Source organism: Manis javanica, chromosome 13, assembly GCF_040802235.1.
Source record: "Manis javanica isolate MJ-LG chromosome 13, MJ_LKY, whole genome shotgun sequence".
NCBI classification, from domain to species: Eukaryota; Metazoa; Chordata; class Mammalia; order Pholidota; family Manidae; genus Manis; species Manis javanica.
In genome coordinates this window covers 24,197,528-24,269,616 of record NC_133168.1, presented here as the reverse complement: position 1 = coordinate 24,269,616, position 72,089 = coordinate 24,197,528, and the positions used below count along the sequence as shown (strand labels likewise).

The 72,089-nt window shown below is 39.9% G+C and overlaps 2 long non-coding RNA genes across 2 annotated transcripts; one reads left to right on the top strand and one right to left on the bottom strand.

Moving 5' to 3' along the window:
- Positions 1–20,118: 20,118 nt before the first annotated feature.
- On the bottom strand, positions 20,119–50,796 carry LOC118967628 (uncharacterized). Its single transcript, XR_012124137.1, has 3 exons — positions 50,594–50,796; positions 42,297–42,473; positions 20,119–20,885 (listed from the first exon to the last, which is right to left on the bottom strand). It is a non-coding gene; the product is annotated as an uncharacterized lncRNA (long non-coding RNA).
- LOC140845351 (uncharacterized) lies at positions 47,250–52,220 on the top strand. The gene is made up of 3 exons (XR_012124138.1): positions 47,250–48,126; positions 50,440–50,661; positions 51,339–52,220. It is a non-coding gene; the product is annotated as an uncharacterized lncRNA (long non-coding RNA).
- Positions 52,221–72,089: the final 19,869 nt, after the last annotated feature.

Below are 72,089 nucleotides of genomic sequence, written 5' to 3'. Positions count from 1 at the left end.
TGTAACAATATATGATGCTTTGACATCAAAAATAATATTTAAGAATTTCAAAATACTCTGGCACCTGGTTCTATATCCCCAAATGGATTAACACCTGAACCTAGTTCTTTAAGTCTAAATTCAGAGGGCCATTGAATCGGCCTATGTGGCTTCTGTCCAAACTGTAGTTCACATTTATGCAGCTTTGTCTGACAAGCCACCAGCCTGCTGTAGCTGTTTGTCATTGACCTTTCCTTCACAAGAGATGTGTTATCATCCCATTATATTGAGTGTGTTAGGCAGCATTTTCCTCCCTTCAGGACAGAGTGCCAACTGGCAGAGAAATTAGCAGAAGGGTAGGCAGTTGGGGTACAGAAGTAGAGGGCACTGCGCACATGAAAATAAAAGGGCACTCACACTGAAAGGAGAATGAAGTAGAATTAATTATTTTAGTAAAGGGAATAAGGGGCACAGTTTGTTTGCACTGACACAGAACCCCATGGCAGGTGAGTGTGTGCACCCTGCAGAGGCAGCCAGCTCCTGTCTGGCACCCACTGGCCTGCCGGCCCACCTGCACCATGGTCACAGTTCCTGTTAGAGAAGCTTGAGTCTCAGGATTCCCAGGTAAGGACAAGCCTGCCTCCCACTGTCCTCAGCACCTAGCAGCTATGCGTGGCCTAACTCACTCTCAAAGTCTGAAAGAGAGAAATTTACATCAAACAGCATTCTTGTTTCCTGCAGAATAATATTGAGTTAAGATATTCAGGATAAACTAAGGCGGCAGGTCTGAGGGAAATTGAAAAAGTAGAAAGAGGAGGAATCCCCCATTATGTGTTTTTAAATGAGGAAAAAAGGGGTGCCAAGGAAGGAGAGAGAGAAAGAAAATTGTTAAGAAGGAAAAAAAGTGAATTAAATGAAAGGAATGCCAGGAAGCTTTTGAAATAATTTCTTCAAATGCTTAGGTTTCCTTCTAGCATTTCCTGTCAGCTGTCTGGCTGTGTACCAGGGAAAAGGAAAACCTCCTAATACTGTTCCTGTGGGAATTTGAATTGTAAGTATGAGAAATAATAGTGGTCCACAGGCCAAAGAAGGAAATGGTAAAATTCCTAAATGACTGGAGCTGAAAGATCAAGAAGAGTATAAAATGTTGTGTTTTTCCACTTGTCTGTGTGCTAATGCACAAGATAAATCTATCTGCCACGAAGTGCTTGGGATGAATGGCTCTGAAGCAGCATTGCTCACTGGCAAAATTACACATCTGCCAGGGATTTTGCTCAATCACTGATGCTGAGCTTTCAGTGAAGTGTGGGAGTTAGCGTCTGGGTTCTCCAGCCAGACAGACTACATTTAAAATCTAGGCCCCTTTTTATCTTTGTGACCCTGGCAGGTGACTGAAACACTGAGCCTCAGTTTTCTCATCTAGGAAATAGTAATAACAACAGCACTTCTCATAAAGTTGCATGGATGAAGTTGATTAATACACTTAAAGTATTTGGATTAATAACTGGCATATGCCAGGTAATATTACTATGATTATATCATGATAGTTATGACATTCAGATGTAATAGGGATATTTTGTATTTTTAAATAAATTGTCTAAGTGATGGGGGAAATTAATCATGCAGATACTTATGATATGACAGAAAACTTCATGAAAAAATCAGATATTTTACCTTTCTTTTTATTCCTCAATACACACATATAATTATACATTGTGTAATTGTAGTATAAATATCTAAAACATGCTGTATATTTTTAATGTATTTAATTATATATATAGTTTTAATTTTATGTTGTCAGCCTATAGATCTTAATGTAGTTAACTATAAAAGAGATGTGACTTGGTTGAGAAATGGCAATAATCTAGTTGCTGTAGAGTTGAGGCTAAGTACAGCTCTCATTTCTTGCCACTCCATTAAAAATAGGGAACAGAGGCCGGTGGGATCTGGAGAACATTAGGCGAACTCATGGGTGAATGAACGCATGAAGGAATATTAGTTGTCCCAATCTGTTTTCAAGCTATCCTATTGCTATAGTTTCCCTCCATTTTATTATTTTAATTTCCCTTTCGAATATTGACTCATGGGTGAAAAGCTTTGAGTTGATCACAAGATATAAAAAAAAAAAACCCTAATTCACATGCCACTATGCTTGTCATAATTCTCTCCCATGACTCTTTTTCTCCAGAAACCACCTCAATTCTCTCATGGAATTTACCTTGAATAAGTGGAAAGCAAAAGTATTCTCCCACCTACCATAACCATAATCAGCATACCTTCCCCTCCCCGCCCAAATAGGTGATGAGATAAATGTGAAAAAAAATCATGTAATAGTCATTCTATCCATCTCTCCTTTTAGAAGTTAGACTCCAATAGGTCTGAAACCATGTCTTCTGAAAATTGTGACTGCCCAATACACAGATTTGAAACAGTCTTGCTGGGAGGACTAAGGCTTTTTATGTCAGGTTGCCACTGCCTGGATGACGCTTACTTCCCATTATATTTCCACTCACTTCTGTTTCCCAGTTTTCTTCCAGACTACAGTCAAGGCCAGAAAGCTCCCCATTCTACCCTTTCCTCAGCTAAGGGTGTCTGTTCCCTTTTTCATCTTGCCTGCTGTTAAACAGAGCTTTTTATAGTTCCCAGACTATGTCAGCCCACTCAGATTAATTACTTTTTCTGAAAAAAAAAAAAGGAAATAACATGATTCATGATCTTGACCTTGAGGCTGGAAAGTAATGTCTCATTGAGTGAAAAGGCAGCATAAAACTTTAGAAAAACTGTAGTTTATTTTTCAGCTCCTACCTGTTAACTTTCCAGCAGTTGGTGGAAATTCTTGTGGGAAAAAAAAACAAACAAGAAAGAATTTGGCCATGTTGTAAGGAAATAGCAATAAAACCCTATTCTGTGTATGAAAAATTAAGGAAGCAATTATTACTAGTCTAGCTACTAGTTGGTTTCAGTCATTGGTTCATTTATTCATTCAGGATATAATATCTTTGGGAAAACTTTATTCCAAAATATTACTCATGGTAACTCTTTTGTTATCTTATTTATGTGAAGTAGACTTACTAATCCTGGCACTCAACAACAAAAATGTGAAATTAAAATATATTAGATTAAACCAGAGTTTAGAATGAGGTCAAATTATTTTTTTATTGACCAGTTTGAATATCAGAATTCTCAAGAGATTCAATAAATAGGGAATAAGAGGAACCTGAAAGATTAAGTCTAGTAACTCTTCTTACATTTCCTGGGTTTATTTTTTTTTAATATGTCATACACTATTTTGATAGAAAAAAATAGTTAAGTTAAAATTTTAAGTGTAACTGAACTTTCTTTTGTATCTTTGTCCATTTAAATAAATATTTGTTAAATATCCACTTTGTGCAATGCAATAATATAAATAAAACACAATTCCTGACTACAGTGAGCTCACATTTTAGAAGGCCAACAAGGAACAAAAATGGCAATAAATTATGACATATAGATTTCACAAGGTCAGAGATGACTAAAGTAAGGAATGGGTAATTCTCTCAAGGGAGTTAGATAAAAATGCATAGATTATATCAGACTTGGTGATGAAGAACATTCTAGGGGGAAAAATGAACAACCTGCATAAAACATGGACACATGAAACAACATGAAGCGTCTCTGAAATTGGAAGCCAAGTGTTGTGACTGGAGCATGAAGGATGAAGGTAGATGATGAAACCGCAGAGTTTGCCAGAGCGGTAGTTACAGAGCATTGGAATATCATGTTAAGGATCAGAGCCAGGTCCATACACATGTGACCTGTGCAACTATGCAGGGCCGCATGCTCAGAAGGGCACCATTCTGGGTTTAATGCTCTCCTGTCACCATTCTTGAAATTTGTAATGTTTGAACCACAGATGCTTTATTTTCATTTTGTACTGGGCTTCACAAACTATGGCCATGCTTATGTTTAAGAGTTTAAACAATAAGTATTTCTAGAAAAAATAGAGACAGAACCAAATCCTCAGATTATTTGTGGTTGTCTGACTTGTGCAAGTATCAGTCAGTATACATGAATGTCAACACTACTCAAAAGAAGGAAGACAAATTTCTAAGACTGCTACTGACCAAATTTACTAGTTGAAGAAATGAGTTAAATGAGTTAAATGACTGTGATTTGGGGCCTTTTCTGCTGATTCTTGATCACACCCAGATTTGAAAATATCCTCCAGTTCACTACTCTGCAAACTTCTAAATATTCTCTGTGATTATGGTAAAATCATTTGGCATTCCCTTGGCAGAATATACAATGTTTTATTCTCAGCCTCCTAACTCAACCTACTTTGTACTTAGAATCTTAGCAACAACATATAAGGTTAGAGATGAGCTTTTGTTTATATTCCAGTTGTAATATGGCTCATATTATTGCTTATCCAGGAAACAGCATTAAGTTATGATTGCCAAAATTATTTACAATTTATCTACCTATCTTTAAAATAGAAGTCCCAGGCCCCTCAAAAAATGTTTAACTCATCTCCAGAAGTTATTTTGAAATGAATGCACTTCTAATATCTTCATTTTATTTGAAGCATCACATTTATTCAATTCACCATCTGTTTCAATGAGAATATATAATTTCTCCATATGTATTATCCTTAGCAACATTTCTACCACAACCATAGATCAACAGATACAATGTTTTACTTTTTCATTTTGTTTTTATTGTTTACAAAATTTATGAAGTAGACAATCTTAAGCATATATCAATAAATATATATACATATATATGCATACAAATATATACACACATACACACACATACAGACATGAATGTAACCACCATCCAGATCAACATTTAGAATATTTTCAACACCCAGAAAGATATTTTATACCCCTTCTTAATCAGTAATCTCCTAGTTAACTATTAAGCTGAATTCTATCACCATAGATTAATCTTGCTTATTTTTAACTTTTAATAAATGGAAATTTTGATGTATTTCACTCTATTTTGTCTGTGAAACTCCTCCCTATTTTTGTATGCAACAGTAGTTTATTCCTTATTACTATATGAATATATCACAATTAATTTATATATTATACTGTTAATGAACATATATATACTATTTCTATCACCAACATCCTTATTCACATCCTCATCACCATAACTCTGAGTTATGGCCACATTTTCTTAACTGTTCACAATGACTACTATCTATATGACTTAGAGCTATTTGTGTATCAAAAGACCACATAAGGATCATATAGTGGATTTTGTAGTTAAAGCTCCAACTTCCATACAACCTCAGATAACTCATCTAAGTCACTCATGGCAATTATATTCCCTTTGCCCATAATTAGTTACAGAATGGGCATATGACTCAATTCCCCTCAATGAGACAAGAAAGAAAGACTGTGAAGGCTGTTGGCTTACTTCTAGCAGGAACATCTTCTCTTGGATATCAAGTCCAGAACGTGGTGGCTGTCCTGCTGTCGGCCAGAGGAAGAGGTCTTCTCCAGGCATGGCACAACAGAGCTATGAACAAAAGCTGAGCCTGTGATCGGCCTGCTGAGTCAAGGAGCCAGATTTGCTGTCCGACCTACCTCAGTACTTCCTGTTATATGAAGTACTAAGTGCATTATTAAGCCACTGTGTGCCCCCACACTAACTATAGTGACTTGAGTTAGTGGGTACTCAGTAAATATTTCTTAAAGAGAGAAAGATAAATAGAAAGATATTATGCAAAGTAAGATGAAGATTAGTATCACATATATCCATTGCATAAATTATTTTTAAGGCAGCACAAGGAGAATACTTACCTAGCATTACTATCAGATTCACATGTCACAATCTATATTGTAATCAATGCCATTAAAGTGACTAAGGCATTAAAACTCTGTTGCTTTAACAAGTAGCTCTTTGATATAAAAAGCTTTGTACTTGACATCAAAAGATCTGAGTCCAAGAATCAGTTGTGCATGACTTTATATAAAACATAATATAAGAATAATATTAAACAATAACATCACATTCGTCAAATGTTTACCATGTAACAGATATTTTGCCACACTGTGAATACACTGTGTTATTTAATTCTTACAATAAGCCTATAAATTAGATATTATATTATGTTCATTTTTAGACATGAAGAAACTGGCCATTAGGAGCTAGGATTTGGGTAATGGAGGCATGAAGAATTTAAGCAATTCCTCCTGAAAGTAGCAATTACTTAACCTGAGAAGAGTTGTTAAAAACAACTATTTGAAATTATTAAAAAATGACCAAAGGCAGCAGAAACTTAAAAAGAATTTACTCTTCCAGATAATTACTGAATTGGGTAATAAATGAATTTGTGGCATTCTTAACTGCAGGGTGCTCCCTAACCCTGGACACAGAAACAACACCTTGGCTAGAGGTGGCAGATGACAGAATTAAGAGCAACAGACCAGTTATACATTTAAGGGGTAAATTTTGAAAGCATGGAAACTGTAGAAAGGCTGAGATATAAAATCTGAGTATAAAATCTGCCCAAATTCATTTCTGGCTGCTAAAATACACAGGTACAGAAGAAACATTCATGGAGACCAGTCATAAATAGAAGCCACAGCCAGCCAAAGAGAATCTGAGCAAGTCAGCAGTTACCACACACCTCATCAGAGACAGCATTCACAGTATGAGTCTAGACAAGTGAACTGCCTACTATAGGAAGAATCCAACAATCCCAAGAAGAATAAAACAAACTTTACTGTGACACATTGTCTATGTCATCCACCTATCAAACAAAATTACAGAGTTTGTAAAAAAATTAAAAAATGTGATCTGTTCTCAGGGATAAAAATAACCAATAGTAACTGGGTCCCGAAGTTGGGTTTAGCAATCAAAAACATCAACACAATATTATAAATATATTCAAAGAATTAAAGGAAATTATGGTATTAATGAATGAACAGATAGGGAATCTCAAGAGAGAAATGGAAGCTGTATAGAAAGAACCAAAAAGAAATCATAAAGCTGTAAAGTACTATAACTTAAAATGAAATATTTAGCAGATGTGTTCAATAGTAGGTTTTAAATGACAAAAGAAAGAATAAGTAAGCCTGAGAAAAGATTAATAAAAATTATGCACTCTAGAGAATAGAGAGAAACAAAATTAAAACAAAACCTCAGAGTCTTATGGGACAAAATCAAATATTAAACATGCATGCAATTAGAATTCCAGAAAGAGAGGAAAAGGAGCAGAAAAAAATTGGTAAAATCATAGCCAAATTTTCATGAAAAATTTAATTTATAGATCCAGGAAACTCAACAAACCCTAAATAGGGTGAAAATATACTTTGTCATGTAATAGATAAACTTCTGAAGCCTAAAGAAAAAAAATATGGCACATTACACCAAAGAAACAACAACATGACTATTGATCAACTTCCCAACAGAAATAGTGGAGGGCCACTGCAATAAGTCAAGAAAAATAAAAGGCACACAGATTGGAAAGGAAAAAAATCTCTAATAAATGGAATGCATATGTATGTAAGTAACTTTAGCAAGGTTGCAGGATGGTAGATCAACACACAGAAGTCAATACATGTTGTATTCCTTTTTAATTTAATTTATTCTTTTAATCATTTCATCATGATACAATTTATAATGAAAATGTCACAGAACTAATAACTCAAATAAATCACTCCTTTATTTTCCACTCTTAAACTCCAAAACAACTATTGTAGAACTTAAAACAAACATCCCCAAAATACAAAAACTTGTAAAGGAATACACACACACACACACACACACACACACACACACACACACAAGAATATGGTAGCACATAGTATTTCTAATGTAAACGTAATAATTATTTTGACAACTTAATGATTGTAACTGTGGGGGGGAAATCCCTGGGCAAAATACCTTTGAAACTGAAATTAGTCAAAGGAAGAAATAAAGTGGGAGAAATAAAGTTTATTGCCTACAAGCAGTCGTCCACTTCTGCTTGCCTGTGTCTCTCACCACCAGGCTATAAAAAGGGACCCCATCAAACTTCTCCAGTCCAGTTATACTCTCCTTCTCCCCAGCCTTGTAAACACTTATTAATATGGAGATGGACTACTTTTCTCCACCCTTGGAAACACCTATTGATATATAGATGCACAAGGCCAGGTGAGAGATTCTGGAAATATTGGAATTTTACCCACAATGATATAATAGATTATATTTTTGCCTTTGTAAAATGATAGCCTCATAATTTTAAATTCTGAGAAAGGAGGGGAGAAGGGAGGGAGAGAGTAAAGGAAGAAGGAAGAAAAACTTGTTAGTTCTCTGGGTCAAGTTTATCAAAAGAATGTTTCTTAATTATCTGTAAAAATAAAAACCAAGGTGCATGGCCTTAAGGACTTATTATTAAGACAATACATTGATTCTTGATGAAGGAATCATTAGGCTGGGCGGAAGGCTTAAGATATATGCCAAAGCTTCTTTATTACTACTCTTTTAATGTTTAATTTTAATAAAATTTAATACAACTTATAAATTGTTTAATTAATCAAAGTGGAAATATATATTTGTCTTGCCTCTCCCTCTCTCCAAATTAAAAATGTGATTATAGAATAGAAAGTCCAAAATAACAGAAAGTGTGTTACCATAAATTTTATTTTTTCTTAGTTTTTGAGAAACTATTTCGAAAATATTTTGCAGAATAAGGTTCTCTTTCTATCTCAAAAACCATAATTATTATTTTATGAGGCATTATGTTTGCTTCTAAAATTAAAATAAAAAATTATTGGCAACAACCATTCATTCCTCTTGAGTCTATGACGTGTTTTAATAACTAACAAAACCACAACAGAACCCTCGGAACAAGTTAAAAACAAACAAAAAGCATCTCCATGGATTGCCACTCCTGTAAATACTGCAGGTATGCTCCTCTCAAACCCACAGCCAGGAAGCTCTTTTTGAGAATCTCTGGTTCCCTGGGGTCTGACGCCCGTCGGCAGGAGTGCCCCTGCGGGGCCGATGGCGCAGCCGCAGGGGAAGTGAAGCCCCTCTCATCTCCGCGCAGTCCGCGGCCGCTGCACGCTCAGACTCTCCTGGGGAAGGAGCCAAAGGCTAATTAGCTTCTGTTAATTACATGCGGTGGCCACCTGTCCCGGCCCCTCGGGCCCAGCTTCCGAACAGTTAGCGGTCTGCAAGCGGCGGGCGCACTGCCCGGGGTCGGAGGCGCTGCAGGACGGTGTCAGGTGTGCCCGTTCGGCTGCCCCGCCCAGGCCTGCCGCCGCACCCAGTACCAAAAGCAGACAGCCGCCGGCGGCCAATGTTAGGTTTTATTAATTTAGCCAGTGCTCTCGCAAAGACTGTGTGGTCCGGGCGCCCAGAGGCTGGCTGGCCCGGCTGGAGCCCCTGTGAGCTGCCGGGTGAGGAGGCTGGTCTGCCCACCCGACACATCCCCATTCTTCTGCATCGCTGTAACAACACAGTGTAATTGATCTGGCTCCCCTGACCCAGCTCTGGCCCCATGACATCCCGGGACGTCTTTTCCCTGGGACTCAAGAGGGCAGGCGACCTGTGGGAGAGCAGCATTTGGAATAGTGCTGGATCTCACAGGGGTGCCAGAATTTGTGGTCCTGCCTCTTCTGGCATCTTGCTCTACAAGCTGCAGGTCAAGGGCCAGAGCATTGATGGGTTGAGCAGGGTGCACTGCAGGGTGTTCATGGTGTCACCGTATCACCGTCCATCGTCTTTCTGGGCCGTTCAAGGGAGCTCTCCTCCTGCTAGGTGGTGATCAATGCCTGTGTGGAGGCCTGCCTGGCTCCAGGGCACTGTTTTCACTCTCACTTTTCAGTGTAGACTAATGTTATGTTGTGATTGAAAAAGCAGTGAGATGCAGTAAATGAGGTCACTAAAGCAATAAGCCAGGCGTTCCACCCACCCAGAATCTTTTGGGCTGACGGTGCTGGCTTTTGAGGGTGGGATTTGAAGAAAGGGCCTCCTTTCAACTGTCTTCTGTTCTGCCTTCATAATAGACCTAATTTTCAGTGAAGTATCAGCATTAGGGTGTGTGATGTGGTTCCTATAGGGTACCAGGCTCTGGGATTTAGTAGGATGAGCTACGTGGGAGATGGAACCAGATGAGGAATGAGACCATGGTGTGACCTGTGTCGCAGAGGTCACTGCTCATAGCCCCAGGCAGCGAGATAACAGGCAGATGTGACACACCCGGCCCACAGCCTCCATTCTGCACACCTATGGTCATTGCCCGCCCCTGCCCCCAGGGCACTGCAGCTGGGCAAGGGGAGTGGTGGGGTGGGCAGCTGTCCTGGGTTCCCTGGCCTGGCCAGAGGGAGCATTAGGGGGAGGAAACACAGGTAGTGGGTGTGGCTCACCTGGTGTTTCTGGCCACAGAAGGGCCTTATGTGTTTAGGAAGAGAATTAAGAATGAACAGATTGTTGAAGAGTTTGAAAGGTTTCACATGGGTTTACATGCCCATTTTTCTCCTCTTGGATTAAAAAGTATCCTGAATATGAAACAGACAAGAGGTTCATGGGTATTTCTTTTCCTGGCTAAGATTAGCACTGCTTGCAAAAGCCTGCCTGTGGGACTGCATGTCATGGTACAGTCAACTCCCAGAGCTGTCCTCAGATAGGCAGTGCCTGAGACGGTGGCCGTCTGCTTCTCTATCGTATCCTACCTCTGGAGATGGGGATTGCAACCTGAATTTTATATCCAAGACACTGACTCATTGTACCCACCTGCATCTTTCTTTAAGAAAAGTCCATCCTGCTGCTGATACCTCTATGTGTGGAGTTCTGTAAATTTGATGGATTCACATATGAAGAAGTGGCTTTGATTTGGGGACTACATTGATTTGCTACACACAAAATGGGAGTTCAAAAAAAAATTCAAAGGCTCTGTAATGAATTGTTAAGAGTTAATGATTTGTATTGTATAATGAACTTAACCACTATAATTTTGTATCATATATGCATTTCCATCATATGACCAGCAGTTTCTAAATAAAACCAGATGATTTCTTGACTAAAAGGGAAAAAGAGAAAGCCTTGAGAATTACAACTCAGTTCATATACACCACCTTTCTGCAGAGTCAGGATGAAAGCTATCAATAGCAGTGAGAGCTGAGAGTCACGATGAGCTGAGCGCTGCTCTAGAGACTGCAGTAAAGGGAGTATGAGGCAAGGTTCAGGGTCTCAGAAACTCATAATCTAGGTAAGGCATAGTGAGGGTATATATGAAAACCTTAACCACAGCCTGAAGGCCTAGACACTATGCTATCTTCAGTATCTTATCTCTTCATCTCTAATGCATGAGTATGTCTTGCCTAAAACATTCCAACATATTAAAAAATATTTGCCAATTTCTACACCAATGGAATATCCCAGCTTTCTAGCCAACCTCCTTTTCCTGGCTCACAGAATTTGAACTCACTTCTTGAACAGATCTCTCTCTGTTGTCTTTCTTCCTCCAACCCATTTCCCTCTTCATCCCTCTTCCCCATTCCCTTCTCCACACACACACACACACACACACACACACACACACACACACACACACATCAGAAGATAAAACATACTTGAAATAATAATAGGTCCCCTTCAGAGAAGAATATACTATGTTCTTTAAATATACTCGGTGCGCCAAGTCTGGTGTAGGGTACTTTAATAACTAAGATTTTTAAATACAGACTCATTGGCCAACTTTCCAAAAGACTATTCAGTGCTTTCCTGCTTCCTTTTTTAGACAAAACATAAATGTCATTGATATAAGAACTGCATGCAGAAATATCTATAAGTTTGCAAGCTTAGAGACAAAGCACATACAGCAAATATTTTCTAAGTAGACCACTTTCAACATGTGTAATTTATTGAAAACACTCCAATGTGTGCAATGTGGCATGGAGTGTATTAGGTCAAACCATGACCCAAATGCTCACCTTGATGGAGTGACACCCTGGTGTTCTAATGAGGAAGCCCATAAAACAAAGGCAGTGCCGAGCACCTCTGTCCTCTGCATCTTGATCAATATCCAATACCTTGTAAAGTCGCATTTGCAACATCAGAAGTGGGTTTCAATAAATGAAAATAGTGATCTGTTAACTAGCATGATGTAAATTAAAAATCCACTCCCTTGATGAAACCTAAAAACATGAATTGGCTAAACGTATTTTAAAACCATTCTCCACACTTCAACGAATCAGGTAAAAGAACCTCAGGAGGCCTGTACCCTTTATCCTTAGGGATAAAACTTAATTATTACTGTGTCCAGCTATGAGCTCCAGAGAATTCTGTTCCCCCATAGGTTGTAAAGGAGACAGAGACTGTTCCCCAAATTTTGAATTAATGGATCTATAATAAATAAGGATGGCAGAACCTCACTTCTGGAATCTGGGCATAATCTTGAATGACCCCTCCCTGAACTGCAGTGTCAGAACACCTCTAAAAGGACTGGGAACCAGGTCTATCATGAACCTAGAGAACAGGCTATTGGAAGTATTCCACTGAAACTTAGGTCCTTTTCCTTGGCTTTAGCAATTAATTCAGAAAGCATGAGAGTATAGTGTTGTATGACATAATATAGTGTAGCAAATAATACTATTAATAATAGCTTATACTGTGAAAACTGTCAGCATGTGCCAGGTACTACACCAGGGATGGCAAATTTTTTCTTAACAGGTCAGATAGTAAACCTTTTAGGCTTTATGGGACAAGAGACAAAATTGAGGATTTATATAGGTATTTATTTAACCATTTCAAATATAATCATTTTAAAAATGTAAAAAATGTTCTTACTTCATGGGTCCAGGCAGCTGTCTACATTTGACCCACAAACCATAGTTTGCCAGTCACTGTTCTAAGCACTTTACATATACTAGCTTATTTAATCCTTTCGCCCACCCATGAAGTAGGTTCTACTGCATCCCCATTTTAGGGATAAGACGCATTAAGTTGCTTTCTGAGTTAAGACAGCTACATGCTATTAGTACACTGTAAATATTAGAGTCTAGTATAACAGAGATTATCTTTTCTATGTGCACACCTTTCTTTTGAGGTTCCATATACCACTTTTCTGCAAATAGGAAAGGGATACATTGATTGGAATGTCCCTTTTGTTAAGTAATCTGTCTCAAATCCAAATGCTGGGTCACTGGGAAGCATGCCGATGTCTGCACGACAGGATGACGGTGTGGGGGGAAAAGAGTGGACCTTCTCTCTACCTCTTACCAAGCTTTCATGAGCTCTCTCACATCCTTTAACTTGCTCATTCTCTCGGCCCCAGAAAGCGAAGAGTAAAGAGGATCCTGTTCCCTGTACCTGGCAGGCAGGAACTCTTCTTCCCTCTGTAAAATAATGAGGCTTTTATCAAGGGCCTCCCAATGCAAATAACATTTATGATTCCAGATGGCACATCACACTCATTCATCTTTCCTTAATAGGATGGTTAATACAGAGCAGCAATTGAAGTCGAATATCTGTCATTTTGTTTTTTGATTTTGCTGATAACATCACCCTAATATTTGGGATAACCAATGACATGCACTTATGTGTGGAAGAGATGATTAAGCTTTATTGTTTTGAAAAAGGAAACACAAGAAACAAAAACACAAAGATTGCTTTGGGTCCCAAGTTTCCAGCATCAGTGAAAGACACTTCTGGCCAACATCCTGAAAACAGTGAATACTTTTTCTGGCTAATGGTGCCATTTTTCCCGATAGAATGTTATTTTTCCTGGTTCTTTAATCAGTGGCAAAATCAAGTGGAAATAGCTTTGTAATGTGTAGCCTCACATTGGACGGCCCTTGGCTGTGTGGTCATCACTAAGGGAATACATCGAGCTTTAAGGACTTGGAATCTCTAGTTCTATGACATCCTTTATCTGGCAAGACGGAGCAATGAGGGTTCTGGACAAATTACAGACAATATTCTGGATAAAAAGGGGGTGGCCACACAGTCCCAATGATAGTTTCAAATTGTAAACCATTTTAGTTAATCAGTGACTAGTATGACTTGAATGCCTCCTCTGAGCAAAAAGCTCTGTCATAGTGAAGTATAGAACTCAATGGTGTACTTCCTGTCCAAACTTAATTCATACTAAAATTGTACTAAAATCATGTATACTGTTAGGGTTCAGCTGATACTCAGGATTAGCAAAATGAACATGTAAATGTGTGTAACTACTAGAATGATTGAATCATATATCTGTCCTCTTTTAAGTTAGACATAGTTGAATGTTGTTCAACCTACCATAAATTAATATATTTCTAACTTAACATATGGAAAGTTTACCATATTATTATTAAAATTGTTATGAGAGGTTTCTTTACTTGGATACTTCGATTGTATGTGGCTCCCTAACACCTAAAACACTTAAGACCTGGGACCTGCCCCTCCCCTAGAAGCAGCCATCTTTGCTTCCTGAGTCAGTTCTGTGATGCCCCTGGGGCTCCATGGCAGCTTGTACTCTGAGTTTACATGCCTCTGCTAGCCGCTGAGTGATAGAAGATGAGCTGTGGCTGGCGAGGAGGTCTGTGAGCTTCATCGCTGAGCACTCCCACAAGCCACAGAGAGCCCTCACATGGCTTCTGAAGAGAGAGGCTCTCACACACAGCGACAGGAATTTACTGGTGGGACAGTCCAACGTCCACTGTTGCTGCCTGTGACACTGCACAGAAAATGCCAAAGTGGGCATCTAGTATCCCATAATTGCATGTGCTATGAACTCAAATATTATTACCCAAAATATGATATTGATCATATTATAAAGTAACAGATACTCTTCTTCCATTCTGGCAAGTAATAAAAACTTAAGTGGGGTTTGTTTAAAGCACACAAAATAGAAGTTATTTTAATACCCTTTAACAATAAATATTTATTAGATACCCACTAACTCCCAGACTCTGACAGTCTTTTTGCTCATATGTCATCTCTTTTCTTTTCCACAATTTATAAATAACAGAGCAGGGGTTAGAACCTAAGTTTTCTTAACAGGGGTACCAAGGGGCCACACTGGCTTTGTAACCTTACTAGCAAATCTGTCTCTGATCTGTTTACAGACATCATGTAATATGCTTTGTAAAAGGAACCAGTTGGCAAAAATGAGAATGAGAACAGTTTGCTTTTGATTTCTTTTGGGGAGATTATGTGAAATTAAAAGCTCCTGCATCTAACACAATGGGACTTTTCACTGAGGCAGTTAATATAAGCAACCTCATTTGGGACTGTCCAAAATGACTGTTTTCTTAAGAAGAAGGAAAAAGACAAAGTTCAAGATAGCACCCTCTTAATGGAACCAAACTGAACCACCCAGCTCAACTTCCTTCGGGAGTACCTGCGTCAGATTGAATGCAACTATTTACCTCGATGTCCTTGAAGAAGAACTGGAGACTCCTTCCAAGTTACCCATCTGCTCCAAAGGGCCAGGCAGTCACAGTTCAGAAGTAGAGACCAAACAGCAACTGCTAATTGAAATGGCAACTAGATCTTCTGATTTGGTACTAAGCTATGGCCTCTATAAATACATTATAAAATATATAGAACATTTATCTAGGAACAGGCCAGCAAGAATTTCACTGCTTTTTTTCTCTCTGCTATTATAATATTGGTGACTCTCCTGGAATTACCTTTTCCAGGGTAAACTCTATAAAGACATGTCTCCATTTTCCCCACACTCCATCTGAGGAGCAGTAATGGAAGCCATGCTTGTACAGCATAATAGTTTCCTAAGGGGGCTGGGGGCTGGAGAGAGGTCTGGTCAAAAGCCTTGAAGTGCCTGAAAGTGAGTGAGCTGCCACGTAAGAGCTGGAGGAGCCTGGGCCGCCACGGCCCCCGGAGACCACAGGACCGTGTCAGGGGAGGTCCACCCGCCGCTCCACACACCCGGCAGGGAGGTATAAACCTCTGCACCGACTCTGAACCCCTTCAAGGCCGCCTGCATGATTTGCAGGGCCCAGTTAGAGATGAAAATACGAGGGTATTAGTTCACAGAGCCAGAAAATAGCTTTCTCCTTTTTCTCGAGGTCTCTCTCTCAACCCATCATGGGGCTTTAAAATTTTTATTTATTTTTATTTGCATTTAATGTAGCACTCTTACTGGGCAAGGGCAGACGTTCGTCACCACGGGAACCCCCCCGCCCCTCCGGCTCAGCCTATGGGGCAGCCCCAGCTGTCCTCGCACCTGCGCCCAGGGCAGAGGGGAAGAGCGGCCGTCGCAGTGGGGCAGGGGCGCGTCCAGAAGAGGGCGTGTGTCCGTGAGACGGAGCATCAGAGATGATGTGGCCCCATTAGGCTTCCATTACAAAGCATAAATGCAGAGAGAAAATTACTAAGAATTTCAAGACAGTGAACGCGGGACATCCTGCAAGCGGGGAGCCCTGAGCATGGAGCCGAGCGCGGCCGCCCCGGGGGCGCCTCTGAGGCTGTTCCTGCGTCCCCCGCCACCCCCAGCTCATCCCTCGCATCCTCAGAGCACCTCCTGGCTGAAGGTTGGCTCTTCAGTTTAGAAATTAATTGGTCCTGTGGCAGCAGGCTTCCCAGTGCTAAGCAACGAGATGCGGTCCAAGAAGACTCTTAGACCAGAAGTGCCAGCCAAGGGGCTCCTGCCCTGCCAACAGGCAGCAGCCCGAACTTGGAATTTAGCAGCAGAGTTCAGGGATCTAAACTCTTTGCCTCAGGCTCAAGAACTCCTGACTAATCACTGCAATAAACTTGAAGCAGAGAGGCTCTCTGCGTTTCTTTGTAGACAAACTAAAGGTAAAATAGTTAACGAGAGAGCCCTAATCAATAAACAGCACAGCACCAAATGATGAAAATCCAGACAAAACAAAATAAAACAGATGGTCTGAGAAGCAGCCCTGGGAGGCTGGCGAATGAGATCTTAAGAGAGAAAAAGGGGAAGAAAAGAAAAATAAACGCACTATGATAGCCTTGAACTCTGAGGCAGGAACGGAACAAAGTCCAGATAAGCTTAAAAGAAACAATATGGGTCTTGTATTTTCAAAATCAGAGCATATATTTCTTCCTTAATGGGTTATAAATATCAAATATAACTCAGAACTATTTTGACACTGAAATTACATAACTAGGGTATTGGGGTAATTGCTCTGCATTGTCTATCATCCTTCATTGTCAAAAAAACCCTTCATTAAGCTCATTTTGCAGGTGGGAAACTAGGGCTTAGAGAGGATACCTTGCCCAGAGTCGCCCAGTGAACAGCGACAGAGCCCAGGTGTGCCTATGGCACCGGCCTCCGTGCCTGCAAACTCTCTGCCTCTCCCCTCCTCCAGACTCCGTAACCCCGGGGAGAGGAAATCCCGGTGCAAAATACCTCTAAAACCGAAATCAGTCAAAGGGAGAAATGAAGTTTGAAACCTGTTTATTGCTTACAAACGGTCGGAGCCGTTTCTCTCTCCTGCTCCTGCAGAAAGCAAGAAAGACCTCCCCCCAACCTCTCAGGTTCAGATAAACCCTCGGTTGCCCTGGTAATTACCCACTGATATGGAGATGAACTACCTCTCCCACCCCTTAGGAATGCCTGTTGCTATGGAGATGTACTAAAGCCAGGCGAGATATTCTGGAAGTATTACAGTTTTACCCACAGACTCACAGTGCTGGCTGCCTTACACTTCCTCAAGGGGTTAAAGCCCTATATCTGAGGTTTTTATTTGGAAATTGTAGTCACTAAAGCAAAAGACTTCCATCAACACAGCTAATGAAAAGCAGCTAGAGGATACAAAGGCAGTCAGACAGCTGATAATCATACTCTGTACGCTCTTCCTTGTGGTATTAATCATGCCTCCTAGCCTTTCTCTGCCCCTGTGTCCTAGTTATAAAATAATAATAATGATGTCTCAATCAAACTGTTGTTGGAAAGACTAAAACTGGTAATATATGTAGGTTGCTTAGTGCATCCCTCAATAAAATTTGCACTGTCAATATACTATTAGTATTTATATTAGCATTAGTGCTGATTTTTCATGGGAAAGATGAATGTTGAGTGTGTACAAGCAGACAGTTTCTTTCCTTAGACTAAAAGAATAACAAGGAGAGCAGTGTGTTAAGGTGGGTCAAAGAGAACTACAAACTGAGAGCCTACTGATTATTAAAATCTTTGTTGTGTTATAATTATCAAGAAGTACACCTCAGGTGCTTTGTTTTCCAGAATAAATTCTCCAAATTCTTTGAAAACCCTTTCAGAGGCTTCTCGTATCCAACACAGGGCCTACTTCTTAATCATACAGGAGAGAATCTAAGGGAAGCACGAAATCTCGGTGTATTAGAATCCAAATGTTGCCAACTTATGTGCTCTAAAATTTACTTCTAAAAAAATTCACACTAATACCAGTCACTTAATTGGCTTATTTTCTTTTATATTTTACCATTTTACTATCTGTGAATGACTTAGAGATTGGGTCTTGTTGTTCATATATTTTTTCATTTCATCTCACATAGAGTAAAAATTGTATCTTTTCTACTACCACAGTGATATACACCGAAGATGTATAATGAAAGCTTCATTTGCTTACTAGGCTAAACAACACTTCCTAACATTCAGGGAGTCCATTTTCTGGTTCCCACAGGTCTGACATCTATAAGTTTAGAGTTTTGGAACATGTCCACAGTAGACGGAGCAAGAATCCCACTGCATGCCAGCCCACTCATGCTGCAGACCACTTGGCAGCCCCGGCCAGAGGACTGGCAGTACAAAAGGGAATCAGCAGCTTGGCCAGAGTGTCTACCCCAGCATCAGTCAGGAGGAAGAAGAACTGTTACCCAAAGAGTGCAGAAAGGAGCATGTCCGGCACACAGGTGGTTCACTCGGGCTTCTCTTAGTGATTCTCCAGCCAGTTAGGATGCTCCCGAACATCATTTATTCATTCTAAATGCAGCAGCCACAGCCTGAACCCCTCAGGGATGCATCTGGGTCTCCCACCAAGTCAGCCCATAGGCCAGCAGAGAAGCTAGCCAAGGGCGAAGGACACTTTGATGGTTAGCAAAGGAAGGAGAGAATGAGCTTTATCTGTGGCCATGAGGCTAACTGCAGTGGTAAGGGCAGCGGCGGTCTCATGAATCATGTTCCCATAAATACCCTCAGGAAAAGAGGCCCACAGCATACTGCAGGAGCGGTCCCAGCTTTCCTACAATGCGGGTCCGAGGGGCCCAAGGAGAGGGCTCTCATGGGTGCAGTCAGTTCCCCTGTCAAGAAATATTCATCCTTCAGTGGGCGGAGGGGGGGGTCGTTGACCTTCCGCCCCCTTGGGGAATTGCCTCAGTGGAGGAGGCCCCTGCCCAAGTCACGTGCCCCTGTGCACAGACCACGTAGGAGGCCAAATCGACCCAAGGCCGGACAGCTCTGAAGGGCTGTTCGCGCCTGGGAGCCCCACACTGCAGGGAGAGACCTGTGGCTGCGCCGCAGCCCAGCTTCTCCTTTTACCCAATTTCTCTTCCTCTTGAACTGACACCTTATTAAACTTCCCATATGCTAAAATCCATCTCAGAATTTGCTTCCTGAAAACCCACCTCAGGCCATTCAATATTACTTAGACTAACATAAATCCGCCATCCAGATAATCATATTCCTTCATCTTCAGGCTGGGTCAGGTGGACATCAACGAAGATGGAAGCTTGATGGGCTCTGCTGCTGCTACACAAATAAGGGCTCTCCACTGGCAAAGCCTGGGCAAGAGGTTGAGAGGTTTTCTTCTACAGGCCAAAATGAAAAGGTAGAGCAGGAGCTTCCCATGTTAGGAACAGTGACACCAGGAGGTCTCCCAGGACACCCTCAAAAAACTCATGCATGTACCTTTTAAGATGGCCAACCCTCTCATGCCTACCCCAGAGGAGGCATCACCTGCTAGCCAGGATGGACCAGAGATGCTACACACATATACACAGCAGGGGGCTGTAGGCAGTGGTGTTCTGGCAGAAGTTTAACAACCAGCAGCTGGTCCCGAGTGGGGAGAAGCACTGATTTATGTTTGCTTATTTCCATGGTCTAAGCACTACCGCATGGCTGTTGTGACCTCACTGTGTGTGAGGTCAGAAGGAAATGTGCAGTAGCAGACCGTTGTTGCAGTACCACTCCCAACACGCACAACACACGCAGTGGCTAGGCGGAAAGCAACAGTGCAGTGACATACAACAGGAAGTGACAAGTTCTGAGTATTTATTACCTTTTTAATACTCTTTATTTAATCACAGCCTTATATAATTTTGTTTTTAATAACAGGCAATTGGCCCGTAAAGTCACTGAAAATTTAACACTCGGCTCTAACAAGCTGGCACAGGCAAACGCTAGCACATCACCTGAGGCAGAGCAATTAAGGAAAACACTGCACCCTGTTCTCAATTCCTCTTCCCAGCCCCCAACACAAAATAGCTAGAAGCAGAAGAGAAAGAAAAATCCATGCCATCTCTCTCCTGGCCAGACAGAGATGAGAGTGGGAAGCGTTGCAGTTTTCTGCTGCTGCACGACAGCCACCCAGAATATCATGGCTTTCCTCTCCTGGTTCTGAGGACAGCTGACTCTTCCGGGTGGTTCTTCTCCAGAGCTGTGGTCTTCCTGTGCCTCGGCTGTGCTCTCATACCCAAGGCAGCCCGATTACAGGCCTGGCCCCGTGGTAGGCACGGCTGGCAGACTGGCTTCAGCTGGGACTGCAGAATGACCCGGCTTCCCTCGCCCTCCGCATGTGAGCTCGTGGCCTCCCCTTGCCACGTAGTCTCTCTACATGAGGTGGTGACATGCCAGATTTCTTACATGATAGCTCAAGGCTTCCAAATGCACAAAATCAAGTGACCAGTCCTTATGACTCAGGCTTAGAATGGGCACAGCATCCTTTCCACTGGTTAGTATGAGTCACAGGCCCAGCTCAAATCCGTGGGAGCCGACAACCGAGAGAATGGGGCGCTGAAGGCCCGCTTGGGAGACCAGCCTGGGAGGTGAGAAGGAGAAGAAGTTTAAATCAGATTTGAAATTAGAAATTTACGTTTGAGATTGGACCAGATAGAGTTTTGAAATAACTGAAAATTACAGGAAATTATGGATTCTAGACAAAAATGTTATTATAGGTAGGAAAGGAATATTTGACATAACAGTTTAGGGGGCATTTGAAATAAAATAACATTATGTATATACTCCTACTGAGCTTAAGTATATAGTAAGCCTCCTATATAAGACTGTACAAATATTAGTAATGATTGTGAACCATTAAGAAAATTTATGTTTTTCAACTACCATATAAAAATTGAGGTAAATATTTAGAGGTATTTTCTTCATCTGAGTCTGTGTTTACTCTTGCTTTTGAGAATGAACATCTTAATTTCTGTCTGAAGAGTGCAACGTGACAACTGTTTTACATTTGTTTCATTTTTGTCTCATACATTCTAGTTTAAAACACAGCATGTGTGACCCCCCTCCAGTTTTCCATAAATCTTTGCAATTTTTCCAAATGTGGAAGTTATGGAAAAATAAAGTGTTCTCTGGTACACACCACATCCTGCTCAATTTTGAAAAGATTAAGAAACAATTGGTTGGAATTCACAGCATCTTAATATACTTTGTTAGAGCTGAACAATACTTTGGAGTGTATTTTTAAAGTCTCTTTGGGAACAATATACTGATAAAAATTTTTCATCTGTAGTGGTAACATATTTTCTTAGTTCTTTACAATTTAAAAAACACCCTTGTGTATATTACTGCATTCTAGCCTTGAGCCACATTGAGAGGTAGGCAGTATTGCTTCCATATTGCAGGGAAGGAAATCAAGACCTAGAGATACTAGGCAATTTGCTCTAGGTCTCTAGCTGTGAGGGCCTAATCTTCAGGCTTCAAATTAGATAGACTAATTTTTCTAATTTAATGAACTACTAGTATCTTTCTTCTTAAGAGCTAAACTTTTGTTTTCCAGACAGATCTAGTTTGAAGGGAAATTTTTATAAAATATGGAAGAACACTGGGTCCTAACTCCTATAGAAGGGTTATTCTAACTTGGGCAGAATTTCTCTTGACTCTTAACCTCTAATATTACCTTCAAAAGCTTGGATTGCCTCTGTAGAATAGTGCTACTTTTTTCCTAACCAAGGTGGTTAAGATGGAGTAGAGTGTCTCTTGTTAAGGAAGGCAGGTCATACAAAGCATGTGGGACTCTGACAAACAGGGTGCTTCTAGCAGGACCCAGAGCATGATGGTCTTTGAGGCTGAATAACAGTGTTCAGTTCCAGGGCAGCTTCTTGAGCTGAGGCATGGATGTAAACATGTTTCTATATGAAACAGTATTTCCAGAAAAGTTTGCTGTAAAGTACAGACTGTTGTTAAGAATTGGCTTTTTGGCCAAGTTTTTAATTAGCATCAAAGTTTCTTAATGAAAAATTTCATAATAATTAAAACCATGAGCTTTCTGGTGAGACTTGAGTTGAAACACTGATTCTTTTATTTATTGTGTGGCCATTCAAAAGTCACCCAACTCTCTAAACTGCAATTTGTTTTTCTTAAGACAAAATAATAATGGTCATTAGTAGGTTTCAGGTAATTGTGTATGTTAAAATTGTATATGTAAAAAATACAATGCACTTTCCAATAAATATGATAGCTTCTGTTCAAACTTATAAATCTGTATCTAAAAATTTACTTCACTTTTCCATCATTTTTCTAGTCTGTCTTGACTTACTTACCATTACCTGTATGCATAAGGTATGCATAAGGTATGCATAAGATTTAACAACAGCTTTTGAAAAAACTCAGTAAGTGGTTATCTGCATGATTTGAAAGTCACCCCAAATTTCCTTAATACTCTTGTTTACTTTTATAAAAAAATTGTTTTATCTTATATCACACAGCTTTTTAAATTTATTTTATGACATGTAGTTGACATACAATATATTAGTTTCAGGTGTACAACATAATGATTCGACATTTATGTATATTACAGAGTGATCACCAAGATAAACCTAGCTACCATCTGTCACCATGCAAAGTTGTTGCATATTATTAACTACATTCTCTATGCTGCATATTGTATTTCTACATACAATGTCTTATTTATACTATAACTGGAAGTTTGTACCTTTTAATTCCTATCACATGATTAGTGATGTTGAGTAGCTTTTCAGGTGGCTGTTGGACACCTGTGTGTCTTCTTTGGCAAAATGTCTATTCAGTCCCATTTTCAATTGGATTGTCTTCTTCTTTTTGATATGCTGTGCTTTACCTCAAATAAACTTTTTTTTTTTTGCACATTTCTCCACTATCCTCCCCTCTGGCAACCACCAGATCATTCTCGTATATTGTTCTCATGTATATTCCTGGCTCCTTTGTCATATATTAATTCACCATGTAGATGTGAGTTTATTTCTGGGCTCTTTTTCTGGTCCATTGGTCTACGTTCTTGTGCCAGTACCATAAATTTTAATCACTGTAGCTTTGTAGTAAACATTGAAATCAGGGAGCTTTGTTGTATAGATTGAAATCAAGATATCCCAGCTTTATTCTTTTTTCTCAAGATTGCCTGGGCCATTTGTTTTTTTGTTTGTTTGTTTATGTAGTTCCTAATTTTAGGATTAATTGCTCTAGTTTTGAGAAAAATGCCTTTGTTATTTTGATAGGGAGTGCAACTGAATCTGTAGATTGCTTTGGGTAGTATGGACGTTTTAGTTATATTAGTTATTCAATCCATTGGCATGATATATCTTTCCATTTTTTTGTGTTGTCTTCAATTTATTTCATCAAAGTCTTATAGTTTTCAGAGTTCAGGTCTTTCACCTTCTTGGCTAAATATATTCCTAGGTATTTTATTATTTTTGATGCAACTGTAGATGGGATTGTTTTCTTAATTTTTGTTTCTGATAGTTCATTATTTATATAAAGAAATAAAACCTATTTCTGTATGTTCATTCTATATCCTGCAATTACTTTTACTGAATTTGTTTATTAGTTTTAATAGTTTGTTATTGTTGTTGTTTTTGTATAGTTTCCAACTATTTTATTTATTTAATTTTTTAAATTTTGATATATATATAAAATATATATTTGATATATAATATAAAATCAATAATACCTTAATAAAAAATTTTTTAAAAAGTACCTTGTCAAAGTTGACCTTATATGAAAATAGACTATTTTCAGTTTTTAAATTCTAATTAACTTTATATATTCATATCAAATAACTGATTATTTTTCATAGAATGCAAGAGTCAGACTATTGCATTCTAAATTATAATTGAGATTTCACAGAAGAAAGTATCTAGAAAGGAATTCGATGTGATTCATGCTTTCCTTTTTTTCTTTTCTCTCTTGTAAGTGTTATCTTTTTAGAGGAATTTACTGTTAATCCCGTAATGGTCTCTGAAAGAAAATCACTGAGGGTAGAGTAGGCCTGATTTTCCTAACCATAAACACTATCAGAGCAAGAAATAACTCTGGGAGCCATGGCTGCAAACTATGGTTAAGCTAAAAATAACACGATACAATTTGAAGGTGGCGGATGACTGTGGTTCAGAAAATAGTTTTCCCTTTTTTTACAGGTTTTCAGGCAAAGGCCACTCTGAAGACAGTGACTGTGGTTTTTGACAAGTCTCCAATTTTGTAGAGCATAGATCCTGAACAGACCATCTTCCCTAAGCTTACTTCCCATCCCCCTAAAACTCCTTCAGATTCAATTCTTTCTGGGACACCAGATCTGGTACCTTCTTCATTAGAGACGTGACAGTGGAGCATCAGGGCAGGAAGAGGAGCTAGGGAGAGGATGTAATAGTTGAATGTAAGGCAGGATTTTCTCGAGTCGGGCTGCCTGAGCCTCCTCACCATGGCCCATGGCCCAGCTAGCTGAGACATGGTGGCTGGGGCTCATTTACTTCTGAGAAAATTTTGCTCCAACTCGTGCTGGCTGCACTTACACCTTACAACTGAACAGGGTTTTGTACTGCTTTACACATCAATTGTTTCCTCATTACTTAACTCATACTTCTCTTATTAAATGAGAAAATTAATCTTTGTAAAATAATAAAACTACATAATGACATTTGATACAGCTTGAATAATCATCCTTTATGGGGAAGAGGACATAATTTGAAATGGTGATATTGCCTGGTCATTAAAATTTTAAAGTCAAGATATTAAAAAAAAACAGTTAAACAGGGATGGTAATACAGCACGGAGAATATAGTTAATGATTCTGTAACATCTTACTACATTGGTAGTGACTAGCACTAGACAGATAGCACTAGAGGGGGTGAGGATTTAATAATATGGATCACTGCTGAACCACTGTTTCATATTTGAAACTAATATAAGATTGTATATCAATGATACTATAAAAAAAACAGTGAAATACACGAAAAAAGACTGAGTTACAAATGAATCCACAAATTTGGAGAACGTAAGTCAGAGGATTCTGGGTTCTGTGCTGCCTTGCTCCCCGTCCTCGGGCGCACGGTACCCTCACTTCGGAACGGCACTACCTCCCAGTGTCCGTCTCTTCTTTCTTACTAAAAGTAATTCAGAATGTCCATGTGGCACAGTTCTGGCCAGTGGGACATGAGTTGGGGTTCATGGCGGATTCTTGGGACACCTTGTTTAAAGGGGGCAAACTCAGCAGCCTGTGCCTCTCGCCCTCTACACCCTCCCACACACTTCTGTCTTCGAGACAGCACATTTGGAGTACAAGATCCAAGTCACGATCATGAGGGAGAGACACTGACCTAGGGGAGGCAGGGCAAAAAGGCAGAGCCCCGGAACCAGCGCTCCCTCTGGACTTCCTTGTTGATGAGAAAATTCAAGCCTTGTGTCTTTCAGCCACTGTCACTTTGGTAATTGGAGCCAAACGCAGTCCCTACCTGATACACCGTCTCTGCAGGTGAGGAGCGGAGGCCCCCTTAGCTGCCCGTTACCGCATGGCTACTGTGTAGCAGAGCCGCGGTTCAAATCAACGTCTATCTCCCAGGAGTCTTTTTGCTTCCTACTTCTTTGTCTTTGCTCTTCGCCTTTTGCCTCGGCTTCCTCAAGTGAGTCCTGGAATTCAGGGTGTTTTCCTGAAGCTCAAGTTCCTAAAAATGACTCCCTCTACAGTGTTAAATAGCAGACTTCTCTCCTGTCTGACCTTCTCCCATCAGAAGTGAGTTTACAGGTGGTGTGTCACTCTGGTCGGAGTGCACAGGAAGTTGGAAGCAAGCTTCATGAGGAAGAGGCCATTGGCCCTGGGCCTACAGGGTCTCGGGGATTTCAGTACTTTGTCATAGAAGGTAAGTCATTTCAAGTCAGAGGACCCTTTTGAATGAAAGCATGAAGAGGGGCAACTCCAGTTTGGCAGGAGCAGAGTATGTGAAGGACTATATATATATGTATTTTTTAAGATTTTTTCCTTCTTTAATAAGGAAACATTCTATTTTAGAAGATTTCTTCTGATAAGGGGGTTATCTATGTTAGTGCAATATCAGAAGTTCAGTGCCATTCAGCAGCAAGGAAATATGAAAACAGGCAATAGCAGCAGTTACTAGCCCTAGTGGAATTACATTGCCCTATTTTCTCTCTTAATTAGTTGCAAATGAATATTAGTCTACCACAATGTCTCTTTGCCTACACCAATAATACATACTTGCAGATTTCACTGTATTTGTGTTGGGAATATGTATGTATAATGTTCCTGAACAGTCTTGAACATGAGTTAAGTACCCATTCGATACTAAATTCTTTTTATTTTAACCAGTGATAATAAGCAGACATGGGTAATTTGGCTCATGATTTTTATTTTAGTTGAACTCTGCACAGTTTATTATTTTCACCTTTCTATAATGCAATATATTATAGAAACATGCTTTTAATGTGACATTTTTAGAAAGGATTATGTTCTTTTAGAAAAGCATAAAGTGCTTTTCAGGTGACTGTATATCAATTCAACACCATTAGACGATTGGAAGTAATGACAATTTAAACTCAGCCATTAGTAATTTTTTTGAAGATATTAATTATAAGTTCCAATGTCAGCTATGCTACTGTGCTAAAAATCTTCTGGCATCTATCAAATGCTATTACAGTCTTGCAAACAGATACAGCAAATAACCATGAATATTGAATATAGTTGTGGGGTTTGGCACAATTTCTTTTAATAGCTTTTTTTTTTCAACTCTAGGTCCATACTTCTTTTCATTGATCATATAATTCCTCTGATAATGGCTTCTGTAAACATGTTTACAATCTGTTGTCTCCTGGATTCTGCCTTAACATGCTTACGCATGGGTATTTTTTCAACATGATCCACTACTCAAAAGAAAGTGTAGAAATATTCACTGATAGATCAAGGAATCATATCTTTATTTATAATGCCAGTTTTCAAGGAACGTATAGAAATTCCCTACTAGCTAACATGGAACTTACCCTCTTAAACAATTTACACATATTCAGGCCTATCACTCTGAAGTGCGTTCAATCAGATTAGCTTTGGCACTGCTATACATTGTAAGACTCTTTATTATGATAAATATTTAGTGTGCCTGTCTTACAGTATCACAGATAAAATATTACTTTATATAAAAATAGTTATATTTACCTTTTAAAAATTATTTATGCACTAAACATTTCCAACATGATTTTTGAGGAGGCATACAGTGAAAAAATGGTGACGTAATGAAACCACAAATCCAAAAAAAATAGATTAAAAAAAGTGATGACACCCCCTCTGTGTGCGCCTCCAGAGGACTAGTAAATCAACCATAAAAAAAAAAAAAGTGATGAATAATGAACCTGGTAGGAAATACTAATACCTGACAGCCTGACTTAGGGAGATGTGGTGTGGTGCCAGCAGCAAGAGCAAAAACAAAGCAAAAATATGATATTACATTGTGCTCATTGCTAATAAATAGAAGCAAACACTTTGCCAAGAGTTCAGTTTGAAAGCATTTATTGAGTATCGATTACACAGTAGATTGTTTTTAAGCAATGTTTTTAAGCAGAATTACAAGCCTGGGAATTTTGTTCAGTGCAAATGAGCCCTGACCTCTATTGTTGATGCTAAATGGATAGCCAAAATTGAGAACCAAATTATGTAATGGGAATTTTTTATCCTACTAAATCTTATTAAATCCTCTTTATATCCCCTCAAAAGCTAGTATTATTAATATTCCCATTTTACAAATATTTAGGAAAACTAACGAGAGAATAGATGGCATGACCAATGACACAAGGCAAATATAGTGATGGAGTTGAAAATTAATCTCAGAAGCATTTGATGCCATCATTTGTGCTCTTCACTACTACACCAGAGATTTCCAAATGTGATCATAACAATCAAACCCTTCTCTTAAACAAAGTTACTGAAAGAGACACAATCTACAGAACATATGGGAGCAGAGCCGCTCTGACTGAAGTGGAGGTGGGGTCCACACTCAGATCCACACAGTTTCTGTTCCCCAGGCAGGTTCCCAGAGACCCTGGTGTGGAGGCCCCACAGAGCCTGCAAGCACAGGTGGAACCATGTGCCGGGTGATGGCTCTCCTGACTCCTGACTCGACTTCCTGGTTCTGAGGGCCAAGGCAGCACCAAGCAGATCTTCGTGGAAGAAAGGACTGTAGATAGCAGGATGGGTTACTCTTCAGAACTAGTTTAATCAGCAGTACAGATCCCTTCCTCCTCATGTGGCCATTCTTTCACTGACACTAGTAAAAGCCAAGGGCATGATGCTAAATTGTAGATTTCTGAAAGCATTTATTTAGAGAGCTAACATCATGCAATATAATTGTCAGGTAATCTGACTCAATATGGGGTAAAGCTAAGTGCATGGTTAACATGTTCTAGATTCTGTATCAATTTTCTCAGTTAAATATGGATTTTTTCACAATATTCCGAATAAAAATACAAATTAGAATCTCTAGGGAGATGCAGATGAAAGGATTTTGTAGTTGAATTAGAGCAATTTCCGTATGCTAAAGATTCTAGGCTTATGGAAAGCAAGTTTGACATTTGGGGATAAAAAATCAGAGAACCTGACTTGTCTTCTAGGTACATCACAGGCCCAAACACTTAAGGATACCAGTTAGTTTTCCAAAGTTCTTAGCCACAATACATGGAAAGGAAGAACTGGGCTTGGGCATCTTGAGGTTAGGAGGTAATGATTATGCTCCTCCACCGTAGAAGACTCGTGGAGTACAGTTTGTTTTTAGCTGAATTAATGCATTCCCAGATGCACGGGATTATATTCACTCCCTGGTTCATAGAGGATGTCATGAACTGCACTTATCCTTATGGAAGAGGTCCCTTACAGTAAAACCCTTTCGGGGATTCCCATAGCCCTTGGTAGAAGTTGGGAATTTAAAAGACCTGCCCTGAAGGAGCATTCTTCTTAATCCCATTCTGACAGAAGGATACTTCTAATCAGGCGTGGCCAGGCGTTCTGCCGCACAGACCAAAGTAAGGAATCACAAGTACCTGAACATTCTTAGATTTGAACCAATGGTGCTGTCCGGGAGGGCAGCCTCTGGGGAACCCCCCGGGAACCCCCGCACCCCCGCCCCAGCTATTTGTGCTCATGAAGGTCAGCCAGGAATGGTGTTCATCGGAGCCTGCGGGCATTCTTCTGAGATCACCTGCTGGTCATGACCTGAATCACAAGGTCACTGTCGGGGTGGGGGCTCTCAGGTCTGCCCAGTATATCTCTGTGAGGGGAAATGAGATTCTGGGATGATGTATTAGGAGGAATGTTTTGAGTATAAAATTTAGAGAGACTGATGTAGGTGGCTATTGCAGGAATTCAAAGGAAAATAATACGAAATAGAATGATGATCATGGAATAGAAACAAACGTGAGAGATGAAATAGAGATATTGGTCGATTTGGCATTAGGAGGGATTTTAGTGGAGAATAATCTGCAGAATCCACAGGATTCCTGAGATTTATACCAAGTGAGGTAAATTAGTCATAATAATTCAACAGCATAAAAGACAAGATGCATATGTTTAAACCAAAATATTCTATGACAGGGGGGATGGGATAAGTAACCATAGTGAGAATGCAGAGTATCATTTAATGACCTGAATACATTTTTAGATTTAGGAGCGTGAGAATTCTGCCATAGAACCTGAGGTCCATGCCCTTCCTAAATTCACGTGATTGTCTTCACTCTATATTACTGTTGAAGCCAAGGTTGCTAGACTTGGCAGGTTTCCAGGAATCTGGGAAGGATGTGATCGATGGGGATTTGCCAGTGGCTGGAGAGTTCAGGCTGAAAGCAATCTGAAAAGCTTGTTCAACAGAGCAACCAGCGCAATACATCATCTCTGGCAGGCCGGGCTTGGAGAGAGCTCTAGGCGGGGCCTAAGGACGTCAGGTCAGCTGAGCTCACAGGGGGAGCATGCGGGCCGGAGAGCATTCCTGAAGGGTTTGTGTAGGTCTATTGTCTCAGGCAAGGTAGGCGAAGTTAAAGACTCAGAACGATTATGAACAATCACAATTTCTCGACCTAGGAAATGGCATGGAGAATTCACCAAGCAATCACATGCTTTCCTCATACTTCCCTATATGGCTCATTTCCAGGGAGCACAACTACGCCTGCAGAGGCATTATTATGCTGCAGACAGCATGCCTTTATCACAACACAGGGCCAGCCCCAGAAACTCTACTTTCCGTGGCACTGAAAGAAAGATATTAGCAAGGACCCAGAGAAACTGGAGTCCTTTATGTAACTCTACTTTTCTTATTCTGTATTCCAGACAATATGCCTGCACAAAGAATACATTTAGCAGCAAACTAAGGACTTCTGGGATAGTGTTGAGCATGCCAAGAGTGCTGTGGTGTAATCGTTCTGTGAGCATCGTACCTTCGGCCTTTAAACTCTTAAGGGATCCACATTGCCTGCTAGGGAAGGAGGATGTGGTTAGTTATGCCATCGTACTGTAATGTAAGAGGCCTGATTGTACGTAGGCAAGACTCCCAGATTTGAAGGCAGAAGATCAGTGTGACTCTACCAGCTGTGTGAACTCAGGGAAGTCATTCAATTGAATCCTCAGTTTCCTCTTCTATAAAATGAGACCAGTTGTGCCTTTCTCATCTTTCAGAATTGTGATCACTGTAAGATATTCAAAATAAAAATCTTTACTTACCCACAAAAGATAAATATCTGTAACTATCTGCAGGACACTACATAAGATGATATTCCAGTAATGTACTAAAACCTATTCTTACCTATTATGGAAACTCCTGAACACCACAGATAGGTCCTAGAGTCACGATAACATTTAAATAAAATCTAACCAACCTTTCTTCTAAATTCAAGGCCTTATCTGCATAAACACAAGGCTCAAACTCAAAAACACAAAAACTTAACCACTTCTGCACCCCCTCCTGCTTTCCTTTCTTAGTGAATGACAACACCATCCATCCAACATCAAAAAGCAGAAACTTGGGAGGAGAGTTGTGGTCCCCCCCACACACACCATCACACCCCACTGTTTACTCCAAATTCTGCTGACAGAAGTACCCATATCTGCCCCCATCATCATTGCCTTACTTCATTTCTTTCTTCCTCTACCTGGTCGCCTTGCCTCTGTTTACACCTCCTCTAGTTGCTAACCCATGCTATTGCAAACAATATCATCAAAAAATATCTTTAAGTTCAATCATAACATTCTCCTAACATTCTTTAGTGTCTTAGCATGGGTCTCAGTATAAACCCAAGTCCTTTAAAAAAGTTCACTAAACCCTCATGATTAGTCCCATCTCATCCCTAGAGTCCTGTTCATGGATCTCTCCCTCTGCTCCAGAATCCAGACATGCTGACCTGTGATTCTCCCAAGCGTGCATCCATCTGTCCATTTCTATATATTGTCAATGCTGTTTCTGGAATAATTTTCCTACCTGGCTTACTCCTATGGTCTTCAAGACTCAATTTAAATACCACCTCTTCCAGCAAACCTTAAATGATCTCTACCTTACCCCCCTCCTAACATACACATGTGCACACACACACATGCACACACACACACACACACATACACACACACACACACACACAGAGTTTAGGTCTTCTATCTCTGTGGCCATCATCTTCTATAACATTTCTCATGTTGTAATTGTTTCTTCTCTGTTTTCTCTGCCAGATGAGCTCCTTGAAAGTGAATACTGAGACTTGCATTGTTTTCTCTCCAACAACTTTTTCTGTACTTGGCATACTCCTGATTCTGGCCAATGGAGGAGATTCACCCAGAAGGAATCTTCTTTCAGTTCCCTGCCCAGACAGGATAAGCATCCCTTAATTAGGCATGACCTTGAGGTTGTCTAACAGGTGGAAAAAAAGAGTCAACTCATATAATCACAGGCTCTCTTTTACACCAAAGACATTCTAAAGGGAGGTTCATAACAATCCAGTTATTCTTCAGAGCAGCCACAGCAAGCAGAATAGGATTCCTTTTCTCAGGGTGAATTTCAGAAGGGGAGTCAATGGCAGGGTGTTCCCAGAGCAGAACTGGCACTTCAGACAGGAATGGAAAGTGCAGTGGAGTTGGAAGAGCCAAAGAGAGTCCCGTGAGCCCGGGCCCTCGGCCCCTCTCCCATCACAGGGAGAGGACTTCCTCCCAGCTGCATGAGCTGAGGCAGTATGTGACTTTGACTCATCCCTGAGAGAGAGGCAGGGAAAGAGAAGAGAAGCTCTGAACACTTCCCTAGAAATCTGTTCCTTGCTGCACAAATTACAGAAGCCTGCTTGCCACTATTCCGTTCTCAAAAACAGTGACACCCTTCATCAACACAGTGATTAAAGTAATGTTTATACCTTGATGTACTCAGGTACTGCACAGAAAGCCCAGGAGATGTGTCCCTCTTACATTAGGTCTTGCTGTCTAAAGAGCCATCCTTACCCTATGACTTGTTCTCTGCCCACCCCTTTACACACACTGTATGCCCATGCACACACACAGACTTACACACTCACACTTACACACAACCAGTCCACCATTCAAATGAATCAGAAACAGCACAAAAATCCTTTGGAAAGTCAAAGCCCATTCTCCCATTTTACCTTAGCAGAGTGGATAGATAACTTGCTTAGATCAACCAAAAAATAGTAAACAAGGGCAATCTGCTCAACGTTTTGAGCTACAGTATGTTTTTCATTTTCTGCCATCAGTTATATTTCAGACAGGTAGGGTGCAGATGTACACAGGTGTTGTCCCTGCCTTTCTCCTGGCTGCCAAAGATGAAAAGCAGATTCTTAATAGCCTGAGCCTGAAAATCTATACTTCCGGGGGTGTTTCTGACTTTCTTTACTGTGGGCCCCATCTAAGTTCATTCTTCTTAACAAGATGACTCTAGAATAAGGGAAAACCAAAGGAGGTTAAAAGATGCTCATATTGTTTATTGAAAACATTTTTTTAAACATTTTAATTTATAATTAAATGGGTTAAATGGGAAATACCCAAATTAGTTTCAATTATATTAAGGGATTAGGGAGAGAATCAAAGGTGATTGGGATGTGAGAATCCTGGTGACCTATGTTTCTTTCTTTTTGCATTTATGCACTGAGTATGCATGTAAGGATGCCAGATTTAGCAAATAAAAATAGAGGATGCCAAGTTAAATTAGAATTTCAGATAAATAAGTAATGTAACAGTATAACTATGATCCAAAGATTGCATGGGACATATTTACAACAAAAATTATTCACTTTTTGTCTGAAATTCAAATTTAACTGGGCACCTTCTATTTTATCTAGCAGCCCTACATGTATTAATTTTGTGGTAATAAATAGCTGAAAGAAAGAAAATCAACATATGGAACACACAAAATGTTAGCAGAGATTCTCTCCAGGAGTTTCTGATTTTTTTATGTTTTCATAAGACTTCTCTGAAATTTCCAAATTTCTTACTGTAATTTTTATAATCAGAACTAAAATATATGATATTTAAAAATAAGAGACTCTGTGTGAAGTCACGCTAATATTTAGATGTTTAGTGTCAACAGAAAGCCTAGTTATTAAGAAAACAGATCTATGCCCCTCCCCTGGACAGTGGGCAGGACTAGCTGGGTATGAGGTTATAAATATCACCCAGGGACAAGCTGGTGAGCTAACATTTGACTTAAACCCAGGAATTCAAGATGTGAAGGGACTTCTCTCTCAATAAAAAAAAAAAATTGTATATTTACAACCTGGAGTGTGGTCAGAGGAATAGGGGCTCATTCAACAGTGAAAAAGAGAATAGGGAGGATTTTTTAAATCATCAGAGCATACAAAGTAGAAAAAGTATGAATTCAAATTTCCTAATATATGATCCAATAATTCTTGTGTCTGAGCTTGCATCCATCCCACCTTAGCTCATCCCTGTCTAATGATGTAAGTGGGCGACAATGATGAAACAAAATGAACCTAATGCCTGCTGACACTGTCCCTCTGGGTCCAGTGCAGTGACCACGGGCTCAGTGAGGCTTTGCCAGCCTTCCAGGTTCATGAATATTTGAGTAAAATAACTTCGTTGTTAGTAATAAAACCTAGTTATTTCATTCCATGATTTAACAAATAGCATTGAAGTACTTGTATTGATACTCCACTTAAGTCACAGACACTAAGTTTGTTTTGATTTATATTCATTTTTAAATTATCTTTACTTCAAGGATGAGTTTTTGAAATTTGATAGTCTCCGTGGGTTTATAAATCACCGTAGAAAATGGTTCCTCACGAATTTGCTGGGATCCCTAACAAGTTCACATGATTACTGACTATTAAAGTTTATTAAAAATGTAACATGATAAATATTAAATATCCGTTGTGGTAATCACTGGCTCTTATTCAGGGTTGCTTTTGCAATGAGAGGTGCCCTGGAAGGTCTCTGGAGGAAAGCAGAAATGTCAAAGACAGGCCTGCGTCTTAATAGAAGCCTTGAGCTTCAACTGCTGACTTTCACTGAACAGGTTTCCGGCGCCCCCACTCAGGAAGAGCGGGGGGGGGCGGGCGGGGGGCGTGAGGGGAGCTTAGGTGAGAGTCAACAGGCAGCCGCTTGGTGGGGGTCTGGGGGCTTTTTTGTTTTGGTTTGGCTTTTATTTCTTCTGCGTTCTAAGCTCACTCTCTGAAGACTTACGTAGGAACCATGAGGTGCAGATGACTGGGAAGGATATTCTCTGCCTGTGAATTTTCTTAGCTGATGAAAAGCTCACCTTCCATTTCAAGACTATAAAAGAAAAGGCGCTGCCTGGGTAATGAACCGGCGGCACAGAACCGCTCCTCACCTCCGCAGCTCACGGACCCTCCCCAAGGCTCGGGGCGGAGCGGCCGGGTCTGCACAGGACGTGCCGCCGGCGGGGACCCCAGGCCCGCCCCCTGTCGGCAAGCTGAGGGGCGCCCGGGGCCAGGAGGACTGGCGGCCTGTGCCGCTCATTTCAGGGGGGCGATGTGAACAACGGTGGGGAATGTCGTAAGGCTTGCGGTCCGGGGGCGCGGCGAACCAGTCCCAGCAGAGCGTGGTGTGGGCGCGGGACCGGCTTCTGCAAGGCACGTGGTGTTGGAGCAGCCCCCAGGAACGGTCACGAGCCCGTGAAAGCCTTCGGATACGAGAATGAAAGAACCCAGGCCCCGGGGAGCTTCAGTTGGGATTCCACAGGGCAGTCCCCACTGGCTCTGGTGGGGGCAGGAGGAGGGTTTGCGCTGTACTGGATTTGGGGAAAAGGGGGTGATAGAAAGAAACAGATGGGGAAGGAAGGCGGAGCTGGATAGTGAGAGACAGGTTTTCAGGGCAGTTTAGTTCCTGGGCAACGGTTTCGGCAGTGGCCCGCCTGGGAGCCCGAGGGGAGTAGCAGCAACGGGCATTTATGTGTCTTCACGGGCAGAGGCCCCTTCGAATAAACTTGACTTACCTGCAGTTCAGACCCACAACTTATCTGGGCCCCAGTGCGCCTCAGGTGCTGCTGTGGCACCCATGCCCTTGCCCTTCTCCACTTCACTGGACATCCTAGCTGAACACAGGGTCAACATCTACCCTTCTGTTTTCCTTTCAAATACTAGAGGCTCCTCCCCATGTGCTGGACTTACTTTGATCTTGGGGAGACACAAATAAATACTAATGGAATAATTCTTCCCACTTATGTGTTAAGGAGCCCGAAAACAGTGGTGAGCTACATCTGAAGTCTCTCAGGCAGCTATATTGCATGCAAATATAACCACATTTTCAGGGCCCCAAGGAAGTGTGTCTGCCAAGATCAAAGCAATCACAAAGCCCATCCAGTTTGGATTCTTGCCAGCTGGTTCCATCAGACTCACCTACATGCCCGTTCACACTGTCTCTGAGCTGTGAGGTTTTCCTACCCACCTCCAACCTGCAGACCATCTTATTTTGGGGGCCCCACGTGACAGGAAGCCTGTTTTAGAGATGGAAGGACCAGGCGGTGGGAGTCAGGGTCTGCCAGGTGGAGCCCTGAGAGCTCCAGGCACTTCGCATTTCTGATGGGCTCTGCTTCTGCGGGTTAGGATGTTGTGTGAATTGGCAGCCTATTTTAACTCCTTTGTGGTGACACTTCCTCCTTTATCAAATGGGGATTTGGTGACCTTGCATATTTGTTGTGTGGGTTAAACTGTATGGAGCCCGGAACATGCCTGGTACCCTGCCTGCCAGGGAAGGGGCACTGAGGCTCTGGCAGCTGCTGGTCCTGTCTGCCGCTCCTCCCCAGAGGCCGCCGGGGAAACAGGAAGGCCATGGTCCCAGCCCTCACAGCCTGTGTTCTGGGGCTGGCAGCTGCTGCCTCTTTGGACCCCAGACACACATGTGTTTATAAAACTACCAGTCACGACACGGTCCAGTGTCCAGAGCCTGACACCAGAGAGATGTGATGCCTCCAGATTCTCCCTTTGTCTGAGAGTCTCTATGATTTCCATCTCGAACATCTTTGCTCATCACCCGCTGGGAAGTGCTCCCTCTGGGCGTGAGCCACTGGCCAGAGCCTGGTGCTGGGCTCTCCTCTCTGCCTCGCTCAGTGCTGGCCTAGCATTTCGTGCACGGAGCCAAGGAAGGGCCAGGGTGGTCATGCACTCAGCTGGCTGTCTCTTGGTCAGGTGCTGCGTCTGATGTCCCTGCTGGAAAATGTCCCTCTGCCATGTCTAAATCCACACAGCTTTGGGAAAAAGCTGTTGGGAAGGAACAGTTATGTGAAGATAGTACCTCATGGGGTGTTTTCCTCCCCTGTTGATCTCTCAGGGGTGTCAGGTGGTGGCTCTGACTGTGTTTTGGAGGACAAGGAATGGGGAAGCATACTACAGGTGTCACTAGATTTTGCTTTCAAAAACTCTAACCCTTGAAGAAAATGTATGTTGTTTGAGAGATGTGAAAGGAAAAAGCATATAAAGAGAGTGTCTTCAAGAGATAAGGGCTGCACAGGCTTCCCCCTTGCGCTCTGCCCCCTAGCAGGAGGGGAAGAGAGTCAGGCCTCCCACTGCTGCAAAGCCAGTCGCCACAAGCCCAGAGGCGTAGACACTGTTCGCTCACTGCCAGTCCTGTAGCTCCAGCATGTTCTGGAGTCCACTGTCACAGCTCTGTAGCTCTGGTGTGGTAGAGCTGGGCCTCTACTCCGAGTGTCACAAGACTGAAATCAAGGTGCCAGCCAGGCTAAGCCCTTATCGGTGACTCTGGGAAAAGGTGCTTTCTAGTTCATTCAGGTTGGCAGAACTCAGTTTCTGGTGGTTGCATGAGGCCCATGTTTCCTTGCTGGCTGTTAGTAAGACTCCTCTCCATCCTGTCTTCAAGCCAGCAATTGTGTGTTGAATCCTTATGCTTCAAAAATTGACTTCCTCTTCTGCAACCAGCAGGAAAGAAAGCTCTGCTTTTAAAGGATGTACACAGTTAGGTCAGGCCCACCTGAATAGCCTTCTTAATTTAAGGTCAGCTGGTGGGACTTCACTTATATCTGCAAAATCCCCTCACAGCAGTATGTAGATTATTGTTGATTTTGGTTGAGTAACTAAGGAAAGGCATGTGTCCCCCGGGACCAGGAATCTTAGAGGCCATCATAGAATTCTCCCTGCAGTAGTCCCAGAGCAGGAAACTAAACTCTGCTTCTGGCAGCACCATTAAGGTCATGGAGGGAATGGTTAGATGATGTGCCTAAGAACTCAGGATCATAGGGAGCCCTGGAAAGATTCTCACCTGCACTAAGCAGGACACAAACTAGTCATGACAATGTCAAACTGGTCCTGAAGCTACCACGTGTAGCTGGGCAATGGACTCCTGAGAAGCGAGCAGCTATAATCCTACTCTCAAAATCTGGTCATGTGTCAAAGCTTGGACATGAGTCAGAAATTAAACTGTTACAGAAGTTAATGATGGTGATATTTCTTGCACATCTGCACAATAGCTATGGGAAATCTTAGTATACCCACCACTAACTACGGTACCTGATACATATTTTTCATTATTGAATGAATAAATAAAGGAATGAAGCTAATAATTAATAGCTTGTAAATATCCACAAGAGCCACCAACTTCTCAAACCAATCTCTTTGAGGTAACAACAACAACAACAAAAAGCTTTAGGGAAGCTCTTTAAAAAAGTATGTTTGGTGAAATTTATGAATATATTATATTCTTTAATCAAGATAGTTGGAAAAATGCTAGATCACAGTTGTAAACCAGTTTTTATCCTGCAGGATTTGTTTATATCCTTTAAATTATTGTTATTTTTGAGTGGAATAATATATGCAGTATTTCCAAAATTTATTTGACACAGAGAACCCCTGTTTTTCTGGGAATGTGTAAGTGTGAGCTAAGTAATGCTGCAATAACAAATCTAAGTTATAACAATGATTTATTTCTGTTCATGTTAGTTGACAGCTGCTAGATGGCTGCACCTCTCTTCAACATCTTTATTCTTGGATAGGGCCTAAAAAGGCCATTGCTGGTCTCACAGAGGAGATGAAAGGAAAATAGTAGAACCTTGGGATAGTCTTACGGCCTTTCTGGGAAGTGGCGTGCAGCACTCTGTGCCATTTCATTGGTTGAAGGAAAGATGTATAATCCTCACACAAGGAACATTTAGCAATGCTGGTTCTGTGTGGAACCCACTTTGAAAAGCCCCACACGATGGATACAGAACTGAGAAGTCACTGTGGGCTTCAGTCACCCAAGGCTCCAGAGGAAAGAACTGGAACCAAAGGGCACTGTGAAATTCAACCACATACAAATCTTGGATTTCATCCCAAATCTATTATGCTTGTAGTTTACGCTTTCTTTCAATTTGAGAAAAACAGTAAACAAGAAAAAGGTATAATAATCCAAAATTTCACTCATTTAGTTTAATATGCCTAAATGTTTTTAAAAAAGAAAAACATTAAATCTTCCATTATCTTCTACCTAAAGATGCTGATTGTTGGACATAACCAAGAGAAAATAGGAACCTGTCTGTTTCTCTTGGAAGGAAACAGTTTGTCGGATTTCTTCGTTAAGCTCTCAATGGGCTGGAGCTCCACGAGTCCTAAGTGAGTGCAGGCGGCCTGGAGCCCTACTCTCTTCACAGCACCCAGCTCAGCTCCTCTGACAGGGCTGCAGACGCCTCCCCAGAGGGCCCGCCAGTGTGTCACTGCAGATAGGGCCACACCACTTGATGGAAAGGAAACACTTTTGTCCACTCCACATAATTACCTGACTCTGTTCTATATCTGAACCAATAACAAAGATGCTGCAAGGCTTCGAATCCCAGTGACAGCGCATGGCATTCTCCCACTGAGAAAAAGAAGAGGATTCCAAAGACAGGGCACAAATCCAAGGCTAATGATTGAGAGTTTTTTTTTCTACTTCCTGCCTTCACCTCCTTTCCTTCTGAACTGGGAAGGCATCAGCGATCACTTGCTATAATTAAGAAAAATTAAAAACAAGAGCTACTCACTGGCTAATCTGATTGGCTAATCACTGATCCCAAACTTCACCCTCCTGGCCAACCTAAGCACTTCTCAAAGTTTTCACTTATAATTCCAATAGCAGTTCCATGCCAAACAAATACACACCTGATACTTCGGGAGGAAGGATCACTCTTTAAGCTTTTTTGATAAATACACTTAAGCTCAGGACCTGAGGCAGCTGACCTGTTTAGTACAAGAAGATCAAAGTCAGCTTTCAAATCAGATTTTAAAATCTGCTTTAAAAATGTGATCACAGCTATTGGACTTTGTCTCACCCCTCATATCCCTACTATTCATTAAAGTCCCTTTGTTAAAGGACCTTTGATACACACACAACATATGCCCTTACATATCTAAAGTAAAATTCATATGCATATATATGTATATACAGAGAAATGAAATCTCAATGTTTTTAATCCAAATAGTTACATGTTGATAGCTAGAGAGACCATGATTGAAATCTTCTAACAAAATATATTTAAACTGTTTTCAACTGTTGCTCTTTCAAAATGCCCGGAACTGGCCCCATGAGTGTTTTGTGAATATGTGGGTTTACTCTCTCCTGGGTCATATGTCCTGAACAACATAACTAGTAAGGCTGGTATTTTCATCTCTGGCCCAAGCTTCTTTGGTTCACAGGCAATGGGAACAACCTAGATCTGCCTTTGCCCGAATGAAACTAGTCCTTCTTCTCAGCCATGTGTCACCAGGATTTGAAATCTGCAGGTGGCTGTGACGGATGTGCTAGCTCCTCAGTGCAGCTAGAGAGGTCACATACAAAAGGAGCTGTGTTTCGGGTCCCTAAAGTGGCTTTATGCAGAACAAGTTATTTTACACCTGCCTAAATTGAAGACAAACCCAGTAGAGTGTGCACAAAACAATAACCCACATTCTTTATTTCTCCACATGGTCTTTGTAATAGTCTAACTTAAATTTTGTTTGTTAGCTAAAACCTTATAGGTTTTAATTTAATTTATTTAATATTAATTTAATTAAGATATAAATAAAAACCTCCCACTAACTTATAACTAGAAGTCCTGGCTAATCATTTTGAAACATCAACTAGTTCCTCAAATTGATGCTTATAAAACTTTCTAGAGAAATAGAGTATGATATTTTAATCTTCATCTAGACTATTAGGAATACATATTTTAATTATAGCTTTGGATAGTGTTACAAATTTTTTTCCAGCTTTTCACAGTTCCAAAGTACTAGAGAAAATTTGAAGAAAGAAGAAAAGGCAGGGGCTGTGTCGGTGAAGACCACGTATGTGAGCTAACTTGACAGCAGCAAACAGGTACTCCATGTTGGAGAGAAAATAATATATATGTCACCAGCTTATAAGCATTTTAGGTGGAAAGTTTTAAGTTCCTTTTTACAAAAAACAGCTTAAAGAGAATGAACCTAATTGCCTAAACCTTAACTGAGAGTAAAACTGTCCCCTTGCCCCAGTCCTATTTATGCAAGCAAACTTTTTAAAAATTACAGAAAATTATGAAGTGTTCCTTTAGATTCACTATAAAGATATTTGCAACCTTGGGAATGTTTCCCAAGAGCCTAACAAAGAGAATGTGTGTCCTGCTGAGAAGTAGTGACTGTGTTTTATCTTCCTCTCCCCCTGCATCAAGGCAGATGATGCTCGCTCATACCTGACTGAGAAAACTGAACAGAGACTTCGTCTTCTTGTAACAACTCCACAAGGACACTTTTACCCCTGCTCATGTTCTCTGTTCCCTCCTCTGACAAGGCAAGAAGGGCTCCTGTCCCTGCGGCATGTCTCCTCTTACTCTCTGGTGCCCGTCCCCCACTCTCTCCTCTCCCAGGACCTCACTTCTGCTGTTCTTCTTCTTCCCTGAATCCTCCATTTATTCCCGTGCTCTGGATGGTTTCATTAGCATAGGGACATGCTCGTGTTTTCTGGTCTCAGAAAACAAATGACAACAGCAATTAAAATGAACTCTTCCTAATCCCACAGCACCCTCTGCTCCAGACTCTCTGTTCTGCTCCTCTTCACAGTGAAACCTCTTGAAATGTCTCTCCACCACTGGGTTCACCCTCTAGCTCCCTACTCCTCCACTTTACCCTACCCAGTCTCGCATTCTTCCCTCCACTGACTCTCTTCCTGGGACTCTCAAGCTGTGTGTTGCCATTTCAAAGGGTCATGTATCTGCCTTCATGTTACCCAGACTCCCAGGAGTTGCCAGACCCCCACCTCAGAGAGGTGACCGCTCCTTCCTTCTTCAAGCACTTTTCTTTTTTTCCCAGGGATGCCACACGTTCCTCATTCTCCTTCTATGCTTCTGCCAGTTTTATGCTCTTTTGCCCCAGTCTCTAGGATTAGAATGCACCAGGATTCAATCTTCCTTCTCTACATTTTCTCTCTGGGATTAAACACTATTTATGTGCTGATGACTTACTCGTCATCAGTTCAGATTCATACTGCAAATAACCAAAAATCGAATTCTGTCTTAAGTAAAAAAGCCATTTGTTGACTCACATAACTGAAAAGTCCAGGGGCAAGGTAGTCTTCAGGGCTCAGTGATATCAGAGAACCACTTTCTTCACAACTGCCTGTCCTGCTGACAGGTATTAGGCTTCATCCTCAAGACAGCATCCCTTATGTTGGCAGAATAGCTGCTGTGATTCCAGACTTTACATCCACAAACCATGCCACCTGAAAGGAAAAATTAAAGCGATTTATAGTGTCCTTCCCAGCTCTCCCAGGAAAGGAAACATTAGAGGTCCCAGAAAATGAGACTCTATATGTCCCATTTGCCCAAATTTTTCACAGACCTACTTCTGATACAATTCATTTGGATAGGGTGATGCCATGTGCAGGGTGGCTTAAATTCAAGCTACCTGAATCAGTAACAATGATATAGGAGAGGAAGGATTATCTGGATCAAGGTGAAACAATCAAGATCCATGCCAGACTCCAGATGGGTCAGCTCCCTCCAAAAAATATGGGTGCTACATGCAATGGCGGGAAAGAGAGCGTGGTGAGAGGTGCCTCTGTACAGTTTCCAAAATCACACTTCATCTCTGATCTCTGAGCCCCAGACTTAAGTACCCAGTCACCCCTTTGGCATCCCCTTGTGACGCGATGAAACTGACACTCTGACCCTTTCTCCCATCGGCCCCCACTACATGTTTTTTTCTCTAATATTCCCTTATCAGTAAATAGAACAATTATCAATTTGCTAAAGACAACATTTTAGAGACTACCTTTAACCTCTTGCTTTACCCTCCGCTATAATTCAATCCACCAACAAATGCTGTTGGTTCTCCCCCCAGCCCTATGCTGAAGCCATGCATTTCCCGTCTCCTGCCACTGTCCCCGCCTGGCTCCAAGACACCATTACATCGTGCCTGAACGACTGCAGTCGCCAACCAGCTATTGTCCTGATTCCTTTCTTGTGGTCCTGAAACCTATTCTCTATACAACCTCCAAAGCAGTCTTTCCAAATATCAGATCACTGCCCTTTTAAAATCTCTTCAATGACTTCACAGTCTATTTAGATAAAAACCTAAACTCCTTATGTAGAGGCCCTACAACATCTGGCTCATGCCCTCCTCTCCATCACTACCTCATACCCCTCCCCTTAGTCTTCATGTCCCAGACACAGGCCTCTTTCCACATCCTACTCATGGTCAGCCTGAATCTGCTTTCACTGTTGAAGCTTTAGATCCCAAGGGCCCATTCCTGGGCCATAATCCCTTATCCTTCCAGGGCCATCACTCTAGTGCTTCAATCACTCCTTATTATGTTCTCCAGGCCCTTGACTGTCCCCTGAGCCATAGGTATACCCATTCCTCCTTCCTATCCAGCCGAGACAGCACAAGAAAAATTATGCAGCCATGCAAATTAGGACCTCTGCCCTTAATTAGGCCCAGTATGCTATTAGACAGTTGTGTACATGGCGCTAGAGAGCTTCCCATTCCCTTCATAATTGCCATCAATCCTCAGTGTCATCTCCTCTATCATCATCCACATTCTTAAACTTCAGAAAAAATAAAGTCTCCCTCGGTCTACTGCCATTTTACCACAAAATGAAATGCCTCTCCATTCATTTTTAATTGTTTCTAGCTTGTCTCACAGACAGAGACCTTTTAGTTTGGATGTTTTCTGCTGTAAGTACCAAAATACTAAATGAATACGGTTCAAACAGCAAAGACAATATAAACCCTCACATAACTGGAATTCTGAAGCTTGATGTTTGAGGCAGTAGCTGATGTCATTAAGGACCAACTACTGTCCATCATCCAACCCTGCAGCCCTCACCACGCCGACCTTCATCTCCAGGCACCATTGCCTCTCAGCAGAGTCCCAGGGCAGAAAGTTGAGCAGTGAGATCTCTTCATGTATGTCTTTTATCAGTAGGGAAAAGTCCCCCCAAGGAGCAAGCATGGAGATTGCACCCAGGGACCAGGAGCAGCACGGGATCACACGCAGTGTGTGCTGGTAAGTGTCAGCCTGTCAGATCTCCATGAAAATGAAAATCACCCCCAGTGACCTATCTCCAGGTAAGACCTTGCTTTTTCCCTTTAATCCTAGACCTATATATCCCACTGTCTTCTGTACATCTACACATGAATATCTCCCAAGCATCTTCAAACTGTGATTCACTGTATTTCCTCCACAGGTACAGCTGCCGCATTGCTGGTGCCCACTACTGGTGTCAGGCGAGGGTCGTATTGTGTTCTTCCCTTTCTTCTTCCCTCACTCCTGTGCAAGCCAAGTATTGTGTCTCCCTCCTCAGTGCCCCACAGATCCTTACTTCGGTGCTGGGTCCGTCCATACTCAGAAACTCATCACCTCTTTCTGGACTACTGCAGTAGTACTGAATGTTCTCGGTGCCTCTGGGCCCTCCTGCACACCTTTAATCTATCCTGTCCAACTTTTCCTCAGAGGCTCTTCTATTATACATATTGGCTCAAAAATTTTTAGTGGCTCTAAATTGCCCAAAGGGCAAAATCAAACCTCCTCTGATTTATGCTCAGACCTTCAAGATCTAGATGCTAGAGACCTGTTCATTCTCATCTTCTAGCTTTCCTTCCCTCTCTCATTATAGATTCACTTTCTCACCATATTTAACTATTTGTACAGAACACATGGAGTTCTCTCGTACTTCCGTTCCTTTGCACATTCTGGTCACTCTTTCAAATGTACTTTCCTCACTTATATACCCAGAAAACTCTCTGTATTTTTGCTATTGTGAAGTCTCTCCCAATAACTCAAAGAAAATAGGGCTTCTCCTATATTCTGACAGTACATTGCATAGATCTTCACAAGAACAATTTCTCATTATGATTCTTGGTTTGTAAACTACTTGAAGCCAAGGACAGTTTCATCTCTATGCCCTCTGTGACCAGAATAGCACCTGGTACACAATAAGTATTAAATAAATGCCTGTTGAATAACAACATGGACAAATATATTAATATTGGATCTCTAATAATAATGAGTGCTGTTCTAGAGAGAACAGAGGCTGGTTTAGCAAAGCATCATGAAATGAGTCCCAGATCCAGAATGCCAATCTTATAAAGATCAAATAACTCTGCTCATCTACTAGCCAGCCATGCATCAACTTTTGGTCTACTATTCAAAAAATAAACGACATGGTCTGTTGATTATAGGATGTTATGTACAATGGGCAGCACATCAAACCTATATTTTGAGATAAAATCAGATATGCAAGACTTCTAGAAGCTAATGAATGCATTTCCTCCTCCATCTATGTTGAATTTAGGCAGATAACATTAGGATATATGTCTCTTATTCTTAATTCTTTATGTACCCTTCCACCTTTCCCATACAAAATTTCCATATTCCACATTTTTTATATTCTCCATCCTAAAGAGACTGCTGATTCTCTATTATTATGCTTTGATTTTTGTAACAAAGTATCAATCAGAGAGCAGGTTTGGAAAAAATATGATTGATTCTATTTGATTATGTTTCGCTTGAGGTGCAAGGGTAAGATTGGGTGAGATGGCCAGTGGATATAGGTCTGGGTCTTAAATTTACCAGTTTCTATTGCTGTTTATACTAAGTGATGTCACTGAGAAAGTTTGTGAATAACTGGGTTTAGGTGAGTTTGTGCTCCTTTCACCTAACCTTTTCTCTCTTTCTTTGTGTCCTGAAAACAATTTTAAACTAAGTACATTTTATAACTAAAATCAGAATCTATGGGTATATAAATACTAACAGTGACGCCAAAAGATAATTGCCCGTAAAATGACTAATAGAGTTTTCATATAATTTTTCTCAAAGGTATACATCAAAATTCATATAGTTATTAAATTCAGCCTTAACTAAATAGAGAAGTGTCTTAAAATTATCTTGAACTCAGAAAGAATGGAAGTATGAAGGTATTGATGGAATGATTGAAGTGCAAGAGTAGAAACCTGGGCTTTTTGTGGAAGCCAGGTTAATTTTGTAACACTACATCAGTTGTTTTTTTTTAACACTTCACATACTTGACATTTTCTTTAGGAATCCTTTGAAGGGTCTTGAGTTTCTCAGAAATCGAGTCCTTTATAGTCATTATTTTTAAATTCTTGATTGCTCATCTACTTCAGGAAAAGTCAATTGCAAGACTGGTTACCATTTGGCTTACATTATCTGAGGTAGAGTCACTGTAGAAAACAGTCCCCATGTCCATTAGAGTTGAGATTAAAATTACATAGATGAAATGTGTTTTGAGTTCTTATCAGGAGAGTTTTTAAGTCACAGATATTTTGAAATAAATAACATCTTAGCAAACTTCTATTGTAGTCCAGAAAGGAATAAGAAAAACCTATGGTTCTGACGCTTTGTGTTGTCTCTACCCTGAATTTCCCTGAGATGGAGAAAGAGTCATTCAACCTGTTTTACAGAGTTATCCCTTAATGAAGAACCTTCTATGGCAAAAGAAAGTGCAACAGGATTTGTATTCTGAGGGCCTCCTTGTTGAAGATTGGAGAGAGATACACGGGAAGGATTTGGGCAAAGGGGGAAAGATAGTAAAGAGAGGGAGAGGGAGAAGGACAGCTCTCCTCCAGAAGCCCATAAAGTGCGGACACTAACTACAAACCTTACCGCAACAGACAGGGACGGATTTCATCTGTCCAGAGTTGCCCAATATCCTCTTGTGCTTCTTTCTCTCCTGTCAAGCACAGATCTCACACACATAAGACTGTTCCCTGGTGACTGTCCAAGGGTGTGGGGTCGGAAAACAAGAAGGTACTAGACACTGAGAAGCGCCCGGAGCCTCAGGCTGTCACGATCCTGGACCTCTCTGAGTCTCCATTTTTGTATTCAAAGGAGAAGAGAGAATTCTGATTATGCCATTAAAACACTCATGGAGTCAACATTCTATTTTGTATAGTCAAGTTGTAACAATGGAGATAGAAAGAAAGGAATGCCTTTGGGATATATTTTGTGAGTAGATGGACAGTAGGGGTAATAGCAAATAAAAAGAAGAACCAAGAATTTCCCAGAGTTTTTTTTTCTCTGACCAACTGAGTGGATAGTGAATACAATTGTATGAGACAGGAAAATGGTTAAGAAATAGGTTTTGGATGAGGGTTGGAAACTAAGAGCTCTGATTTGGCCGTGTTCACTTGGCAATGTCTTAGTAGTGTGAGTAAATGTGATGGCACAGCTTCTGCGGCTGCACTTAGGCTGACACAGCCCTTGTCTCAGGGCGATGACCCCACCATCTGGCCTGTCTCCCACGGGGAGAGCCTGAATTCTACCTCAGACCAGGTCTTCCTGTTCCCTGCCAGCTGCCCCACATTTCACCATCTTGTTATATCTGAATTTTAATCCAATTCCCACTACTCTGTGCCTCCTCCAGCCATCAGGACCAAAAGATTATGATTGTGTGACTGTGACTGGTGGCACCCATTACAGCAAGGACACAAGATAATAAGATTTAATGACCCAGAGGGGTATGGTGACATTTTATTAGTTTCTTTTAACTGTTTCCTTTTTTTAATCCTCCCCACTCACCCTAATAATGCCAGCATTATTTTCTGTATGTTATAATAATTATTATATATTATCTGCCTCACTGACGTTTAATTTCCTTGATCAGGCAAATGCAGGACAATAGATAATATTGCCAGAGTCCTAGCAGCAGTCTGTTAACCAGAGCTCCAGTTAAGAAAGCAGGACTAGTTCCAAAGTCGGACAGATCTCAGCATCACCCAGTCCAGTCAATGTTTCCAGCCCAATGTTTCTGCTCAGTATTTCCTTGGTCATTCCTTGTCTCTTTCATACTGCAAAGCAGTGGCAGGAGGAGAGAGGACATGAGGAAGAAGGAGGAAAAGAAGAAAGAGGGGTGAGTATGTCACCTTGTTTCTACATTTTCAAACATTATCACCATTTTAATACAGTATTTTGAGCATTTTCCTATTCCAAAGACCATCAGAAAGGAGCTAATGAATGCCAAGGTCTCTGTATGTATCACTGCTGCTTACAGATTCAACAGTGAAGAGGTGATCATAAGCAAGTAGAAATTGTTTAAATTTCTCCTGAAAAGGTTCTTGGGATAAGGGTCTCCATTGATATTGACAAGGGAAATGGAGACAGGGAATAGCAGAAAGGAAGACAGAAATTATTTGACTGAAGGAAAGTAGGGGTAAAACCAATTGGTTTACAGGCAGCTCACGAGGAGGTATGCATCTAGAGACAGGACACTTACATGAGGCTGGTGCGGCTATTTGCTGGAGGTTATTAGAGTCCAGGGGCAGGAATTTGCATCTGATGCCTGAGCTAACTAAGAAATCCTCAGTTCTTAGGAAACAAAATTCAACAAAGTGTATTTCAAGATCTAACTGGCTTCACTGAGTGATTTGTGAATCAGGCAGCATCCCACCCAGCAAGGAGAGAGACCTCTGAAGGGCAACGGAAATGGAGAGGTTTTCAGAGGCAGAACGAGGAAGTCATAAACAGAAAAAAGGCTTATTTTGGGTGGAGTCACCTTCATTTGGGGAAAAAAGGGTCTTAAAAGGAGGATTTGGGGGAAGGAGAAGGCGTATGTGAAGGATTATCTTATTGACACTTTTTTTCTGTCAGAAAATTACTGACTGACTACATTTCTGGGAGCTTAAAACATTTCTGAGGGATCGAAACTGCAATTAAGTTAGGTATTAAGCCCCAGCTTGGTGACATGGTCTAGCTGAAGTGACCTCTTGGGTCCGTGTGTTTCCTTGTGGTAATATATAACCCAATTGGAGCAGTCAGGGTGAGAAACACACTCCTGTTCTGTCTCCCTGACCCCACCACCATAAGAAGTTAATTTGTATTGCACAACCTAGTCATCTGGCTTAGACAGAAACATTTCGTTTTTTAGAAATTACCAAAAATATTTATAGCTTGACTAAGCTAATTTAAAACACATAGCAAAAGCATGCCATGCCTTACGTTCTCTGGGCTGCAGCTGCGGGAGTGGCTGCATGTCTCTAAGCCAGCGATGGCTGATGGCTTGGTCAGGAAACCTCTCGTAGAAGCAATACTCTCCATTTAACCAGGACCATTGCATAGACTCCATAGGGCCTCTTTGCTCATTAGGTAACTCTCTAGCATTGATGTAACTGCTTTTTGTCACCTTTTCTTCAGGACCTAAACTTTCGAGGCATTTGAACCTTGAACAAGATCCTGAGCTCATCTCAAGGGCGAAGTATTTAGTGTCCTGGCCGACCAAATATTTTACAATCTGTTTACCAAGCCAGGAAAGCTGAGTCTCACCCTTGCATAAACCTAAAGTTTACCTGAAAAATGAAAGCAGTTAAATGAAACAACAGGAAAAATTTCCTTTGTTGTACTGAGAAGATTCATCACTTGCCCCAGAGCCACAGCCGCCCTGGCCATTGGCAATCAAAGCCAACATGCAAAGGCAGCCAGCCTGCCCCGAGCACCTGAGCCAGACACCAGGCATTCTGTATCTGAGTCCTGCATCTTCTTGGAAGCTGTGATTATTACTAGCTCCTTTAATATTAAGAGAAACACTAAACAGTTCTCAAATCTCCAGAGAATATGAAGTTCATCCATTATAGGTACACTGGACAAACTCTTATTTTTCTGATTAAACCAGTTATTCCTCGGCAAAAACCACTTTTTCATAAATTAGGAAGGGCATGCAAAGAGAAAGACATTTTTCTTTGCTCCAAAATGTACATGGAGATAAAGGGAAATGGAAGAGGGGCTGAGAAGGGAAGGGACTTGGAAAAGGAAGAGGGCACCCAGAACTATTGTTCTGCACACTCGGCTGGAGCACATTTGATACTCTAAGGTACACATCAAAAATCACATAGTTATTAAATTCAGCCTTAACTAAATAGAGAACAAGTGTCTTAAAATTATTTTGAACTCAGATAGAATGGAAGTATGAAGGTATTGATGGAATGAATGAAGTGAAGAGTAGAAACCTGGGCTTTTTGTGGATTTCCTATTCTGCATTTGATACACATATGCCTCCCAATAAAAGCAAAGGGAACAAAATCACAAAGGCCAGCATTGTCATCACTATAAACCAATATGTAAATTATGGTCTTAAAATAAGCCTGGTTGGGGGGCGGTGGCTTGGAAGCTTCGCCCACAGGAAGATGACTGTTTTGTTATTGTCTTATTATTGAACTACCATAATCTCCAGTGGAGCATGGAGTTCCTAAGAAGTACAATGCTGTGATTCCTGACATTTAACAGACGAGAAAGGACCCTCTCGGGAAATGAGCCACTCGGTTGAGACTGGGCAAAAAATACCTGCAAAGAATCCACGACCTAAGAAGTTACAAAAGGCGACTCACCAAGGTCCCAGGGAAACTAGCTGGAAGTGGATGGCTGGCATGCCCGGCAAGCTGGGCAGAGCTTATTGGTGAGATGACCCTGAGTGTGGGCCGCCCAACAAGCTGCGCAGAAGAGCTGGGCTGGAAATGCCGCAGTGGGAGAGGAGGGGGCAGCTCCTGGGGGGAGGGTGGCTCTGCAGTGGCTGCTTGTTTTCAGTGAAGGGCCTCTGTGGCTGAGGGGAACATTTGCACTAAATGCTCTGAACTGTATGATGTGACATGATTTATCCAGAAGGCTGCACAGCTGGCATTAGGTAGAACATTCGGAATCATTTTAGCTGTACATTACCTAGAGGCAGCATTCCCTCCCCAATGCTAAATTTAAATTGTTCCTGTCATTTCAGACTGTTGAAATCTGTTTCTCACAGGATGTCTCTGTCTTAGAAATAGCATGTGACCCCCAACCTGTAAAATGGAAGAGGATTTGAAACATAAATCACCCATTCTTCTACCTCCCTCTCCCTACAAACACACATACACCCTCCCTCGTTTAAAACAAACAAATTTCAGAACAGAAGGAATGCATGGAAATGATAAAGAAGAGCTTCTCAAACAGGGGCAGGAGGGGGAGGCTGGTGACTGCCGATGAGTTACAGGCAGCAGAGCTGAATGACTCATGCAAGAGCCCCAGAGGGATTATTCGTTCCCTCAGTGGCCTTTAGGGGAAAAAGAGATGGAAAATGTGATATTATAAATGTTCCCACAGAATCACAGCTCTCCTGGATCTAAGGGACCACACGCATACCCTGCTGCTCACCATGCACTGTAAATAAGCCAACGTGCCCCATGCAGCTAAAAAACTTAACAGAAAACACCACACACACAAGATTCAAGATCCACTGGGAATGTGGCCACAGTCTGATTGAGTCTATCCTATTCTACGCTTGAATATTAAAGTAAACTTTAAAACCTTCCAGTATTTCTTAAAGTGAAATAAAGTGTGACTTAAAGGCGAAATCAATATGTGGACTTAAATATCCTTTTCTCAATTATAGATTCTGAAACTATATCACGAAATGAAAATCAAGGTTAAGCAGAAACCAGGAAGAGTTCCAGTTTGAAACACAAGCACACATGCTCTTTGCTATTGGTAAATAAGGGACTTGCTCACATCCCTGATGATTATAATCTGCAGTCACAAGAACGTCACATTTTTAACTTTTCCCATGTCTTGGTTCTGCATGGTGATCATGATACTGCTTACCACAAGTCTTCACCTCGCCTGGAATTAGTTAGCCAAAGAATTGGGTGCTAAGGCAAGGCCAGGAAACATGCCTAGGATGCTGTCCAATTTGTAGCAGTGCTCACAAATGTCTCTAAGTGCAAGAAAGGGTGGGCAAGCCTTGTTTTATCTGAGTAACCTCTTCCCTCCCCACAGCATGGCTCAGAAAGAGCATCTAAGTGCAGGTTTCTGTAGCCCTCTCCTACGGTAAGCAGACAGGCTGGACACCAGGAGCACATATCAACGGTGGTTCAGTGAGAACTGGGAAGAGTCTTTGGCTCCTCTATGCCCAAGGCAGTAGATCCTCTGCACACTTCTTTAGACCATCAAACCATCTGGGTTGCTTCATCTTTTGAGTTTCCAGGGTTTTCTATTAAGGTCTTTTGTCAAAATTGCTGTGAGATTACAATGCTCAAATAGTTAATGTGGCTGAAAATGTCCACTTGACATTTTAAGGGATGTGGCATAAAGCCACTGGGAAAGAAAGTGTCTTCATAGTAAGTCCTAAAGTCCTACATCGCACATCACTTCATGTGTCAGAGAATCCTCTTCTTAAGCCACATCTTCAGTGCTTCTGGCCTAAATTGATGCAAGGAAAACCACTGTAGTCCTCACTACTGTAGCTAACAGCAGCTTTAGCTCTCCTGGTGTTCTACCATGCACTTCATCCATAAGTATTACTGAAACACTTAATCCTCTCACATATTTCTTAATCTGGGACTTGCCATCAGGAAGAAGTTTTCTGAAAATTCAAGCCATACTTACAATGTACAATATGTCACTACATTCTGGTGAATACAAATTACTCTTCTGCTCACTTACCATACTCCCTTGTGGTGAAATGTGTGCCCACTCCCCACAAGATCAACTGCAAAGTCACTTCTTTATAGTAGAACGTAACCACTTCTATAGTGACAAAAGATGACATTGCTGTATCAGCAAGCCAACGTGTTCAACACTGGCTCTATCCTACCAATTGGACTGCTGATTGTAAGCATCTTTGGGGTGGAGTTAGCTCAAAGTCAAAATTACCTAAATGAGGTAGGTCAGTAGAGCTCAGTCCACTCCTTGCTTGGTACTAAAATCTTTAATGATCAGAAACAAAGTTTGATTGATTCCCTTTTGACTCTCATAATACACCCCAAATCCACTTTTTCTCCTTGACTAAGACATGTGGTAATTAGCAGAGCCTAGCAGTGCACACTCAGTCATTCAAATTTTTTTTGAAATTATCACAGGCTGCTTCAGATGCAATAGTCATAAAACGAGGAATCAGATACAAAAGTAGGCACAACTCTAAGGCATATTCTTTTTCTACAAAAAATATTTGCGGATCTCTCCTACTGACATAGGATATAGTTTAGGTTCTTCCAATAGCAGCTTATAATACTGGCTATTCCCTCAAGGTTTCCAGTGTTCCTGGTAAAGGTTGGTCTCCTCATAAAGGGTGGGCTTTCAACAGAGAAATCAGGGTATCCTAATGGCCACTGACAATGTGCAAAGGGGACTATGAGTTATTCCCTAAGGTCTGGACCCAGACTTTCAGATCCTGCTTTCTAGAGAATAGCCTATTTTAGAATAGGTAATTCCCACTTATGTCAGAGAAACTCAAAAAGCTTGTGTTTTTTAAAAATTAACTTTAATGGCAACACACTGAGGTACGGAATGGGTGTTAATCAGATTTTTATTGGAAGATCACAATACTAGGCAGGGAAGGGCATGGGATGCCAGCAAGCAGACTACAGCACCATCAATCAGCTGGGGTCAAACATCTTTGTACTAGTTTCTAGTCTGTTTGCCACCAGCCTGGCATTCTGCTGAAGCATTACTTCATGGTTTCATGTAACACACTTATTTAATATGTGAAAGTAAATTCAGAATCATCTTCCTATTAAGTATCTCTATAAAATTTCTGATAATTGAAATCCTGGCCTTTATAGCCACTACTACCATTGTCAAAATATAGTTATTGTGTATGGAGGTTCCTCAAAAAACTAAAAATAGAAATACTATTTGACCCAGTAAATCCACTCCTAAGAACTTACCTGTAGAAAACAAGCTCCCTGATTTAAAAAGACATATACACCCCTGTATTTATCACAGCACTGTTTACAATAGCCAAGATACAGAAGCAACCTGTGTCCATTAGTAGATGAATGGATAAAGAAGGGGTGGTACATAGACACAATGGAATATTATTCATCCATAAAAAGAAAAAAAATCCTACCACTTGCAAAAACATGGATGGAGCTGAAGGGTATTATGCTCAGTGAAATAAGCCAGGTAAGACAAGTAATGACTCTATAGCATCTTACTACACTGACGGACAGTGACTGCAATGGGGTGGGAGGGAATTGATAATGTGGGTGAATGTTGAAACCACAATGTTGCTCATATGAAACCTTTATAAGATTGTATGTCAATGATACCTTAACTTAAAGACTTAAATATAAAAAACAAAAGTATAAAAAATACAGTCATTATGAGGTTTGGTACCACTTGGAATTATATCTAAAGAAAAATTTTGTATGAAATAAATGCCAAATAAGCAATAATGATGACTTATCAAATGCATTTATCACTAAAACTATTATTCACAATTGCTTCAGGTTTTGTTAGTCCAGGTGTTCTATTTAACTGAGCATGAACTTAAATAGTATCCTGCACTAATCAAGGATTTTGAAGCTCTGTTTATTCAGTAGCCAATGAAAACAGGCCTCTTATCTGTGTGGCATAATTAACTATCAAATCGATTTTTTAAATGTGTAAAGCCAGGCATTCTGAATAGCTCTAGAAATCAAATTAGGTCCTAAGAAAGCATTTAGACTGTGTTCCCAGTGCCCTCCCCGTTTCTAACATTCAAATGGGATATTGAGTCACAGCTGTGGGTGGGCAAAACAGCACAGAATTGCGGCAACTGCAGGGATATGGAATTAGTTCTGTATAAAACATTTTTCTCAAGTTTGGGGTGGAAAGGCAGGGACTCTGAATAAGGCAATCAGCATTCATTCACATGGCCATTCCCAATGAATGGGAAGGTGGACTTAACCTGGGGGTCTACTCCCATACCCTGGGAGCAGAGATGCTAGATAAGAGAAAGTAAATTGCCTTTTTACTATCTTGGGAAGTGAACAAAGAGAACTACTTGGTCAGGGAAAATTTTAAGCCCAAATACTTAAATGTATCAATATAGCTTTGTTGGGAGATTACACTGAGGTTATTTTAAAAACTTTTTTCTTGTTCAAAGAGAAAAGTAAGGACAGTGTCCATAAATAATGTTGCAGTTCAGGAGCCCTCCCACCCCTACACAGACCCGTAAAAGGATGATTTCAGTCACCATATGTGGTTTGATTCTAAGTATAATCTTAACAAATCTTGCTAATCAATATTTTAGTCCTATAAATAGAAGTATAGTACTTTGCAGTCATTTCTAATTAAAAATATGTGCAAGAAATGCAACGGTAAAGGAAAGGGGGTAAAATTTAGGATTCTTTGGGAAATTTCTGTCTGCCTTCTCTAGCCCCTCACCATGATACCCTGAGTGAGCTAGGGTCTGTCCCAGTTCCAGGGCTTTTTTGAAAGTCTGCAGGTTTGCTGCCTCTAAGCCCCACACTGCAGAGTTTGGTGCCTAGTCACACTGGCAGCACAGGACCCGTTTGCTCACATCCTCCTGCTGCCAAACCCAAGTCTGCCTGATTCCCAGGTCACTTAGTCCTTTCCCCAGCTTGGCCCCATTTCCAGGACTGGACCTCTGCCTGGGTTTCCCTTTGACTGCTGCCAGTTAGCTGTCTTGTCTCATAGACTCCTCACCCTCAAAGACAGGCATTACATCCTAAGCCTGAGTTAAGGCAATGTTCTCACCAACCCATGTCTGGAGCTGGTGCCTGTCCACTCAACCCCACATGGGCAGATCATCTGGGATCAAGACTTTTGTTTACTGGCTGCAAGGGCCTAAGTTCTCAGTCTCTGAGGCACTATTGATTCACAAATCTGTCTCCAAAATGGTGAAAATTCCTCCCCTTTCATATGACTTTTTACCTTTGCATTTTGAAATAAATATACTAACAGAAAGTTGCAAAAATGGTACAGAATCCCATGTAAACCTCACCCAACTTCCCCAAATGGTGATACCAAAAATATAGCTATTTTATGATATCATAATTATAGCAGAATATATAGTGATAGTCAAAACCAGGAAACTGACATTAGTATAATACTGTTAGCTAGACGACAAACCTTACTCAGTTTTCATCATTTTTTAACCTTTATTCATTTGTGTGTGCATGTGTGGATAATTCTATGCAATTTTATACCATGTACAGATTCCTGTAACCACCACTACAATCAAGATATAGTACTGTTCAACTACCATGAAAGGACTTTCTGCTGCCACTCTGGGTGCCCTCCTCATCCAACCACCCCTCCACACCCCAAGTCTCTGTTCCCTGCCAAACATTAATCTGTTCTGTCTTTATACTTTAGCCATTTTGAGAATGTTATATAAATGAAATCATACAGTGTGTAATTTTCCAAAATTGATATTTTTTTCACTAAGTATTTGACCCTTGAGATCTATCTAGGTTGTTGCTTGTATGAATAGCTGACACCTTTTTATGGCTGAGTAGTATTCCATTGTATGGATGTGCTAGCATTATAGGGGATAGAAGAGATACTGCCACCATCTTGGAGACAAATCACACAATCCTCCAGGCAAGTGAGTAAGAAGTGTTATAAGGACTGGGAACTATTCACTGAGGGAAATGTACATTGCTTCAAGTATTTTGCTATTACAATTAAAGTTATTAGTATACAAGTTTTATGTTAACATAAACTCCCATTTCTCTAGGATAAATGCCTAAGGTTGCAATTTCTGGGTCATATTTTAAGTGCAATGTTTAGTTTAAGAAATGGCCAAACTGTCTTGCTGAGTGTCAGCGTATTTTGCATTCCCATCACCAAATGGAAAACCAATTTCCCCACATACTCCCTTACTAGCATTTGGTATTATTATTATTTTTCACTTTAGCCATTCTAATAGGTGTATTATAATATCTCACTGTGGTTTTACCTGGCATTTTTCTAATGGTTTTTCATATGCTTATTTGCAATGCATATCTTCTCTATGGTGAAATACCTGTTTGTATCTTTTGCCCATTTTATAATTTTTTTTCAAATGTTGTTCTCTATCTACTGACCTGCCTACCTATTATATAGTCTCTACTTTGTCTTTCATTCTCTTAACAGTCTTTCACAACAGAAAGGTTTTAAAATCTATTGAACTTTTATGCTTTTGATGTTTTGTTTAAGAACTCTGCATTTAAAAGAGAAAATAAGAACATATATTTGTATGTGCTTGAAACTGCCTAAAGGAACTGGAAGGACAATTAATAAAAGTGTGGGAAATCTGTAGTGGTAACTAGTGGATGTGGGCAGCAGTAGGAGGTGTGACTTTGATCTTTTAATATCATTCAAGTTTTTAGCTCTATGAATATATTAATAGAATATGGGCTTTGCAGTCAGACAAGAGTTTTAATACATGCTCCACAGATTAGTTGCTATAGCTTGGGAAAGTTGCTTATTTAGTTTCTCATCTGTAAATTATATGTAAAAATAAATGTACCTCAGTAATTCTTATGAAGATTTAATGAGAAAATATATGTGAAAATATTCAGTTTAATAAATAGTGAATCTATTTGGGGATCAAATTATGAGTCATGAACCAAAGCAAAATTTATATTTTAATACAAAATAGTTCAAGCTTTTTCCTTTTGCCTCACAGTTGTCTTTGTTAGCATGCAGTTTTCTAGGCTTATTACATTCTTATGAGGAATTAGAGTAGCTGCATTTGTGACCTCTGCTTCCCCAATCAACAATATTTTAATAAGTATATGTTCTTTATCTGAACTTGCAATCTCTAATAGTCTCATTAAGCAGGCATTATTGACCTCTGCTTCCCCAATCAACAATATTTTTTTTTTTGAGAGGGCATCTCTCATATTTATTGATCAAATGGTTGTTAACAACAATAAAATTCAGTATAGGGGGGTCAATGCTCAATGTACAATCATTAATCCATCTCAAGTCTAATTCTCGTCAGTCTCCAATCTTCTGAAGCATAATGAACAAGTTCTTACATGGTGAACGAATTCTTACATAGTGAATAAATTCTTACATGGTGAACAGTACAAGGACATTCATCACAGAAACTTTCGGTTTTGATCACGCATTATGACCTATAAACAATCAGGTCAAATATGAATATTTGTTTGATTTTTGTACTTGATTTATATGTTGATCCCACATTTCTCCCTTTATTATTATTATTATTATTTTTATTTTTAATAAAATGCTGAAGTGGTAGGTAGATGCAAGATAAAGGTAGAAAACATAGTTTAGTGCTATAAGAGGGCAAATGTAGATGATCAGATGATCAGGTGTGTGCCTATGGACTAAGTATTAATCCAGGCTAGACAAGGGCAGCAAAACATCCACGGATGCAGAATATTTCTCTCAAAGCAGGGGGGGTGAGGTTCTGAGCCTCACCTCTGTTGATCCCCAAATTCTCACCTGATGGCCCCCCTGCGACTGTGCCTGTCTTAGGTTGTTCCTCCCTTGAGGAATCTTACCCGTCTCTGGCTAACCAGTCATCTTCCGGGGCCATACAGGGAAATGTAAAGTTGGTAAGTGAGAGAGAAGCAATATTGTTTGAAAAGGTTAGCTTTTTACTTCTTTGCAGCCCAATCAACAATATTTTAATAAGTATATGTTCTTTATCTGAACTTGCAATCTCTAATAGTCTCATTAAGCAGGCATTATTGTTCTTAATGTATAGGTGAGAACCCAGGGCTCAAAGAGGCAAACTGACATGCTAGTTTGTCTAATTCCAGAGGTTTCATAACTAAATTTGATCTCCAATCCCTAGGAATAGTGCTCAAAAAAAAGCTGGTTAAATGAATTTGGTATACATTTTAAACAAATGTGTGTTGAAAAGTCCCTTCTTGAGTCTGCAATGCATACTAGCAAATTAAAACTTCTGAGAAGTCCTGCATTTTTTTTTAACCCAGCATTTCCCAAATTAACTTAACCACAGGGCTTTTTAAAAATATACAGCATTATTAGCATCACTCAGAATTAGCATTCCACAGAAAACATTTTAGAGAATCCTACACTGAGCACATTGTCCTGTTTAAACATCATTAGATCATGTTTCTGTGATCTAATGATAGAGCTTCACAACAAGAACTCTACCAATACTTTATTTATATGGCATGATAGCATCTTACAGATCAAAGTAATAATCCTATGACAAACTTAATGAAACTACATATAAAGATAGACTTTAGATACACAGATATATACCTTTGGTTTCTGAAGATAACGATTGGAGGAGCAGCAAGTTTACACCAACTCTGAGGGCAAATGATGTTAAAGGACGTAAGGCTCCTTCCTAATAAGCCTGCTTTTCACCTTGAACGGTGTATTATTCTGAAAAGTCAAGCTAAGGTCACTTGGGGGTTCTGTTTAAATAATACAAATAAATGTTTAGTTTATATGCAACCAAAGAATAAATATCCTTTCTTTAAATCACTGTCAATACTTTAAATGTTAGTACTTATTACCTATTATCTTTTCTTATAGATTCTTAGAACATACTACATTATACAATTTTCTGCCACTCTCAGCTCAAATGTCAGACCATAATTAAGAGGGACTACACCTTCTCTGCCCTTGAATTCCACCCTTTTCACAGCAGCTGTTTAAACAAATGTTGGTACGCTGCGACGTTCACGGTGGTGGTTTTGGATACAGTTAGGGACACACATCTAACATGAAATCATGCCTCTTTTTCTAAAAATTTTCCATTCCTAATGACAGCAAAATGAGTCAAATACACTATTTTATTCTACAGGTTTGCTTAGAGTAATGATAAGCATAGGCTGGCCACTGCTATTATTATTAGAAGATAAAGAAAAATTCATCTTTCCATTCCAGCTTCTGTTAGTTCCATTTGCTAGATTGGAAATAAAAGGAATACTAGAGTTATAAAACTTGAATATTTTTCTATTTTCATTGTAAGTACAATTAGTAATTTGTTTCAAAAATTTTTAAAGCCTTTAAATGACTTGTCAATAATGTATGTAACAAATAACACATACATTATATACAATAACAATAAACTCATTTTCTCTAAAATTAATTTAAACTAAAATGCAAGCTTTTATTTCCTCTAAATATTATGCATAAAATGAAGAATTGAATATTACAATAACTAATAAAATACTTCTATTATTTTTAACAGAACCATCTATAATTTCTACCTATACATTTTAAAAGGGTCTAAATGAAGACATTTAATAGTGTCAGGTATAAGGTGTGATGAGTTGAACTTAATTAAGGTGCTTTAATAATATTCCAAAACACATTGTTTCCCAGACTTTCAGATTGAATCATTACTGTAAGCCATACACTGCAGTGGAATAAAATTTAGCTTGAAGTTCATGACCTAATTTAGAGAATAACAAAAAACTTTATTTTGCCTTCTGACTTTTAAGCTTACTTGGTTTACAATAAAATGAAAACAAAGAAAAAAAATTGATAAATGAACTTTGTGCAATTCTTTTTAAACATTACCCTAGCAACTTTTTCTTCATATAGCATATAAAAACTGTTACCTTTCCTATTAAGCTACCAATAGTGATACAGTCACAACTAAAAATTCTGAACTAAAATGCTGTCTGTTGCTATGATTCTGAAGGAGCCTCCTTTGCAGACTTTTATTACATTAAATAATTAAAATTTGGATTTATGAACTCCCAGTAACCTGGAAAACTCTAATTTCTAGTTTTGGAATGCCTTTAGGACTCACATGTTCTTAAAACACAGTCTCAGAATAGTGATTCCAAAGAAGCTCAAGATAAAATGGAACACAAAATTAAAACTAATTTTAAAAATACTTAACTTTAATAGAAATCAAACCCAAGGATTCATAAACTTTAAATGACTTTGTTAACTTACTGCTTTGCATTTATTTTCTTTACTGACTGACAGTCCGGAAGAGAAGACCCAGCAATTAATATACTTATTAGTAAAGGTTTATTCAAATCTGCTTATCTCATGCTATAATTATGTGGTATATATTGGTAATTTAATCACAATACACAATTTACTTGTCTCTTCATATCATTAATACATCATAATAACATTCAAAAGTTTATTTCAAGTCTAAAAAACACTCAGGGCTATGTTACAAGACTTAATATATATAAACCTAAACCCTTATTATATAATATGTATATTATATACATATATTTAATGTATATAAACTTATATGTTTGTGTTAATTCCAACAGAGATGTTGCCTTAAAATGTCTCAAAGTTACAGCATCAAGTGAAGATAGATGCTTAACACTTGTAAGTTTTCTGAAACTGGGGCTTATTTTATGAAGGAAATTACTTAATCATTAGAGCTTCATCTTAACCAAGTTCAGGGTAATTGTTTTGTAGTCTTAAATTTTATTACACACAAGCTAAATCAATATTTATACTGATCAAGAATTATGTCTGGTTCTTTTCCTACAAAGCCATCTATCTACTTACTATATTTTTTAGTTTATAGTTAACTTTACAATTTAAAATTATTATAAAAGTAATAGACTTGAAAAGCTTATAAATCAAGTCCTGCTAAAAAAGATTTGTGCCAAAAGTAGATGCCCTTAACCCCACCTCAAAGGGAGTCACTTCCAGCTTTTCTTTTTTCTTTTGGTATCAGTAATCTACAATTACATGAAGAACGTTATGTTTTACTAGGCTCCCCCCTTCACCAAGTCCCCCCCGCAAGCCCCATTATAGTCACTGTCCATCAGCGTAGTAAGATGCTGCAGAATCCCTACTCATCTTCTCCGTGTTGCACAGCCCTCCCCGTGCCCCCCCACATTACACATGCTAATCGTAATGCCCCCTTTCTTTTTTCCTGCCCTTATCCCTCCCTTCCCACCCATCCTCCTCAGTTCCTTTCCACTTTCAGCTTTTAATGTCTTTTTTCAATTCAAATTAATTAAAAAAATTTTAAATTTATATGTTTTTAAGAAACTGAATTTTTATTTATTTTTTAAACCACTTTGAGGTGTGATTGACATGTAAAAAGATGTACATACTGGGTAGGCAAAGAAAAAGATAGCGGAGTAGGAAGGCAAAGCCAAAACTTCCTCCCCAAAGCATAACACATGAAAATACAGCAAATACAATAAACCTGAAAACAACCTGAAGACTGCAGAACAGACCACCTACATCTGGGGAAGAAGAGACCTCACAGAAAAGAGTAAAGTTGGCAAAGCTGAGATCTGGCCAGACCCAAGCCCTTCTCCTACCTGAACCCACAGTGGGGAGAAAGAGGAACAGAGCAGGGAAATGGTAGGAGCCCAGGATCACTGAACACCTGGCCCTGGATATTTGCTCTAGGAGCATGAGCCCACATTACATGGTGTTCTGATGATTAGCAGGGCTGGACAACAAAGACAGACAGAACACCTGGGGAGGCTAAGATTCCAGCTCCTTGTGGAGAACGGGCATGCTCTACTGGTCCCCCTGAGAAAAAAGCAAAGGGGGCAGTTTGAAAGTCTTCCCAGCAGTGGAAGGGGTGCCAAAGGGTGAGTGTTGGATGGAGCTCTCTTCTCAGGAGAAAGGGCAGGTGGACAATATCTCCTGAGCCTGCCTTCTGCCCAACACTTCAGGAACTGTCGGGAGCCAAACTTTCCATCCCCCTCACTGGCAATGCAACCCCAAGGTTCCTCCCTGCATGTGCGGCTGGCCGGCAGACAACCCACTTGACTGGACAATAGTGTCAAACTCTGCTATGAGGTAGGCAGAGGGACACCCTCCCAACTTCCTCAGCTGTGTTTCAGCCCAACCAGGGAGGTGCCTGCAGGAGCCAGCCTCAAGAGCTCATTCCTTCCCACAGGTATCCAAGCTAGGGAATGTGCATCTGGCCTGGGCATAGCTCAACATCAGTCCACCCACATCACTGACCCTTCAGTCCCCACCATTGTTGCAGGCCAAATAGAGGGCTGCCCTGCCTACAGCAACTCCAGCAGAGACTTCTGCCTTGATCACAAAGGTGCAATGGAAGCAAACTACCTGCCTAGAATCAGACCACTATAAGCCAGACAGGAAAGATGGCCTCACCCACTGTATGCCAAAAGCTGGAGCCCCCACACTGGAAAGTAAAGAGTCTTGAGTTTCTAGGCATTAGAAGGCGCCTCCTTCATGAAAGTATTATTCCATAGGGGAAGAAGCAGCAGATCCATCTAATACAAAGGAAGAAACACAGAAACCCTGACAAAATGAGGCAGAGGAATATGTTCCAAACAAAACCATAAGAAGAAATACCAGAAAGAGGGCTGAATAAAACAGAAATCACCAATCTTCTCGATAAAGATTTCAAAGTAAAAGTCATAAAAATGCTCACGGACCTACAGAAAAATATTCAAAACTGCAGGGAGGACTTCAACAAAAAGATAGAACACCTGCATAAGAGCCACTCAGAGCTGAGAAATAGTCTCTGAAATGGAACATACCATGGATGGATTTAATAGCAGATTGTCACAGGTTGAAGAAGCTGTAAATTACACAGATATTAGGGAGCAGGAAAACAATGAAACCAAAAAACAGAGAGAAAACAGGATCTCTAGGAATGAAATAAAGAAAGAGCTGTATGAGCAATCCAAATGGAACAATATTTGCATAATAAGGCAACCAGAAGGAAAAGAGGGAGACAAAGGGATAGAAAGTCTCTTTGAGGGAATAAATTGTTGAAAACTTCCCCAATCTGGGGAAGGAAATAGAAACTCAGGTCATGGAAGCACAGAGAGCCCCTAACCAAAGGAACCCCAAGAAGACAACACCGACATATACTTATTAAAATGGTGAACATCAAGGACAAGGAGAGAGTGTGGAAAGCAGCCAGAGAGAGAAAAAGATTACTTATAAAGGAAACCTCCACAGGCTATCATAAGACTTCTCAGCAGAAACTTTACAGGCCAGAAGGGAGTGGCATGATATATTTAGTGTAATGAAACAAAAGGACCTCCAAGAATCCTCTACGAGCAAGATTATCATTTAAATTTGAAGCATGGATTAAACAATTTTCAGATAAACAGAAATTGAAAGAATTCACCACCACTAAGCCAGCCCTACCACATACACTGAAGGGAGTGCTGTGGATGAATATGTTCCTAAGGCTAAATAGCTTTCACCAGTGAAAATAAACCCACAGTAAAGGTAATAGCAAGCACAAAATTAAAACAAAAGAAGCAAAATCAAATACAAAAATCAGTCAAGGGATGTGCAAAAAGTGCAGATTATATCTAATACATAAAGTGTGGAGAAGGAAGAAAAAAAGTACCTTTAAGATTGTGTCTGAAATAAGAGTAATGGGCAACTTAAGATAAACTGTTATACAGTAAGGAAGTTACCCTTGAACCTTTGGTAACCCCTAAAGTAAGACCTACAATAGATGAAAGAAAGAGAGAAAGAGGAGAAAGAAAAGAAAGGAAGAGAGGAAAAGAAAGAAAGAGAGAGAGAGAGAGAGAAAAGAGAGAATGAAAGAAACAGAAGAGAAAGAAAAGAGAGATTGAAAGAAAAAGAAAAAAGAAAAATTCAGTCACAAAACTAATGAAATCCATCAAATAACCAGAGTACAAAAGAGGAAAAAAGGAACAGAGAAAAGCTATCAAACAACCAGGAAACAATTAATGAAATGGCATTAAGTACATACCTATCAATAATCACCTTAAATGTAAATGGACTGAATGCACAAATCAAAAGACACAGAGATACAGAATGGATTTAAAAAAACAAGACCCATCAATATGCTACCTACAAGAGACTCATTTCAGACCCAAAGACATACACAGACTAAAAATGAAGGGACAGAAAAAGATAGTTCATGCAAATAATGAGAAAAAAGCAGGAGTAAAAGTACTTATGTCAGACAAAATAGATTTCAAAACAAAGAAAGTAACAAGAGACAAAGAAGGAAATTACATAATGATGAAGGGGTCAGACCAACAAGAGGATGTAACCATTATAAATGTCTATGCACCCAACGTAGGCACATCTAAATATGTAAAACAAATACTAACAGAGTTCAAGAGGAAAATAGGTTTCAACACACTGATTTTAGGAGACTTTAACATACCACTCACATCAACACACAGATCAACCAGAAAGAAAATAAGTAAGGAAATAGAGGCACTGAACAATACATTAGATCAGATGGACTTAGAAGCTATCTACAGAACATTCTACCCAAAAGCAGCAGGATACATATTATTCTCGAGTGTAAATGGAACATTTTTCAAAACATATCACATACTAGGCCAAAAGAAGTCTCAATAAATTCAAAAAGACTGAAATTGTATCAAGCAACTTTTCAGGCCACAATGGTATGAAACTAGAAATAAATTACACAAAGAAAATAAACAGACTTATAAACACATGGAGGCTAAACATGCTTTTAAATAATCAATGAATAAATTACATGGAAATCAAGCAATACATATAGTACATTAACAAAAAAAGGATAAAACCACATGATCATCTCAATAGATGCTGAAAAAAACATTTGACAAAATTCAACATTCATTCATGATAAAAACTCTCAACAAAATGGGTTTAGTGGGTACATACTTCAACATAATAAAGGCTATATATATGACAAACTCACAGTCAACATCATATTTAATAGCAAAAAGCTGAAAGCTTTCCCTCTAAGACTGGAAACAAGAAAAGGGTGCCCACTCTCACCCCTTTTATTCAACATACTACTGGAAGTCCTAGCCACAGCAGACAACACAAAGAGATAAAAGGCATCCAAGTTGGTAAGGAGGAAGTTAAACTGTCACTGTTTGCAGATGACATGATATTGTACATAAAAAACCCTAAAGAATCCACCCCAAAACTACTAGAATAGCTGAATTCAGCAAAGTTGCAGGATAAAAAATTAATACACAGAAATCTGTCACATTCCTATACACTAACAATGAAGTAGCAGAAAGAGAAATCAGGAAAACAACTCCATTTACAATTGCATCAAAAAGAATAAAATACCTAGGAAAACCTAACCAAGGAAGTGAAAGACCTATATGCTGAAAACTACCAGACACTCATGACAGAAATTAAAGAAAACACCAAAAAATGGAAATCTATCCTATACTCATGGATAAGAATTGTAAAAATAGCCATCATGCCCAAAGCAATTTACAGATTCAATGCAATCCCTATCAAAATGCTGAAAGCATTCTTTAATGAACTAGAACAAATAGTTCTAAAATTCAGATGAACCATAAAAGACTCCAAATAACCAAAGCAATCCTGAGGAAGAAGAACAAAGTTGGGGGGAAGGATTATGCTCCCCGACTTCAAGGTTACTACAAAGCTACAGTAATCAAGACAATTTGGTACTGGCACAAGAAAAGACCCACAGATCCATGGAACAGAATTGACAGCCCAGATATAAACCCAAGCATATATGGTCAATTAATATACGATAAAGGAGCTATGGACATACATAGGGAAATAACAGCCTCTTCAATAACTGGTGTTGGCAAAACTGAACAGCTACATGCAAGAGAATGGAACTGGATTATTGTCTAACTCCATACACAAAAGTAAACCCAAAATGGATCAAAGACCTGAATGTAAGTCATGAAACCACAAAACTCATAGAAGAAAACAAAGGCAAAAATCTCTTGAATATAATCTTAAGCAACTTTTTCCTGGACACATCTCACACAAGGGAAACAAAAAGTGAACAAGTGGGACAACATCAAACTAAAAAGCTTCTGTACTGCAAAGGACACCATCAGAAGAACAAAAAGGCATCCCACACTACGGGAGAATATATTCATAAATGAATCATCTGATAAAGGGTTAACTTCCAAAATATATAAAGCACTCATATGCCTCAACATCCAAAAAACAAATAACCCAATTAAAAAATGTGTGATGGACCTGAACAGACACTTGTTCAAAGAAGAAATACAGGTGGCCAACAGGCACCTGAAATGATGTTTCACATCCCTAATCATCAGGGAAATACAAATTAAAACACAGTGACAAAGACAAATAGCATATGTCACTTATTCGTGTTTAAAAACAAAGCAAAACAGAAGGAACAAAATAGCAGTAGACTCATAGACACTAAGAAGAGACTAGTGGTTACCAAGGGGGAGGGGTTGGGGTGCATTGGGTGGGTGGGCACAATAATATGCAATCACAATATGTTTGTCACAGGGACAGTAGTACAGCATAGACAATACAGTTAATGATTCTGTAACACCTTACTACATTGATAGATAGTAACTGCACTAGAGGGGTTGAAGATTTAATATGGGTAACTGTTGACCCACTCTGTTGTATATTTGAAACCAACATAAGATTGTATATCAATAATTTTTTTAAAGCTGTACATATTTAATATATAAAGTTCGATGCATTTGGGAATAAGTATTTGCTGTGAAACTGTCACTACCATCAAGGTCATAGACATCCATCACCTTCCAAACTTTCCTCCTACCCCCTTTATTAGTAATATGTGTGTGTGTGTGTGTGTGTGTGTGTGTGTGTGTGTGTGTGTGCGTGCGTGCATGAACACAAGATCTACCCTCTTGGCAAATTCTAAAGATAAAATTAGTACCATTGACTATAGGCAGTATGCTGTACAGAAGTCTCCAGAACTTACTTATGCAAGGTAAGTAAGTTTTGACCCTTTCCAGCTAACTGGGAGAGCACACACAGAAAAAATCACTACAGGGAAAGTGGGGCCATGCTTTGTGGGCTGCAACATGGAAGCAATTACTGGAACTGATGAGTCAATGAGACAATGTTCTGGGGTCAAACTGATATTGAGATGGTTTAGGTCATAAAAGCAATGCAGAATGCTTAAATGTACAAGCTGATTTCATTAGTTGACCCACAGTTCCTGAAACTCACCAAAGTGGATGATCAAATATATTCTGAGTGCTGGGAAAATATTTAGAAACTCCAGATAGATGTATTGGACCCAGAAGAGCTCAAATCAGAACCAGTTAACGAGGAAAATATGTGAAGAACCAGGGATTTTACATAATTAAAACCAACTAACAAAAATGGAGGCCATTCTGTTTGAAGTTTCATGGGATCCATACACATTCTGTCTTCCTACAGTGTGGTTCAGTTGTACAGACATCTCATTTGAGTAACAGTGAAGTTTATGTTTGCTTCTTGTTTTTCTTGTAGTTAGGAGTAATTTTCAAGAGGAAGATACCAATGGACATTTAGTTTCTTTCCATATTTTGGCTTTATAAATAATGCTGCAGTAAACATAGGACTGCATGTAGCTTTTTAGATTAGTGATTTCGCTTTCTTTGGGTAAATTCCCAGAAATGGAATTGCTGGGCTATATGATATTCCTATTTTTGGTATTTTGAGAAACCTCTATACTGCTTTCCATAGTGGTGGAACCAAGCTGTAATCCCACCAGCAGCGTATGAGGATTCCCTTTTCCCACATTCTCATTAACACTTATTTCTTGTCTTGTTGATATTAGCCATTCTGTCTAGTGTGAGGTGATATTGAAATTTTGATTTGCATGTCATTAATGATTAGTAGTGTTAAGCATCTTTTCATGTGTTTGTTTACCATCTGTATGTCTTTGGAAAAATGTCTGTTCAGGTCCTCTGCCCATTTTTTTTTTTTTTTGAGAGGGCATCTCTCATATTTATTGATCAAATGGTTGTTAACAACAATAAAATTCAGTATAGGGGGGTCAATGCTCAATGTACAATCATTAATCAATCTCAAGTCTAATTCTCGTCAGTCTCCAATCTTCTGAAGCATAACGAACAAGTTCTTACATGGTGAACGAATTCTTACATAGTGAATAAATTCTTATATGGTGAACAGTACAAGGGCATTCATCACAGAAACTTTCGGTTTTGATCTCGCATTATGACCTATAAATAATCAGGTCAAATATGAATATTCGTTTGATTTTTGTACTTGATTTATATGTTGATCCCACATTTCTCCCTTTATTATTATTATTTTAATTTTTAATAAAATGCTGAAGTGGTAGGTAGATGCAAGATAAAGGTAGAAAATATAGTTTAGTGCTGTAAGAGGCCTCTGCCCATTTTTTAACTGCATTATTTGGGGTATTTGGTGTTGAGTTGTATGAGTTCTTTATATATTGTGGCATTAGCCCCTTATAATATCATTTGCAAATATATACTGTCAAACAACAGGCTGCCTTTTCATTTTGTTGATTGTTTCCTAAGCGGTGCAGTAGTTTTTTAGTTTTGATGTAGTACCACTTTTAATTTTCACATTTGTTTCCCTTGCTGGGGGAGATATATCCAGAAAAAGTTACTGATGTTCAATAGCTTACTGTTTATTCTGTTTTCTTCTGGAAGTTGTATGATTTCAGGTATTATATTTAGGTCTTTAATCCATTTTATTTTTGTGTACGGTGTAAGAAGGTGATACATTTTCATTCTTTTGCATGCAGCTGTGCAGTTTCTGTGACACCATTTATTGAAGGGACTGTCTTTTCCCCATTGTATATTAGTGGCTCCTTTAGTACCTTACTATTGTGAGTCATATCACCATATTATGGTGAATATTAATTCACCATATAGATGTGAGTTTGTTTCCAGACTCTTTATTCTGTTCTGTTGGTCTATTCTACGTTCCTGTGCCAGTACCATAAATTTTAATCACTGTAGCTTTGTAGAATACTTTGAAATCAGGGATCTTTGTAGTACATTACAGATTGAAATCAGAATACCCTTCAGCTTTCTTCTTCTTTCTCAAGATTGCTTGGGCTTTTCAGGGTTTTCTGTTTGTTTGTTTTTGTAGTTCTATGTAAATTTTTTTTAGTTTTGTATTAAGGTATGATTGATATACACTTTTATGAAGGTTTCACATGAAAAAACAATGTGGATACTAAATTCACCCTTATTATCAAGTCCTCACTCATACCCAATGCACTGTCCATCAGTGAAGCAAGAAGCCACAGATATACTGTGTAGCTTCTCTGTGCTACACTGTTCTCCCCGTGATCCCCCACACCATGTGTACTAAACAGAATACCCCTCAATCCCCTTCTCCTTCCCTCCACTCTCTGCCCTCCCACACCCCTCCCCTTTGTTAATCACTAGTTCATTCTTGGAGTTTCTGAGTCTGCTGCTATTTTGTTCCTTCAGTTTTGCTTCATTGTTCTACTCCACAAATGAGGGAAATCATTTGGCATTTGTATTTCTCTACCTGGCTTATTTCACTGAGCATAATGTCCTCCAGCTCCATCCATGTTGTTGCAAATTGTAGGATTTGTTTCTTTCATATGGCCAAATAGTATTCCATTGTGTATATTTACCACCTCTTCTTTATCCATTCATCTACTGATGGAGACTTAGGTTGCTTCCATTTCTTGGCTATTTTAAAAAGTGATGCAATAAACATAGGGGTGCATATGTCTTTTTGAATCTGAGTTGTATTCTTTGGGTAAATTCTAAGGAGTGGGATTCCTGGGTCAAATGGTATTTCTATTTTTAGTTTTTTGAGGAACCTCCATATTGCTTTCCACAATGGTTGAACTAGCTTACATTCCCACCAGCAGTGTAGGGTTCCCCTTAGTCTTTTCAATGTTGGCCATCCTTACTGGTGTGAGGTGCTATCTCATTGTGATTTTAATTTGCATTTCCCTGATGATTAATGATGAGGAGCATCTTTTCATGTGTCTGTTGGCCATCTGAATTTCTTCTTTGGAGAAGAGTCTCTTCATATCCCCTGCCCATTTGTTAATTGGGTTATTTGCTTTTTGGGCGTTGAGGCATGTAAGTTCTTTATATATTTTGGATGTTAACCCCTTGTTGGATATGTCATTTACAAATATATTCTTCCATACTGTAGGATGTCTTTTTGTTCTGTTGATGGTGTCCTTTGCTGTACAGAAACTTTTTAGTTTGATGTAGTCCCATGAGTTCATTTTTGTTTTGTTTCCCTTGCTTGGGGAGATGTGCTCAGGAAAAAGTTGCACATGCTTATATTCAGATTTTTGCCTATATTGTCTTCTAAGAGTTTTATGGTATCATGACTTACATTCAAGTATTTAAACCATTTAGAGTTTACTTTTGTGTATGGGGTTAAACAATAATCCAGTTTTATTCTCTTGCATGTAGCTGTCCAGTTTTGCCAACACCAGCTGTTGAAGAGGCTGTCATTTCCCCATTGTATATCCATGGCTCTTTTATAGTATATTAACTGACCATATATAGCTGGGTTTATATCTGGGTTCTCTTGTCTATTCCATTGGTCTGTGGGTCTGTTCTTGTGCCAGTACCAAATTGTCTTGATTACTGTTGCTTTGTAGTAGAGCTTGAAGTTGGGGAGTGTAATGCCCCCAGCTTTATTCTTCCTTCTCAGAATTGCTTTGGCTATTCGAGGTCTTTTGTGGCTTCATATAAATTTTAAAACAATTTTCTCTAGTTCATTGAAGAATGTTGATAGTATTTCGACAGGAATTGCATTGAATCTGTAGATTGCTTAGGCAGGATGGCCATTTTGACAATATTAATTCTACCTATCCATGAGCATGGGATGAGTTTCCATTTATTGGTATCTTCTTTAATTTCTCTTAAGAGTCTTGTAGTTTTCTGGGTATAGGTCTTTCATTTCCTTCCTTGGTTAGGTTTATTCCTAGGTATTTTATTCTTTTTGATGCAACTGTGAATGGAATTGTTTTCCTAATTTCTCTCTCTGTTCACTGTTAGTGTATAGGAATGCTACAGATTTCTGTGTATTAATTTTTTATCCTGCAACTCTGCTGAATTCAGATATTAGATCTAGTCGTTTTGGAGTGGATTCTTTAGGGTTTTTTTATGTACAATATCATGTCATCTGCAAAGAGGGACAGTTTAACTTCTTCCTTGCCAATCTGGATGCCTTTTATTTCTTTGTGTTGTCTGATTGCTATGGCTAGGACCTCCAGTACTTTGTTGAATAGAAGTGGGGAAAGTGGGCATCCTTGTCCTGTTCCCGATCTTAAAGGAAAAGCTTTCAGCTTCTTGTTATTAAGTACGATGTTGGCTGTGGGTTTGTCATATATGGTCTTTATTATGTTGAGGTACTTGCCCTCTATGTCCATTTTGTTGAGAGTTTTTATCATGAATGGATGTTGAATTTTTTCAAATGCTTTTT